The sequence below is a fragment of the Pecten maximus genome, chromosome 8 (genome assembly GCF_902652985.1).
Source record: "Pecten maximus chromosome 8, xPecMax1.1, whole genome shotgun sequence".
Taxonomy (NCBI): Eukaryota; Metazoa; Mollusca; class Bivalvia; order Pectinida; family Pectinidae; genus Pecten; species Pecten maximus.
The window spans coordinates 16,755,679-16,816,064 of record NC_047022.1 but is presented as its reverse complement, the minus strand read 5'-3'; the positions used below and the strand labels follow the sequence as shown (position 1 = coordinate 16,816,064).

The 60,386-nt window shown below is 34.2% G+C and overlaps 3 protein-coding genes across 4 annotated transcripts; all 3 read right to left on the bottom strand.

Annotated features, from left to right (window-relative positions):
• Positions 1-8,337: 8,337 nt before the first annotated feature.
• Positions 8,338-15,772, bottom strand: LOC117332610 (fructosamine-3-kinase-like). Its single transcript, XM_033891587.1, has 8 exons — positions 15,357-15,772; positions 11,817-11,900; positions 11,632-11,732; positions 10,990-11,152; positions 10,588-10,659; positions 9,646-9,790; positions 8,874-9,048; positions 8,338-8,582 (listed from the first exon to the last, which is right to left on the bottom strand). The coding sequence occupies exons 1-8, from the start codon at positions 15,522-15,524 to the stop codon at positions 8,507-8,509; spliced, it is 984 nt and encodes a 327-aa protein (XP_033747478.1). The 5' UTR covers positions 15,525-15,772; the 3' UTR covers positions 8,338-8,506.
• A 15,762-nt stretch (positions 15,773-31,534) lies between these two features.
• LOC117332608 (ketosamine-3-kinase-like) lies at positions 31,535-45,143 on the bottom strand. Of its 2 annotated transcripts, XM_033891585.1 has the most exons (9): positions 45,018-45,143; positions 43,703-43,883; positions 43,171-43,254; positions 42,359-42,459; positions 41,589-41,742; positions 41,326-41,376; positions 40,935-41,076; positions 37,261-37,435; positions 31,535-36,237 (listed from the first exon to the last, which is right to left on the bottom strand). In XM_033891585.1, the coding sequence occupies exons 2-9, from the start codon at positions 43,859-43,861 to the stop codon at positions 36,174-36,176; spliced, it is 930 nt and encodes a 309-aa protein (XP_033747476.1). In that variant the 5' UTR covers positions 43,862-43,883; positions 45,018-45,143; the 3' UTR covers positions 31,535-36,173. The 2 variants fall into 2 exon arrangements, with proteins under 2 accessions (XP_033747476.1, XP_033747477.1); XM_033891586.1 differs by lacking the exon at positions 45,018-45,143 and having other exon boundaries at positions 43,703-43,966.
• Positions 45,144-51,441: 6,298 nt separating this feature from the next.
• Positions 51,442-55,954, bottom strand: LOC117332606 (zinc finger protein 678-like). The gene is made up of 2 exons (XM_033891580.1): positions 55,879-55,954; positions 51,442-53,972 (listed from the first exon to the last, which is right to left on the bottom strand). The coding sequence occupies exon 2, from the start codon at positions 53,786-53,788 to the stop codon at positions 52,520-52,522; it is 1,269 nt and encodes a 422-aa protein (XP_033747471.1). The 5' UTR covers positions 53,789-53,972; positions 55,879-55,954; the 3' UTR covers positions 51,442-52,519.
• Between the last annotated feature and the right edge of the window lie 4,432 nt (positions 55,955-60,386).

Below are 60,386 nucleotides of genomic sequence, written 5' to 3'. Positions count from 1 at the left end.
TAGGTAAACCCCAATATCTCATCAAAACTAGGAGAGTAGGAAGATTTTTGGGGCAAGTTGTTACATGTTGGGTAGAAATACCTAGCAACCAACAAAGGATTTTTTAGAGGTTGTGTCATACACTTAAGAAGCTGAAGTTAAGGTTTATCTTGAGGTCTGTTATTAAAGTTGATGTACCATTGGTGTGGTGTACGAATGAACAATTAATGTTACATATTTATTTGTAAAGATGGAAAGTAGCCTTCATTTTCTGTAGGAGTTTTTCCAACTTTGTTCAAATATTTCAGGAATATAGGTCTAGATAATTATAATATATAAGGATGAAGCAGACCAGCTTTCTGGAGTGTATTTATAGACAGAAATACCATATGGCTGGAGTGTACAGGTGTATGGCTATATATTTGTGTATGAAGTACCTAACTGGTAAGGATGAGATTTGTTTAATGTATCTTGCTGTGATATACTTTTTTTCTCATCCTTTGTCAATTCATTGTCCATCAAAGAAATAAAAAATCCTACTTCCAATCCAGTTGTTTTGTGAATACATGTATTTGAAAAATGGTAATGTCACGTTTAATATAACTTGTATACAGAACATTGTTAGCTCACCTGGTCCGAAGGACCAAGGTGAGCTTATGCCATACCGTGGCGTCCGTCTGTCGTCCGTCCATCCGTCCGTCCGTCAACAATTGACTTCTTCATAACTACTGATCAGAATTTGACCAAATTTGGTCAGAAGCATCCCTATGGGGTGGGGACTCAAAATTGTACAAATGGTGGGGCTGACCCCCCAGGGGTCTGAGGGGCGGGGCCAAAAGGGGTCAATTTGGCTCTGTTAATATAAACGACTTCTTCTCTGAAACCAAGCAAAGGATATTGCTCCTATTTGCCTGGTAACATTACTATGGGGTGGGGATTCAAAATTGTACAAATAGTGGGGCTGACCCCCTAGGGGCCTGAGGGGTGGGGGCAAAATGGGTCAATATAGCTATATTGATATTAACGACTTCTTCTCTGAAACCGAGCAGTGGATATCGCTCATATTTGTCTGGTAGCATCACTATGGGGTGGGGATTCAAAATTGTACAAATGATGGGGCTGACCCCCCAGGGGCATGATGGGCGGGGCCGAATGTGGTCAATCCGGCTATATTGATATAAACGACTTCTTCTCTGAAATCGAGCAATGGCTGTCGCTCATATTTGCCTGGTAGCATCACTATGGGGTGGGGATTCAAAATTGTACAAATGATGGGGCTGACCCCCCAGGGGCCTGAGGGGCAGGGCCAAATGTGGTTAATCGGGCTATATTCATATAATTGACTTCTCCTCTGGAACCAAGCAATGGATATCTCATATTTTACTGGCAGCATCACCTTGGGGTAGGAATTTGAAATTGTACAAATGACGGTGCCGGCCAACCCCCGACCCCCACCCTCGGGGGCTGAGGGGCGGGGCCAACAAAAGGGGTCAGTTTTGCAGAATTGATATATAAACGACTTCTGCTCTGAAACTAAGTAATGGATATCGCTCATATTTGCCTGGTAGCATGGTTATGGGGTGGGGTTTCAAAATTGTACAAATGGTGGGGCTGACCCGGGGCGCCAGGGGGCTGAGGGGTGGGGCCAAAAGGGGTCAATTTGGCTAAATTGATTTAAACAACTTATTCTCTGAAACTTAGCAATGGTTTGACTGGTAGCATCCTATTGGATTGGAGTAGGGATTCAAAATTGTAAAAAGGAAGCAGCTGACCCCCAGGGGACAGAGGGCAGGAGTCAAACGGGGTCAATTGTTCTAAACAAGTTTTCCTCTGAAACTAAGCAATGGATATCACTCACATTTGTGTGGTAGCATCCCTATGGGTCGCGCCAATAGTCAATTTCATTTCATGGATTAATGCACTTTGTGGCATTTTTAGCCCACCATCATCAGATGGTGGGCTATTCAAATCGCCCTGCGTCCGTGGTCCGTCGTCCGTCCGTCCCTCCGTCCGTCCGTCCGTCCCTCCGTCCTGGATCTTGGGTTTTGACAATTGAAGTTTGTTATCGCTATTTCTCAGAAAGCACTGAAGGGATCTTTCTCCAATTTCATACATAGGTTCCTCCTAGTGCCTAGTTATGCATATTGCATTTTGAAACCAATCGGAAAACAACATGGCCGACAGGCAGCCATCTTGGATTTTGACAATTGAAGTTTGTTATCGCTATTTCTCAGAAAGTACTGAAGGGATCTTTCTCAAATTTCATATGTAGGTTCCTCTTGGTGCCTAGTTATGCATATTGCATTTTGAAACCAATCGGAAAACAACATGGCCGACAGGCAGCCATCTTGGATTTTGACAATTGAAGTTATCGCTATTTCTCAGAAAGTACTGACGGGATCTTTCTCCAATTTCATATGTAGGTTCCCCTTGGTGCCTAGTTATGCATATTGCATTTTGAGACCAATCGGAAAACAACATGGCCGACAGGCAGCCATCTTGGATTTTGACAATTGAAGTTTGTTATCGCTATTTCTCAAAAACTAATGAAGGGATCTTTCTGAAATTTCATATGTAGGCTCCCCTCGGTGCCTAGTTATGCATATTGCATTTTGAGACCAATCGAAAAACAACATGGCCGACAGGCAGCCATCTTGGATTTTGACAACTGAAGTTTGTTATCGCTATTTCTCAGAAAGTACTGAAGGGATCTTTCTCCAATTTCATATGTAGGTTGCCCTTGGTGCCTAGTTATGCATATTGCATTTTGACACCAATCGGAAAACAACATGGCCGACAGGCAGCCATCTTGGATGTTGACAATTGAAGTTTGTTATCGCTATTTGTCAGAAGGTACTGAAGGGATCTTTCTCAAATTTCGGCCCCTGGTGTTGCATTTTGGGACCAATCCAAAAACAACATGGCCGACAGACAGCCATTATCGCTAAATCTTAAATTTTATATATAGGTTCCCCTTGTTTGAAAAGTACTAGAGGGCTGTTTCTGAATTTACACAGATTAGTAAGACTTAGAGGAAGGGAAAAGTAGAGAAAAGATCAATCTGACATGGAACCTATAAAGATCATTCAATGGTGGGCGCCAAGATCCCTCTGGGATCTCTTGTTAGTATTAAAATAAAACCAATGTACATGTACCCATATGCTTATGATATATATTGACATACAATGTAGCAATACCAGCAACAAATATACTCAAGCATCATTCTTGTTTCATATCTCATGAAACCAGGTGAGCGATACAGGCCCTCTGGGCCTCTTGTTTTAATTTTAAATCTTTCCTGAATATCAAATCATATAATATTTTTTAAAGTTTCGACTTTGCCGTTTGACTCTTGAACATATTTGTAAATTGGTTATATCTACACGTATATACATGGACCTGCTCAATAGGTGCAGTCACGAAAACTTACTCACATTCTAGGATATGTTTATTGTTAATGTCTAAATTGGCAGTCCTGTTTACACTACATTGACGCCACAGGTGCTTAGGGCAGAGACATATATAGTTATGCAATATTGCATAACTATATAGTAACACAATATATAATTTCTTACCCCAACTTTCTGTGTTTGGCGAGAACGTTATCAAGTAAACACTATGTGTAATTGTCAGCAAATTCTACCAATTTACACAGCCTAGCCCACGAACGTCATCGACACATGCATACGTCTAAGTTCAGTATATCGATACCAATATCGCTAGGACTGTTATGTCTGCAATGACATCTATATCGTCAGCACGAACAGACGATGGAACGTTGAACTCAAAATCGATAAAACGAGGGCAAGACACAATGTTAGTTTTACCTGGATACCCTTGAAACACTATCGGGAGACCAGGTGTTCTGAAAGTCAAAGCGCCTTCTCTTTCATCGACATTTCCCGCCATGAAAATCTCGGTCAAGTCGGGGTTGAATTACATTTAGACTATTCTGAGAAAAATGAGAACTTGTGGTACCAACGGAGCCACTCGGCATATCACCAAGAATGATTTCTTCGACTTCATTTCTCATAAAAAAAATAGAATACTTCCCAAGGAGATCATGACAGTCTATGTCATTTAATATATACGCATATTAAAGAAAGGAGCCATATGCATCATTTGTGAATTACAAGTCCTACCAAAATTGTTTTAGTATCGAATCTGTATTGCTGTCATTCCTAACCTTTTGGACACCAGCAGGAATCGGATATATATACATTTGAGAGGATCACTGATAATCCATGTATGTGTGGTTTTGATATAATGACCGATATAGATAAGGTTACTAGTTGTCAATATGAAACTCTAGTTCAGTATGAAATAATTCATAACGCAACTAATCTATATACAATGTATATAATAACATACATGTTTCCCTGTACAAATCTAAAATTTATCTGAAAATCAATTTAAACCATATATGTTGTACCTTTTAACTATATCCCCAGACCGATATTTTCCGACATAATCACGTGAATAATGTACTAGAACACGTCCCCAGGCTGATGGTCACGTGAAACTGTGAACTGCTGTCGACACGTCATCACATACCACACGACGTAAGATTTCATTGGATGGTTACAATAGCTTGCTACTGATGCCACGTTGAGCTTCTATTAAGCTTTGCTTTATTTACTTTATTTCCTATAAATGTTTGTTATATTGCCACGTCGCCATAAACATGTTATCAAACCTTATCAGTGGAAGTCATTAAGTATGTCTGACGCAATATTCCTACTTATCCAGGTTCAAATAACTTATGTTTACAAATTTCGTAAATGATACACAAGCCGTGTCTTTTCTCGGTTCTATTAGAATGTGACCATTCAATTTCTACTCTAGATGATTTGTTTTGATTATCAATGCTAAATTGCTATATTCAATATCATTATGCCAGTGTTTTGTTTACATGTATTTGTCAACATGAAGACTTCCAAAAAAAATTATTTGTTATTTCTAACATTTTGTTTATTTATCCAAAACTTGAAAATTAAACATTTCTTATGGATTGGAAATAATTAAGCTAATTATACCTTGTATTATGCCTTTTATAGTACATAAACTGAAAATATTTCTTCATGTTTTAAAAATTTCACCTGGTTGGCTTTTCACTAGAAAAAAATATACCTTCTGGCTTGATATTGTGACTAGTGTAACGAAGACTCTACCTATGGTTTGTATTAATCATATCACCCCGTAATGGTACCTGGTGACTAATAAATTCTTAAACATGTAGACGTCAATATAAACACGCTCGTATGCTGGTTTCTAGATTCTATTATGACTAGAACTATTACAACATGTATAATATGCTTGTGGTAATATTGATTGTTACAAATATTGATTGTTACATTGTCAAAACCATAATCGTATAGGCAACATGATAATGACAGGTATTGCTAAGGCTTCCTTTGTTGTCAAAGTTATTTTATAATTTAGATGTATACAGTAAAATTGTCTGAACCGAAAAATTATGAACATAACTACCGTAATTCCATTATCTAAGCACCCATTTTCCAGTAATGCAAATCTCAAAACGATGTATTTTGTAAGTTAGGTAGGAAATAACATCATATCATAGTGGTATCCAGCACATACAATCAACAGGGGAATGGAGGAGACAAAACATTAACTTTTATCATTTGTACATCTCTACGAAACGTAATGCATACCCCAGCTACTAACAAAATCAAACCAAATATCACAACTGACACATTATCCAAGTTGGAAAGAAAACTATATTAGATCATTGTTGTATCGAGCACATACAATCATCAGGGGAATTGAGGATACACAACCTGAACTTAAAAGGGAACAAACTCTCGATAAAACTTAATAAAAACTCCATCTACTAAAAAATAAACACAATTCCATAATCGATGCATTTTGTAAGTTAGAACGAAAACAATATAATCATATCATAGTGATAAACGCATAAAATCAGCTGGGGAATTGTGGATACAGAACATGAATTAAAAAACAAATCTCTTTATCACTTTATCACAAATCACTTTAAATCAAAGCAAGTATTATCCATTTGGGAATCTTAGAATAAGTAAATACTCTAGCTGCTAACAAACCACATGTTAAATATTTCTACATTTAACTGCTATACAGAACGTCTTTTCAACATTTTATATCACGTTCCCTATATGTCGGATCAACACGACCAATGTCAAATCTGTACGACTATAAATAAGATAGGTAGTGACTAACTTTCTCTCCTAGATTTGACGGCATCAGGACAGATAGATATTTGTGGTTGTACAGGAAACACCTTCAGGGGATTTTCTCGAGTTTGAAAATCACCAAATGTCATAATAACTCTTCCTGTATTTACTATCCTATTTTTCCTTTGGTACTGTCGTCTTTGTGATTTGACGTTGTCTAAGTTGAAAGTTGTATTCAAAACGCATATTTAATTCTCGACGTTGAGCAACAGAATTCATCATTTCAGAAAAAAAAATATGACGGCACCCTGGAAAGAAAACTTGATTGGAAGTGTAAACGCAGTAAAAAAAATGGATACTACTACAGATAAAAAAAGGTGTTAACTGCGAAATAACATTACAGGTATTATAACAGTTTTTGTCAAGCTAATACAGGTTGAATCCGAGATATCTTTATGATTTATTCAAAGTCAATCATCACCAATCTACTTGTACTCACCTGAGACGAAGCCGATGTGCGTCGTGCATCGTCTGTTCGTAAACAATTAATAATTTTCGACTTCTCAATAACAAAGACGCGTTGGATTATGCTATTTGATCAGTAGCGTACTGGGATGAAGAGTTACCAAGTTTTTTTTAAATGAATGACCTTGATCTTTCAAGGTCACAAAAGCCAAATGTGTTAAAATCTTCAAAACCATGTCTTCTCAGTAACCAAGAGCTCGTTGGTTCATGATTTTGGACAGTATCATGTTTGGATGAAGAAATACAATCTTTGTTCAAAGGAATGATGTTAAGGTATTGTCAGTGTTGTCAGATGTGTTCGAAAACTTCAAACAGCTTTTTCTTAATAACAGAGAGGTCCAGGGTCATGCTACTCGGATAATAGTTGGTTTAAATGAATGACATTGACCTACTTCCTGGTCAAAGGGGGATTTATTTTCAAAAAGTTTTTAAACGACATCTTCTTAATAAACAAAAGGCATAGGGTCATGATATTTCAGCCAGTAGTATGCTAGGATGAAGGGCTGCCAAGTTTATTCAGCTGACTGACCTTGACCTACTTTCAAGGTCGTGGAAGTCAAATATGCTAAAATTCATAAGCAACATCTTCTCAATAACCAAGAGGCCTTATATTAGGTCTGCAAAGTGCGGGGATGAAGGGCTACCCAGTTTGTTTCACATTTGCTAATGTTTGAATTAATTAACATAAATTAATTGCAATTTTGTTCTCAAGGAAAAATTTCATTAAGTCAAATCAGTGTGCCAAATCTTTTTATGACAAAACAGTGTATACCATAAAGAAAGTTGAAATCACATGTACATACTTAGTTATATATCGATCACTATAACCATTCAGAATGTTTTATTTATGTAATCAAACAATACAGTAATGGGATTTCCCTGTTCACGTCTATATAATGTACATGTACTAAGGTATAATATTTGAAAGAACTATATGTTGTTTGATCAGAAACACATCGAACCGTTATTAAATAGCTATGCCGAAATGCGACTCCAGTAACACCACGTTTTAGCAGCTCTATCAAATTTAAAATCTCAAATATCTAAAGTTGTTTTTTTTTCTCTTTTTTTTTAATCCAATAATCCAACAATAACAACATTTTCCTATTCACTATTGATGTCATTTGTGCCAAATCTAGCCGTTAAGGTAGAATGTAAAGATTGTTTCTAATGCCCATTGAACAATTTTTCAGATGCAACTAAATATGGGATCTTTTCTTTTTCTATACATTTCTTCTTTATTTCTCTCGTGACCTTGCCTCACTTTTGGCTTTTAGTTAACCATTCACACACGATGATAAGGGCCTTGAGTTCCGTCTCCTGGTCACCACATACCCCACCCCCACGCCACCCCGATGATAAATGCTTTGTGTTCCGTCTCCTGGCCGAAACATACCACCAAAGTCTCTTGAAATGGGTTTAATGTTAGCCTGTGTTTAACGATTGTCAGTATAATGTGGCTGGGTATGGCGTCCTTTTGGGTGGCTTTCGCAGTATACTCCAGTTAGGTATCATTATAAGGTCGGCATTAGTTCCGCGCTATCCAGCCTCCAAGTTACATGCAATCACTCGCATGGTATACACGTTGTTGCCAACCGTGATTCGTAAACATCAATTGCTGTTGGCAAAACGTTAAACAAAGTACTACCACAACAACATGTACGTGTTAATAATTTATTTTGTATTATTGATTAAATTTTATTTAGTTCATTAAATAATAGAATAATCAATAATCGCCTATTTCATACACGTATTAATTCGTGAGCTCTGTTTAGGTCGCCATTGTTTTGAAAATCCTTATCCAGACGAAAATATATGACGCTCAAATTTCAATGTGGATGTTTGGCTGTAATTTTCCTCATTAAATCAATAGCTCGTTGGTGTTGATTCGGACCGAAATTGTTCCTACAAAATAGATAATATCGATATTATATTTATGATACTCTATTCGCATTTAATTTCAATTTCATTGAATAGTTAAGATGCACTGGCTTGACTCATCCTAGTCCTACAATGTCAGGTAAATAAGCCCCATTTTAAACTAACCAAAATATAAAACAAATAATATCGAATGTAACAAGTGCTAAATTAATATTCAAATAAATAAACAAATACAAAAGTAAACAAACAAGTAAACAAATACACAAACGCTCAATTTCATCAGATAATGATAGTTTATCGATAGCTCATACATACCAATAATTTAAGATCTGATTTAACATATATAGATTAAGCCTGTCCTCAAATCCGGGTGCTTTTGGGATTTGCTTAAAATATGCTTCGTAGAACTCATTGTTGAAACCAGGATATGCAAATCCCACAGCAAGGTCACATTCGGAATGGCCATAGAACGACGCGGGATCAAATATTACTGAAATAAGATAGTCAGCTTGATTGTAAAAAAATCTCAAGTAAACCTTAAAATATATCTTTACTTACAAAAACATCGTATACCAGAAAGGTGTATATAAAAGAGTAATTCTCTATATAAAGTCTAATCTTTCTTGTATTTTTTCAAAGGTATCCTTACAAATCTAAAAATTATATATGTTTTTCTTATCTGTAGTCGTTTTGTCGATTTTGATTGATTCAGAATTACGATTTCTGTATCATCTCTTCTTTATTAAAATCACCACCAGCGCGCGTGTGTGTGCGTATTTACAGATGCCACAATTCGTAAGACTTAAGATTGGCATGCAGTGTCATGAAGAACCTAAAGGACTTTGTTTAAGCCGCACACGTAACCATCTATCAATCTAATAGGATTGTACAAAAGACAATATGATAAATTCCACAAATACTTCACTCCATGAAATTCAGTGATGCACCGGTATTTGCATGGGTTCTTGCAAATGTCTTCTATGTCCTCTGCGTATGGAACGTTAGTATCATAATATTACCATGTCATTATCATACATTAGTTTCCTAATCTTACCTGTAATTCCATCTGTTTCAACAGTTAACTTACCCGGTCCATCGGTCACGGTTTCTCCCGAGTTGTATCTATGGAGATCACCATGTAAGAGCGACGGTTTGATGTTGAGATTCCGAAAATGATCTGGCAGAAGTCTTAATGTCTCCGTCCATAGTTCTCGCACCTTACGGGCGATTTCCTGGGAAACGAGAGAGAAAACGAAGACTAAAATAGGGGGTTGTCAATCTCAACCCACGTTTTAAGCGAAACCGTTGCTTGCTTATTTCAGGCAGATTGCGACGTATTTTTGGAAAGTGTTGTCAATACAGTTGCCAAACATTACGTAACGTTCCAAGCTGAAGGTCAACACAACTAAACAAATCATGTCTTCAATATCGGTATACATATAATTATTTCATTTCACAAGATTTTGTTGTATATTCCAGGCCTACGACTTAGACATTTTAACAGCTCATTTCGAGTATTATATTCAAGAAACATTTCCACGTAAAAAAATTGTAACTTATTTTCGAAATAGGCTTATCATGAGGATCATAAGTTATGTTGACGCGAATAAGGATAAATTCCGTTAAATTACTATTAATATGATAGATAGAATAACATGTATCAGAAGCTCTTCCTATTGCTGTGTTTTATACATATCATAAAATTTGGGTGCGCGATAAAGTACGTTTGAAGTAATGCTAAACTACGAGTCATGTTCGTACCATTAAATGACCAGTAGACAGTATACTGCAAAGCTTTTAATTTCACGAGGCTAATATTTCGTGGTTGTCCCTGGTTTGCGGTCTTAAAAACATGTATTCATATTCGCCGGGCATTGTGTTTTCTTGCTGTATGTCATGTCTGCGAATAAAGCAAATACAATTCCCGACAAAAAGACCAGATGATCCGGAAGGGAAAGCGTAATAAATTGAAATTTCCCGTGGTGGTATAGATAATTTGTATATTTTATTGAGACATAAATCAGTATACCATATCAACAGCTGACAAAGCTTGTGTCTCGATCATCCTGATCCGGTATTCTATTAAATTGGAAAAGTAGATCTGAAACAGTTGATATTATCGTTTAGTTTATAATGAATAATGATTATATATATATATATAAAGAAACAAAAACCAAACCAAACAAAAACAATACAAAAAGCAAAAACAACCAATCGGTTCATCACTATAAGCTTAGCATGATCAACTGCAAAAACTACTAGACGGTCAATGGATTCATCGGAATTCCCGAAACTTTCGTAGAAATGCATTTTAGATGATAAAGACATTTCTTTGAGAAGTCATCCGTCCTTTAAATTCATCAATATCTTCATTTTGGAAAATGTTCAGTTAAAACATTATCTAAGCTATATCAAAAAATTAATCTCTTACCGTCCAATCGTCCGACCAGGAGACAGGCTGAGGTACAAATCCGACACAGGTTGTGACCCCGAATCCGAACTTATCAACGGCTCTCGGACTGTTTTCGTATTTACCTATTGTACATTCAGTCGCCATAGCTTGTCTTTGTAATCTGTCATTGTACAGGTGCAGTCTGAAAAGAAGTAGTTTGATTTATTTATGTATATTTAAATCTTTTTCTATAGGAGACAGATTTGTAAAAGGTGAAAATGTCCATCTCAAATGATAGATATTACTGATCATGATGTATAAGCAAATTATAATCATACTAAATTGCCCCAATCTTTTTTGTCATATTAAAGACAGTGACACATAATGCTAAAATAGCATAATAAGAGAACATTGAAATTTTGATAACAACATGTCTGACATTTTTTTCCGAATCGCATATGCGATTAAATAAACTCATCTTTCTTATCTAGTTCTAAAGAGACTTTTTAACGAAGAAGACAATTCTTACTCCTTTGATAGATTATTAAACAAGAAGGAAATAGTTTTTTTCTCTCTTGTGTAAGCTATCCTATATATCAATTGAAAATTCTTTATAAAATTGTGTTCTGTTTTGCTGCAGAGGTTCACCGTCCATACCATGTCTATATAAAGGGAGCTTACCTAGCTAATCTGTCTCCTAAAACTGCCTGTTGACTTGTAATCTCATTCATATCCAGGAACTCCATAGCAAGCAATGCACCGCCAGTCGGAATGTCTACTATCTGACCAAAACAAAACATTGGTAAATATGTCATACTGAATTCATCAACTTCTTTGTATTTAAAATATTTTCAGCCTGCATATACCTTTATTGGACTTGGCACTCGAACAGTGTTTGCTTTTGTCAGTTCCTTCAAACTGCCAACTTCTCCCTCAAACATGAGTCGCGCCTTTCAAGAAAAAAATACAATGGTTGTAATGTTTGGTGTCTCTCATATTCAATACTAAAATTCATTGAAAGTGATAGTTAAAAAGTGTAAATGATTTCACAGGAAAGAGAGATTTTACAAGACAACTTGAACATCGAATAAGCACAGTTATACCAACGAACATATACGTATATGTACGTTTCTGTTCTGTTCATCACTAACTGCACAAATGTCTACTACGCTAGCTACCATACAAATGTCTGTACTACACTAGCTACCACATCAATGTTTGTACTACACTAGCTACCACATAAATGTCTGTACTACACTAGCTACCACATAAATGTCTGTACTACACGAGCTTCCATACAGATGTCTGTACTACACTAGCTACCATACAAATGTCTGTACTACACTAGCTACCACATAAATGTCTGTACTACACTAGCTACCATACAAATGTCTGTACTACACTAGCTACCACATAAATGTCTGTACTACACTAGCTACCACATAAATGTCTGTACTACACTAGCTACCACATAAATGTCTGTACTACACTAGCTACCACATAAATGTCTGTACTACACTAGCTACCATACAAATGTCTGTACTACACTAGCTACCACACAAATGTCTGTACTACACTAGCTACCATACAAATGTCTGTACTACACTAGCTACCACATAAATGTCTGTACTACACTAGCTACCATACAAATGTCTGTACTACACTAGCTACCATACAAATGTCTGTACTACACGAGCTTCCATACAAATGTCTGTACTATACTAGCTACCACATAAACGTCTGTACTACACTAGCTACCATACAAATGTCTGTACTACACTAGCTACCATACAAATGTCTGTACTACACTAGCTACCATACAAATGTCTGTACTACACGAGCTTCCATACAAATGTCTGTACTATACTAGCTACCACATAAACGTCTGTACTACACTAGCTACCATACAAATGTCTGTACTACACTAGCTACCATACAAATGTCTGTACTACACGAGCTTCCATACAGATGTCTGTACTATACTAGCTACCGTACAAATGTCTGTACTACACTACCTACCATACAAATGTCTGTAATACACTAACTACCATACAAATGTCTGTACTACACTAGCTACCATACAAATGTCTGTACTACACTAGCTACCATACAAATGTCTGTACTACACTAGCTACCACATAAATGTCTGTACTACACTAGCTACCACATAAATGTCTGTACTACACTAGCTACCACATAAATGTCAGTCTACACTAGCTACCACATAAATGTCAGTCTACACTAGCTACCACATTAATGTCTGTACTACACTACCTACCACATCAATGTCTGTAATACACTAACTACCATACAAATGTCTGTACTACACTAGCTACCACATAAATGTCTGTACTACACTAGCTACCACATAAATGTCTGTACTACACTACCTACCATACAAATGTCTGTACTACACTACCAACCACACAGATGTCTGTACTACACTAGCTACCATACAAATGTCTGTACTACACTACCTACCACATAAATGTCTGTACTACACTAGCTACCATACAAATGTCTGTACTACACTAGCTACCATACAAATGTCTGTACTACACTAGCTACCACATAAATGTCTGTACTACACTAGCTACCATACAAATGTCTGTACTACACTAGCTACCACATAAATGTCTGTACTACACTAGCTACCACATAAATGTCTGTACTACACTAGCTACCACATAAATGTCTGTACTACACTAGCTACCACATAAATGTCTGTACTACACTAGCTACCATACAAATGTCTGTACTACACTAGCTACCACACAAATGTCTGTACTACACTAGCTACCATACAAATGTCTGTACTACACTAGCTACCACATAAATGTCTGTACTACACTAGCTACCATACAAATGTCTGTACTACACTAGCTACCATACAAATGTCTGTACTACACGAGCTTCCATACAAATGTCTGTACTACACTAGCTACCACATAAACGTCTGTACTACACTAGCTACCATACAAATGTCTGTACTACACTAGCTACCATACAAATGTCTGTACTACACTAGCTACCATACAAATGTCTGTACTACACGAGCTTCCATACAAATGTCTGTACTATACTAGCTACCACATAAACGTCTGTACTACACTAGCTACCATACAAATGTCTGTACTACACTAGCTACCATACAAATGTCTGTACTACACGAGCTTCCATACAGATGTCTGTACTATACTAGCTACCATACAAATGTCTGTAATACACTAACTACCATACAAATGTCTGTACTACACTAGCTACCATACAAATGTCTGTACTACACTAGCTACCATACAAATGTCTGTACTACACTTGCTACCACATAAATGTCTGTACTACACTAGCTACCACATAAATGTCTGTACTACACTAGCTACCACATAAATGTCAGTCTACACTAGCTACCACATAAATGTCAGTCTACACTAGCTACCACATTAATGTCTGTACTACACTTGCTACCACATAAATGTCTGTACTACACTAGCTACCACATAAATGTCTGTACTACACTAGCTACCACATAAATGTCAGTCTACACTAGCTACCACATAAATGTCAGTCTACACTAGCTACCACATTAATGTCTGTACAATGTACTACACTACCTACCACATCAATGTCTGTAATACACTAACTACCATACAAATGTCTGTACTACACTAGCTACCACATAAACGTCTGTACTACACTAGCTACCACATAAATGTCTGTACTACACTAGCTACCACATAAATGTCTGTACTACACTTGCTACCATACAAATGTCTGTACTACACTACCAACCACACAGATGTCTGTACTACACTAGCTACCATACAAATGTCTGTACTACACTACCTACCACATAAATGTCTGTACTACACTACCTACCATACAAATGTCTGTACTACACTAACTACCATACAAATGTCTGTATTACACTAGCTACCACATAAATGTCTGTACTACACAAACTACAATGTACCACACAAATGTCTGAACTACACTAGCTACCACATAAATGTTTGCAGCGTCATTAACGAAAAGATTTGATACTACTTGTAGTTTTCTATCATACACACAGTTTTCCCTATGTAAAATTCTGCAACAATAAATATGGATGGATTACATACAGTAATATCAGTAGAGCGTTGTTGAAATGCGCGTTCTTGTTTATATTTAAATGTAATTATCCTTAAATTCGATAATGTTTTAGTATTATCTGAAGGTAATATCCCTTTATCAAAACATATCTAATCCGGATCAATATTAAAATGCTTCAATTGGAGACAGCTAAAAGAAGCAAAAAATACACAAGTAGGAAGTACATGTTATATTACGAAGTCACATTTAATTAAATAAAAGGAGTATATGACAAATTTATGTAAAAATGTTTGATTAAAGAGCGCATGTTTACTTACCCCTTGCTTCCTATTTACTTTAACAAAAATTTTGTTTTGGTCAATTGTTTCAAATACCATCCCTTTACTAATAAGTCCGTTGCGATTTTCAATAAACGTCATATTTTCTAAGTCGAGTCTATCCTTCATCAGATCAACTAGGTCTGTATCCTCCATGTTACCTCCCATGGACTATGTACATTTCGTTGAAAAGCTAACTTCGTGGTTTCGGTTTCGATCCAATAGTTTATTATAAACGAGTGTACACAAGCGTGTATTTACGTGTACGACATGGTTTAAAGATTCCGAATTTATTTTGACGTCTATCTGCAGATCTATTTCGTTTCACGCACCATTAAACAATTGGCCACTGAATAGAGAATAGTCCCCAAAAAGGAAGTTGTATATGGATGGTTTGACTATATTTACTATATTCTTTTTAATATATTTTTTCTCTATTGCCCTGCATTGGCAGAAGACTTTTATACATACCTGTTCATAGCATATGCCATTACTTACTGGGTGTAAAAACATATGTGTGACGTGTTCAAAGTCAGGTAATGCTATCGATAATTCCGCGAGAACGAATCAATAATGTGCACACAGTAGGAATGCAAGAATGCAGAGTATGACGTAATTGAGAACTGTGGTATTGTTTACTATAACAATGTCATTGTCTATAACGTCTATAACGTGGAAGAGACATATACAGTACACGATACATGTGTTTAGAATTAAATGTTTAGAACATATTAGGTATCGATCGCATTTTATTCCGCTACGGGTGGACTTCTATATATATACCGGCCAGATCTTAAATCAATTGTACCGTTTCCTCTGGTGTTAACTTAATATATTGATCAATCAGATATTTGTGACTGCATATAAGTGATGAATAGAAATTTAACAAGTGATGTTTTATAACAGGTGTAACAAGTGATGTATAACAATGTAACAAATGATGTATAACACTGTAACAAGTGATGTATAACAATGTAACAAGTGATGTATAACAATGTAACAAATGATGTATAACAATGTAACAAGTGATGTATAACAATGTAACAAATGATGTATAACAATGTAACAAATGATGTATAACACTGTAACAAGTGATGTATAACAATGTAACAAGTGATGTATAACAGTGTAACAAGTGATGTATAACAATGTAACAAATGATGTATAACAATGTAACAAGTGATGTATAACACATAGAACAATGTAACAAGTGATGTATAACAATGTAACAAGTGTTATAGAATAATGTAACAAGTGATGTATAACACTGTAACAAGTGATGTATAACCGTCTAACAAGTGATGTATAACAATGTAACAAGTGATGTATAACAATGTAACAAGTGATGTATAACACTAACAAGTGATGTATAACAGTGTAACAAGTGATGTATAACAATGTAACAAGTGATGTATAACAATGTAACAAGTGATGTATAACACTGTAACAAGTGATGTATAACAATGTAACAAGTGATGTATAACAATGTAACAAATGATGCATAACAATGTAACAAGTGATGTATAACAATGTAACAAGTGATGTATAACAATGTAACAAATGATGTTTAACAATGTAACAAGTGATGTATAACACTAACAAGTGATGTATAACACTAACAAGTGTTATAGAACAATGTAACAAGTGATGTATAACAATGTAACAAGTGATGTATAACCGTCTTACAAGTGATGTATAACAATCTAACAAGTGATGTATAACAATGTAACAAGTGATGTATAACACTAACAAGTGATGTATAACAGTGTAACAAGTGATGTATAACAATGTAACAAGTGATGTATAACAATGTAACAAGTGATGTATAACACTGTAACAAGTGATGTATAACAGTGTAACAAGTGATGTATAACACTAACAAGTGATGTAAACTATATAACAAGTCATGTATAACTATATAACAAGCCATGTATAACAATGTAACAAGTGTATAACAATGTAACAAGCGATGTATAACAATGTAACAAGTGATGTATAACACTGTAACAAGTGATGTATAACAATGTAACAAGTGATGTATAACAATGTAACAAGTGATGTATAACAATGTAACAAGTGATGTACATGTATAACAATGTAACAAGTGATGTATAACAATGTAACAAGTGATGTATAACAATGTAACAAGTGATGTATAACACTGTAACAAGTGATGTATAACAATGTAACAAGTGATGTATAACAATGTAACAAGTGATGTATAACACTGTAACAAGTGATGTATAACAATGTAACAAGTGATGTATAACAATGTAACAAGTGATGTATAACACTGTAACAAGTGATGTATAACACTGTAACAAGTGATGTATAACAGTGTAACAAGTGATGTATAACAATGTAACAAGTGATGTATAACACTGTAACAAGTGATGTATAACACTAACAAGTGATGTATAACAATGTAACAAGTGATGTATAACACTGTAACAAGTGATGTATAACACTGTAACAAGTGATGTATAACACTGTAACAAGTGATGTATAACACTGTAACAAGTGATGTATAACACTGTAACAAGTGATGTATAACAATGTAACAAGTGATGTATAACAATGTAACAAGTGATGTATAACACTGTAACAAGTGATGTATAACAATGTAACAAGTGATGTATAACAATGTAACAAGTGATGTATAACAATGTAACAAGTGATGTATAACAATGTAACAAGTGATGTATAACACTGTAACAAGTGATGTATAACAATGTAACAAGTGATGTATAACAATGTAACAAGTGATGTACATGTATAACAATGTAACAAGTGATGTACATGTATAACAATGTAACAAGTGATGTACATGTATAACAATGTAACAAGTGATGTATAACACTGTAACAAGTGATGTATAACAGTGTAACAAGTGATGTATAACAATGTAACAAGTGATGTATAACAATGTAACAAGTGATGTATAACACTGTAACAAGTGATGTATAACAATGTAACAAGTGATGTATAACAATGTAACAAATGATGCATAACAATGTAACAAGTGATGTATAACAATGTAACAAGTGATGTATAACAATGTAACAAATGATGTTTAACAATGTAACAAGTGATGTATAACACTAACAAGTGATGTATAACACTAACAAGTGTTATAGAACAATGTAACAAGTGATGTATAACAATGTAACAAGTGATGTATAACCGTCTTACAAGTGATGTATAACAATCTAACAAGTGATGTATAACAATGTAACAAGTGATGTATAACACTAACAAGTGATGTATAACAGTGTAACAAGTGATGTATAACAATGTAACAAGTGATGTATAACAATGTAACAAGTGATGTATAACACTGTAACAAGTGATGTATAACAGTGTAACAAGTGATGTATAACACTAACAAGTGATGTAAACTATATAACAAGTCATGTATAACTATATAACAAGCCATGTATAACAATGTAACAAGTGTATAACAATGTAACAAGCGATGTATAACAATGTAACAAGTGATGTATAACACTGTAACAAGTGATGTATAACAATGTAACAAGTGATGTATAACAATGTAACAAGTGATGTATAACAATGTAACAAGTGATGTACATGTATAACAATGTAACAAGTGATGTATAACAATGTAACAAGTGATGTATAACAATGTAACAAGTGATGTATAACACTGTAACAAGTGATGTATAACAATGTAACAAGTGATGTATAACAATGTAACAAGTGATGTATAACACTGTAACAAGTGATGTATAACAATGTAACAAGTGATGTATAACAATGTAACAAGTGATGTATAACACTGTAACAAGTGATGTATAACACTGTAACAAGTGATGTATAACAGTGTAACAAGTGATGTATAACAATGTAACAAGTGATGTATAACACTGTAACAAGTGATGTATAACACTAACAAGTGATGTATAACAATGTAACAAGTGATGTATAACACTGTAACAAGTGATGTATAACACTGTAACAAGTGATGTATAACACTGTAACAAGTGATGTATAACACTGTAACAAGTGATGTATAACACTGTAACAAGTGATGTATAACAATGTAACAAGTGATGTATAACAATGTAACAAGTGATGTATAACACTGTAACAAGTGATGTATAACAATGTAACAAGTGATGTATAACAATGTAACAAGTGATGTATAACAATGTAACAAGTGATGTATAACAATGTAACAAGTGATGTATAACACTGTAACAAGTGATGTATAACAATGTAACAAGTGATGTATAACAATGTAACAAGTGATGTACATGTATAACAATGTAACAAGTGATGTACATGTATAACAATGTAACAAGTGATGTACATGTATAACAATGTAACAAGTGATGTATAACACTGTAACAAGTGATGTATAACAATGTAACAAGTGATGTATAACAATGTAACAAGTGATGTATAACAATGTAACAAGTGATGTATAACAATATAACAAGTGATGTATAACAATGTAACAAATGATGTTTAACAATGTAACAAGTGATGTATAACACTAACAAGTGATGTATAACACTAACAAGTGTTATAGAACAATGTAACAAGTGATGTATAACAATGTAACAAGTGATGTATAACCGTCTAACAAGTGATGTATAACAATGTAACAAGTGATGTATAACAATGTAACAAGTGATGTATAACACTAACAAGTGATGTATAACAATGTAACAAGTGATGTATAACAATGTAACAAGTGATGTATAACAATGTAACAAGTGATGTATAACACTGTAACAAGTGATGTATAACAGTGTAACAAGTGATGTATAACACTAACAAGTGATGTAAACTATATAACAAGTCATGTATAACTATATAACAAGCCATGTATAACAATGTAACAAGTGTATAACAATGTAACAAGCGATGTATAACAATGTAACAAGTGATGTATAACACTGTAACAAGTGATGTATAACAATGTAACAAGTGATGTATAACAATGTAACAAGTGTTGTATAACAATGTAACAAGTGATGTATAACAATGTAACAAGTGATGTATAACAATGTAACAAGTGATGTATAACAATGTAACAAGTGATGTATAACACTGTAACAAGTGATGTATAACAATGTAACAAGTGATGTATAACAATGTAACAAGTGATGTATAACACTGTAACAAGTGATGTATAACAATGTAACAAGTGATGTATAACAATGTAACAAGTGATGTATAACACTGTAACAAGTGATGTATAACAATGTAACAAGTGATGTATAACAGTGTAACAAGTGATGTATAACAGTGTAACAAGTGATGTATAACAATGTAACAAGTGATGTATAACAATGTAACAAGTGATGTATAACAATGTAACAAGTGATGTATAACAATGTAACAAGTGATGTATAACAATGTAACAAGTGATGTATAACAATGTAACAAGTGATGTATAACAATGTAACAAGTGATGTATAACAATGTAACAAGTGATGTATAACAATGTAACAAGTGATGTATAACAATGTAACAAGTGATGTATAACAATGTAACAAGTGATGTATAACAATGTAACAAGTGATGTATAACAATGTAACAAGTGATGTATAACAATGTAACAAGTGATGTATAACAATGTAACAAGTGATGTATAACAATGTAACAAGTGATGTATAACAATGTAACAAGTGATGTATAACAATGTAACAAGTGATGTATAACACTGTAACAAGTGATGTATAACAATGTAACAAGTGATGTATAACAATGTAACAAGTGATGTATAACAATGTAACAAGTGATGTATAACAATGTAACAAGTGATGTATAACAATGTAACAAGTGATGTATAACAATGTAACAAGTGATGTATAACAATGTAACAAGTGATGTATAACAATGTAACAAGTGATGTATAACAATGTAACAAGTGATGTATAACAATGTAACAAGTGATGTATAACAATGTAACAAGTGATGTATAACACTGTAACAAGTGATGTATAACAATGTAACAAGTGATGTATAACAATGTAACAAGTGATGTATAACAATGTAACAAGTGATGTATAACAATGTAACAAGTGATGTATAACACTGTAACAAGTGATGTATAACAATGTAACAAGTGATGTATAACAATGTAACAAGTGATGTACATGTATAACAATGTAACAAGTGATGTACATGTATAACAATGTAACAAGTGATGTACATGTATAACAATGTAACAAGTGATGTATAACACTGTAACAAGTGATGTATAACAATGTAACAAGTGATGTATAACAATGTAACAAGTGATGTATAACAATATAACAAGTGATGTATAACACTAACAAGTGATGTATAACAATGTAACAAGTGATGTATAACACTGTAACAAGTGTTATATAACAATGTAACAAGTGATGTATAACAATGTAACAAGTGATGTATAACAATGTAACAAGTGATGTATAACACTAACAAGTGTTATATAACAATGTAACAAGTGATGTATAACAATGTAACAAGTGATGTATAACAATGTAACAAGTGATGTATAACAATATAACAAGTGATGTATAACACTAACAAGTGATGTATAACAATGTAACAAGTGATGTATAACAATGTAACAAGTGATGTATAACACTGTAACAAGTGATGTATAACAATGTAACAAGTGATGTATAACAATGTAACAAGTGATGTATAACACTGTAACAAGTGATGTATAACAATGTAACAAGTGATGTATAACAATGTAACAAGTGATGTATAACAATGTAACAAGTGATGTATAACAATGTAACAAGTGATGTATAACACTGTAACAAGTGATGTATAACAATGTAACAAGTGATGTATAACAATGTAACAAGTGATGTACATGTATAACAATGTAACAAGTGATGTACATGTATAACAATGTAACAAGTGATGTACATGTATAACAATGTAACAAGTGATGTATAACACTGTAACAAGTGATGTATAACAGTGTAACAAGTGATGTATAACAATGTAACAAGTGATGTATAACAATGTAACAAGTGATGTATAACACTGTAACAAGTGATGTATAACAATGTAACAAGTGATGTATAACAATGTAACAAATGATGCATAACAATGTAACAAGTGATGTATAACAATGTAACAAGTGATGTATAACAATGTAACAAATGATGTTTAACAATGTAACAAGTGATGTATAACACTAACAAGTGATGTATAACACTAACAAGTGTTATAGAACAATGTAACAAGTGATGTATAACAATGTAACAAGTGATGTATAACCGTCTTACAAGTGATGTATAACAATCTAACAAGTGATGTATAACAATGTAACAAGTGATGTATAACACTAACAAGTGATGTATAACAGTGTAACAAGTGATGTATAACAATGTAACAAGTGATGTATAACAATGTAACAAGTGATGTATAACACTGTAACAAGTGATGTATAACAGTGTAACAAGTGATGTATAACACTAACAAGTGATGTAAACTATATAACAAGTCATGTATAACTATATAACAAGCCATGTATAACAATGTAACAAGTGTATAACAATGTAACAAGCGATGTATAACAATGTAACAAGTGATGTATAACACTGTAACAAGTGATGTATAACAATGTAACAAGTGATGTATAACAATGTAACAAGTGATGTATAACAATGTAACAAGTGATGTACATGTATAACAATGTAACAAGTGATGTATAACAATGTAACAAGTGATGTATAACAATGTAACAAGTGATGTATAACACTGTAACAAGTGATGTATAACAATGTAACAAGTGATGTATAACAATGTAACAAGTGATGTATAACACTGTAACAAGTGATGTATAACAATGTAACAAGTGATGTATAACAATGTAACAAGTGATGTATAACACTGTAACAAGTGATGTATAACACTGTAACAAGTGATGTATAACAGTGTAACAAGTGATGTATAACAATGTAACAAGTGATGTATAACACTGTAACAAGTGATGTATAACACTAACAAGTGATGTATAACAATGTAACAAGTGATGTATAACACTGTAACAAGTGATGTATAACACTGTAACAAGTGATGTATAACACTGTAACAAGTGATGTATAACACTGTAACAAGTGATGTATAACACTGTAACAAGTGATGTATAACAATGTAACAAGTGATGTATAACAATGTAACAAGTGATGTATAACACTGTAACAAGTGATGTATAACAATGTAACAAGTGATGTATAACAATGTAACAAGTGATGTATAACAATGTAACAAGTGATGTATAACACTGTAACAAGTGATGTATAACAATGTAACAAGTGATGTATAACAATGTAACAAGTGATGTACATGTATAACAATGTAACAAGTGATGTACATGTATAACAATGTAACAAGTGATGTACATGTATAACAATGTAACAAGTGATGTATAACACTGTAACAAGTGATGTATAACAATGTAACAAGTGATGTATAACAATGTAACAAGTGATGTATAACAATGTAACAAGTGATGTATAACAATATAACAAGTGATGTATAACAATGTAACAAATGATGTTTAACAATGTAACAAGTGATGTATAACACTAACAAGTGATGTATAACACTAACAAGTGTTATAGAACAATGTAACAAGTGATGTATAACAATGTAACAAGTGATGTATAACCGTCTAACAAGTGATGTATAACAATGTAACAAGTGATGTATAACAATGTAACAAGTGATGTATAACACTAACAAGTGATGTATAACAGTGTAACAAGTGATGTATAACAATGTAACAAGTGATGTATAACAATGTAACAAGTGATGTATAACACTGTAACAAGTGATGTATAACAGTGTAACAAGTGATGTATAACACTAACAAGTGATGTAAACTATATAACAAGTCATGTATAACTATATAACAAGCCATGTATAACAATGTAACAAGTGTATAACAATGTAACAAGCGATGTATAACAATGTAACAAGTGATGTATAACACTGTAACAAGTGATGTATAACAATGTAACACGTGATGTATAACAATGTAACAAGTGATGTATAACAATGTAACAAGTGATGTACATGTATAACAATGTCACAAGTGATGTATAACAATGTAACAAGTGATGTATAACAATGTAACAAGTGATGTATAACACTGTAACAAGTGATGTATAACAATGTAACAAGTGATGTATAACAATGTAACAAGTGATGTATAACACTGTAACAAGTGATGTATAACAATGTAACAAGTGATGTATAACAATGTAACAAGTGATGTATAACACTGTAACAAGTGATGTATAACACTGTAACAAGTGATGTATAACAGTGTAACAAGTGATGTATAACAATGTAACAAGTGATGTATAACACTGTAACAAGTGATGTATAACACTAACAAGTGATGTATAACAATGTAACAAGTGATGTATAACACTGTAACAAGTGATGTATAACACTGTAACAAGTGATGTATAACACTGTAACAAGTGATGTATAACACTGTAACAAGTGATGTATAACACTGTAACAAGTGATGTATAACAATGTAACAAGTGATGTATAACAATGTAACAAGTGATGTATAACACTGTAACAAGTGATGTATAACAATGTAACAAGTGATGTATAACAATGTAACAAGTGATGTATAACAATGTAACAAGTGATGTATAACACTGTAACAAGTGATGTATAACACTGTAACAAGTGATGTATAACACTGTAACAAGTGATGTATAACAATGTAACAAGTGATGTATAACAATGTAACAAGTGATGTATAACAATGTAACAAGTGATGTATAACACTGTAACAAGTGATGTATAACAATGTAACAAGTGATGTATAACAATGTAACAAGTGATGTATAACACTGTAACAAGTGATGTATAACAATGTAACAAGTGATGTATAACAATGTAACAAGTGATGTATAACAATGTAACAAGTGATGTATAACACTGTAACAAGTGATGTATAACAATGTAACAAGTGATGTATAACAATGTAACAAGTGATGTACATGTATAACAATGTAACAAGTGATGTACATGTATAACAATGTAACAAGTGATGTACATGTATAACAATGTAACAAGTGATGTATAACACTGTAACAAGTGATGTATAACAATGTAACAAGTGATGTATAACAATGTAACAAGTGATGTATAACAATATAACAAGTGATGTATAACACTAACAAGTGATGTATAACAATGTAACAAGTGATGTATAACACTGTAACAAGTGTTATATAACAATGTAACAAGTGATGTATAACACTGTAACAAGTGATGTATAACAATGTAACAAGTGATGTATAACACTGTAACAAGTGTTATATAACAATGTAACAAGTGATGTATAACAATGTAACAAGTGATGTATAACAATGTAACAAGTGATGTATAACAATATAACAAGTGATGTATAACACTAACAAGTGATGTATAACAATGTAACAAGTGATGTATAACAATGTAACAAGTGATGTATAACACTGTAACAAGTGATGTATAACAATGTAACAAGTGATGTATAACAATGTAACAAGTGATGTATAACACTGTAACAAGTGATGTATAACAATGTAACAAGTGATGTATAACAATGTAACAAGTGATGTATAACAATGTAACAAGTGATGTATAACAATGTAACAAGTGATGTATAACATGTAACAAGTGATGTATAACAATGTAACAAGTGATGTATAACAATGTAACAAGTGATGTACATGTATAACAATGTAACAAGTGATGTACATGTATAACAATGTAACAAGTGATGTACATGTATAACAATGTAACAAGTGATGTATAACACTGTAACAAGTGATGTATAACAATGTAACAAGTGATGTATAACAATGTAACAAGTGATGTATAACAATGTAACAAGTGATGTATAACAATATAACAAGTGATGTATAACACTAACAAGTGATGTATAACAATGTAACAAGTGATGTATAACACTGTAACAAGTGTTATATAACAATGTAACAAGTGATGTATAACACTGTAACAAGTGATGTATAACAATGTAACAAGTGATGTATAACACTGTAACAAGTGTTATATAACAATGTAACAAGTGATGTATAACAATGTAACAAGTGATGTATAACAATGTAACAAGTGATGTATAACAATATAACAAGTGATGTATAACACTAACAAGTGATGTATAACAATGTAACAAGTGATGTATAACACTGTAACAAGTGATGTATGAAAGTGTAACAAGTGATGTATAACACTGTAACAAGTGATGTATAACAGTGTAACAAATGATGTATAACAATGTAACAAGTGATTTATAACTATATAACAAATGATGTATAACAATGTAACAAGTGATGTATAACACTGTAACAAGTGATGTATAACAGTGTAACAAGTGATGTATAACAATGTAACAAGTGATGTATAACAATGTAACAAGTGATGTATAACACTGTAACAAGTGATGTATAACAATGTAACAAGTGATGTATAACTATATAACAAATGATGTATAATAATGTAACAAGTGATGTAAAACAATATAACAAGTGATGTATAACAAGAGGCCCAGAGGGCCTGTATCGCTCACCTGGATTTCATGATATATGAAACAAGAATGATGATTAAGTATATTTGTCACTAGTATTGCTATGTCAATATATCATAGGCATTTTATATGGGTAATGAGGTTTTTATGCCAAAAAATGACATTTAGCTATGCATCAAATATACAAGGATGTGCTCTGTTTGTATAAAGGTTAAAATATAACAGACACCGAGATTGAAATTGAAACAATGTCATTTATTTAAGATATAAATGACGACATAAACAATGTCATTTATTTAAGATATAAATGACAACATAAAGTTCCTCTTTACTTTTTTGTACTAACTTGTACAAAGATATCTGTTACATCAGATGAAAACCAATATTTAGAACCCCTTTATACAAAGATGGGGAACAAATTGCGCCAACTAGACAAATTACATTATTTTAAAGCATATACATTACTAATACAACTTGCATCTATTATAAATAGAAAAGACGAAGTAAGGAGGAAGGGGTGGGTGGTGGCTTTTGATGAAAAATATGGGAAAAACAGCTACCAATTACACACGCATGCACTGCAGATTTTCACTGTAAACAAACTGCCTGCGCATGCGTGTCTCAACAAAATTATTGGTAATCGGAAAATACGAGTTACCTCCCTTCTCCTGAAAATACACTTAATTCACATTGATCATCGCTAAAAACATTTATGTTAAGTAACATAAATTAGCCTTTAGCTATGCATCAAATATACAAGGATGTGCTCTGTTTGTATAAAGGTTAAAATATAACAGACACCGAGATTGAAATTGAAACAATGTCATTTATTTAAGATATAAATGACGACATAAACAATGTCATTTATTTAAGATATAAATGACAACATAAAGTTCCTCTTTACTTTTTTGTACTAACTTGTACAAAGATATCTGTTACATCAGATGAAAACCAATATTTAGAACCCCTTTATACAAAGATGGGGAACAAATTGCGCCACCATATAAACAGACAGACAGTTGGGTATCAACTCAATGTCTGGTTATATCCCCCATCCACCGGATGCTACCACACAAATGTGAGTGATATCCATTGCTTAGTTTCAGAAAAGATGTTGGTTAAACCCATTGACCCCTTTTGACCCCGCCCTCTGCACCCAGGGGGTGAGTTTCTTCCTTTATAAAATTTTGAATCCTAACCCAAAAGAATGCTACCTGTCAAATATGAGCTGTTTCAGAGAAGAAGTTGTTCATATCAATTAAGCCAAATTGACCCCTTTTGCCCCCACCCCATGACCATGCTACCATACAAATGTGAGTGATATCCATTGATTAGTTTCAGAGACGTTGTATATATCAATTTAACCAAATTGACCCCTTTTGGCCACGCCCCTCAGCCCCAAGGGCGTTGGCCCCATCATTTGTTCAATTTTGAATCCTTAACCCAATGGAATGCTACCAGTCAAATATTAGAGATATCCATTGCTTAGTTTCAGAGAAAAAGTTGTTTATGTCAAATCTGCCAAAATGACCCCTTTTGGCCCCGCCTCTCAGCCCCAAGGGAGGTCGGCCCCACTATTTGTACAATTTTGAATCCCGACCCCAAAGGTATGCTCACAGTCAAATATGAGCAATATCTATTGCTTGGTTTCAGAAGAGAAGTTGTTAATATCAATTTAGCCAAATTGACCCCTCTTGGCCCCGCCCCTCAGGCCCCCGTGGGGTCAGCCTCACCATTTGTACAATTTTGAATCCCCACCAAATAGTAATGCTACCAGGCAAATGTGAGCAATATCCATTGCTCGGTTTCAGAGAAGAAGTCGTTTATATCAATATAGCCCAATTGACCACATTTGGCCCCGCCCATCAGGCCCCTGGGGGGTCAGTCTAATCATTTGTACAATTTTGAATCCCCACCCAATAGTGATGGTACCAGGCAAATATGAGCAATATCCATTGCTCAGTTTCAGAGAAGAAGTCGTTTATATCAATATAGCCCAATTGAACACATTTGGCCCCGCCCCTCAGGCCCCCAGGGGGTCAGCCCCATCATTTGTACACTTTTGAATCTCCACCTCATAGTGATGCTACCAGACAAATATGAGCAAGATCCATTGCTTGGTTTCAGAGAAGAAGTCGTGAATATCAATATAGGTATATTGATCCATTTTGGCCCCGCCCCTCAGGCCCCCAGGGGGTCAGCCCCACCATTTGTACAATTTTGAATCCTCACCTCATAGGGATGCTACCAGGCAAATAGGAGCGATATCCTTTGCATGGTTTCAGAGAAGAAGTCGTTTATATTAATAGAGCCAAATTGACCCCTTTTGGCCCCGCCCCTCAGACCCCTGGGGGGTCAGCCCGACCATTTGTACAATAGGGATGCTTCTGACAAAATTTGGTCAAATTCTGATCAGTGGTTATGAAGAAGAAGTCAATTGTTGACGGACGGACGGACGGACGACGGACGGACGACGACGGACGCAACGGTATGGCATAAGCTCACCTTGGTCCTTCGGACCAGGTGAGCTAATAATGTAACAAGTGATGTATAACTATATAACAAGTGATGTAGAACAATGTAACACGTGATGTATAACAGTGTAACAAGTGATGTAAAATAATGTAACACGTGATGTCTAATATAAAGTTCGAGAGTACGTGTTTCAGTAAGAACGTGGTCTTACTTTTTTCAATGGTCTCTATGCTAAACTTTATATTTTGTTCGTATTTTACCCTCGTTAAAATTTCGTTATTATGTCGGTACTAGGTTTTGTTTTTTTCTAAGAATTTCTTTTCAAACAAATATCTTGCTTGAGAATGTTTAGTTTGGTGCAGAAATGACTAACGCAAGATTATTGTAGATGCGTGCGATAGATGGTCCGTTGACCTCTTGTTTTCCGACAGTGCGCGATAACTATTATTATTATGGTACGTTTATACATCATGGCCATTGTTTGCAGTTTGCTTTCTTATACAAACAACAAGGGTCTTATCGATGTTCAAAGAAGATGGGGATAATTAACCACGTAAGGATACACACTACCAACAAGATATATATTTTAACAGATTATAAACAGAAAATAATGACATAAAGGACAAAGAAATTCTAACTCAATGAGGACAAATTAAAACGAATTGGCAAATTACGAACAAAATATCGATTCCGTGGACACATTTGAAAAAGTAAAATGACGACAAGACCAGATGTTCCTGAAAAATAAGCGTCTTCTGCGTTAGCGACGACACCCGCCATATAAATCTAGGTATTCCAAATTATTCCCAAAAATAAGAGAGCACCGATACAGGTCTCAAATGGATACAAGAAAAATGCTGGCGCACAGAGGAAGTAACAGTGATTCCGCAGCGTGTTTGATACGAAGACAAGATAAAACCCGCATGCAAACGAAACCATAATTCCTAATTAAAATTCTTAAAGGCAAATATAACACAATATAGATTGGCATGGAGACCCTTGACAGATAATAATAATAAGACCAGGTGCCTCGGGATATCAAGCGTCTTCTGATTCATCGAAGACATCCGAAGGCATCCGTAGACATACGTAGACAGCCATATGAATTTTATTATCAACCAGGTAATACCACATCCTCCATATGATTTCCGTGAAAAAGCATGCATAGCAACGGCAAAAGAATACTCTATATTTCATAAGGAAATACATATGTGTAATACATTTACACTACTCGATAAGGTCATAATGTCGCCATAACACTTTCCCAATCCTATTCATGAATATCTAAGTCGCAAAATATTACTCTGCAAAAGGATAAAAGTCCAATATTAATATGCGCAATTTCAATGATTGCATCGACCTCTACTTTTCCCCAGTCACGTACGACACCACAAAGAATCATGATGTACAATATTCGCCCATTATATCCAAGAAAATATAGCTGAATGTGCTGGAAACTCCGCATCACTATTACTACGGGGCAAACACTCTTTTTCGCTCTCTGCACTTCTGAAATATGCCGTGGCAAAATCGAAAGTATACGACAAAGTATTTGATTTGTATTTAAAAAAAACAACGCTAAGCCGGTGAAGTTCTTAACTTTAGATATTACAGAGCACTGTGACAGTCAATATAACATTATGGCGACCTCGAGATTCGTTTGACGTACATCAAAGAATCAAGCTTGTTTTGTTTGTTTTATCCACACGATGCCGATGTCCGAGTCTTCGAATTCGGCACGATATATTCCAAGACACCAGGAATATTTACCATGGAAGCTCCAACAAGGTGACAGACATCATTTCATCGCATTCGTCTTCTTCAACAATATTAGAGGTTTATAAAAATCGATCTGATGCTTTTAGGCGCCGTTGTTGTCGGCAAAGTAACGTCTGATAATGATCCGTCCGGTAAGCAATATCTTATGTCATACAGTGTTGTCCAGTAATGAAACCCGACTAAGTATTTGGCGCTAAATAGGACACCTAAACGCCATAAACTAAGGAGGATGAATGCAATGTAGTGTTAGCAGAGAAATAATATTTTACATTAAGTATTTTTTCCCGATGTGACCTTCTTAGTAAAGATCAAGATTTGACGGTTAGGAGGCACTTGCATACGTTAAACATACAATAAGTTAAAACAAATGCAAACAAAATTTGAAATATCCTTTTATGAAATGTTTTTCATGACACTTGCTTTTCTTCACATTATTTCAGTAAACAACTAGAAACAAATGAGGCATAGCACACAAAATCGATTTCGTATCTTTTAAATCCAGATTGAACACAATGTCCCTTTAAATGCATTTATTAAAATAACATATATGTAAAAAAAAAAAGTATAACAACTCATCATGAAAACAGTCCAAACAGCGTGCATTATTGTAAAATTGATATTATATCGTACATGTATATTGAAACGTATATACAAAGGAGCATTGTTATTACAAAACTATACTGTACTTAAAAAAACAAATTGGTAATTCATGCTTGTTATTCATTTAAGGGAAGCAAACTGGCTGTGGATAAATTTTCAAAACACGATAGGAACTAAACGATGTATATTGTACAGGAACATTAAACATATTGAGAAACACTCATGTACATGCATCAGGGTCTACGTCAGGAAATCTTCTCAACATGGTCTTCCACTACTCCTTTACGTATAAACGGTCTGCTGCACAGACACACACAGATTACGAATAAAAACATTAAAGAAAAAAATCTGATCAATTCTTAAATCCGTAGAACAAGATTATATTAAATTGCAGAATGAGAATGACATGTTTAATAAATGCTAAGTTAAAACACTGAAATGGCAGCTGGCTACTCAGGCTGTGACAAGTTCAATTCTTGGTGATTTCTTCAAAGGATTGACAATGCAAACAAGCGTCTATCATATAAACCTCCCATTAGTTCTTTGGGAAGTAAGCTAGCATATGCCATCTGTACTTTACTAGGAACATCAACCTTTTTGATTTGCATTGTATTTGGTGACACTCCTACACAACATACCAAATAACAGAAGAGCACAATGTATTTATGTAAAGCATTACATGTCCTTTGCGTCATCCACGATTTCGTATTTGGTTCATATTCACTCAAATGCATCACAACATCAAGTTATATTCGGCCTTGAATAAATATTAATTGACGCATTTGACCAAATTTAAAATGAATAAGCTTGTGCAAAAAGGTAGCTCATGAACCCTTGGCCAAATATGCATGTTATTGACGAGGGGAGGCAATATAACCAATAACAAATGCGGCTTTAATTGTGAAACAGTGGTTAGATATAATTGCAACATAACTGCAACATAACACTTTAGACATATAATCCTACAAAACTTCAACATATAGTATTTTAGACATATCATCCTACAAAACTTCAACATTGCACTTTAGTCATATAATCCTATATAATTTCAACATATAGCACTTTAGTCATATAATCCTACATAACTTCAACATATAGCACTTTAGACATATAATCCTACAAAACTTCAACATAGCACTTTAGACATATAATCCTACTTAACTTCAACATACTGTATAGCACTTTAGTCATATAATCCTACATAACTTCAATAATAGCACGTTAAACATGATAATAGTGGTACTTAATCCTACATACCTATCACATGATGTGGCACTTAATTTTATACATTATATTAGTTCTACATAGCGGTTGTTGTGTATGTAGGTTGTATGGGTGTTACGAGATCACATAATTGTACAGTCTAGGGAGATAATCTAACTCCAGATGTATATAAGTTATTCCCCTTTGTTGTAATTCTTTTCGTTTGTGAGATACATTTTGTGGATTCATATAAAGACTTGGAACAGGAAAGACGTGTCTGGTTTTGCTTGCGATATGTAGCGTAAAGCGAGTTCCCCATACCTCACAACAGTACATGGTGGAGAATCCAAAGCGGTTAGTTATGTGACACTGTGCCATTATGTAACTTTTTATTGAATTTTCGCCCGTGTGGCCGGCGAGTTTTACTCGTCGACGGTCACGACTCGCCGGTCAGACCAGAGACATATGGCTGCCATGTGCTTTTTGGCGGGAAATATTTGAAACTTAACTATACTCATCATTTATTACTGATAACTCTTATATGTTGATACTGATATATTAATGGAACGACTACATGTGAATCTAGAAAACATTGGATGTGCTAAATTCACGTCACCAACATTTGTCGGCGATTCGAAGTTCGTCACTGGAGTTTTGGGCCAAGATATCCCTCTAATATGAGATGAGAAGGACGACACTTGTGCTTGCCCGTGCCTTACAATACTAGTTTTATTTTCCAAGGAAAAGGATTCCTTTTTGAATTATAATTACAATGCAATGTATGTATCATCATTGAACACACGGATGTCATCTGGTGAAGATGTGTAATAACATGCATGTCATAATTTGTGCAGCGGATGCCAACTTATTCAGTATGCAGTGGCTATATATGGACCAGATGTGTTTTGAAGTTTTTGTTCCCTGTTGCCTTTTTCACAAGGATAGTTGATCGATGAGTTCCTTGTTTATCACCGTTTTCAGAAGAACAGTTCCAGTCTCTAAAGCTTACACAGATGTTTCAAGTGATGAGTGCCTCAATAAAGCAAGATCATAATAAACTTATTTACTCGTAAATTTACAAATATATTGAGAATGGCTAACGTGAGCTATGGTTTAGATTATCAAAAAAAAAAGAGTTGTGTTCCTTTTATCTAGCCCTTGATTCACTTTTGTTTAAAAATCAATATTGCCTAGATCTAGCCATATCCAGACAGTTTTATATTGCAAAACATCATTGTTTCCAAATACTATGAATGGTTTCTCAGATTAATTATATCAGAAATACACTATTAATTAAGAGCGAAATCTCTGCTGATATTACTGTGATAACATGTCATATTGGTTTACAATTTATACTAGGATGAGCATATGTCATTGGATAGATTTAGGATGGTATCATGTTGTATGTCATGTAGTTTGCCATGGAATTCTGTGCTTTGGTATGTATTTAGCAATATTTAGATATATTTGTGTTTTGATTGAAGAACCATAAGGCCATGCCGAGATATTTTTCAGCGCGTATGTGAAGCTACGGCAAGGCTGGCAGGTTAATGTTATATATTGTTTGATTAGTTGAAAGTTTTATTACGGTTCATTACTCTATAACTTTTAATCACATGGTCTTATGACGCAACATGATGATGCTGCTATGATATAAGCAGTTAGTTGAGTAACAAACTATTTGGATATCTCTTAAACATGTATCGATATTGTCTTATAATTTTATTGAATCTTGAGCTTGATAGAATGTTACAGAAGTTTAACTTGATATGCTTAGCTGAATATCTAAAGTCATCTGTATGTAAAATCTCTTTCATCTTTGCTATTGTTGTCTGGATGTTGTATGTGTGATCCATATTGAGCTCAATGGAAAGTGCAAGTGTGAGAGTTAGATATCAGGAATTGCATTGTATGAGAATGATTTTTATACTACCAGGTACATATCATTGATGCAAATTTTGGATATTATCTTCTGGTTATAGTACTTTATTTTCAAAAATTTTCTAACATTTTCGTAACGGGTCAAATACAGTATATCTATTTGGTTCGATATTATTTTCACCTTTTCATCATTTATGATAATCTCGTACACCCATGGTAAAATTGTGTATGCCAAATTTTATTTTGTGGGCGGGGATGTTGTGTATGTAGGTTGTATGGGTGTTACGAGATCACATAATTGTACAGTCTAGGGAGATAATCTAACTCCAGATGTATATGAGTTATTCCCCTTTGTTGTAATTCTTTTCGTTTGTGAGATACATTTTGTGGATTCATATAAAGACTTGGAACAGGAAAGACGTGTCTGGTTTTGCTTGCGATATGTAGCGTAAAGCGAGTTCCCCATACCTCACAACAGTACACGGTTATATAATACTTTAGACATAATAGGTTAAATAGTTCCAACATATCACATACTAACCATACATACCCGGTAAAAATTCAACATAACCGTTATTATCAACTTAACGTGACAGCATTATACCATTGTAGATTGACATAACGATTCCAAAGACAGCAAACTAAATATAGAGTGCTTTTAACAAACAGATAAATATAAAACCAAGAAGAAAATCAGAATGGTGGGGTTATAACAGCTAGTTCAAACATAGGAACTTGTCACAAATATATAAATAATAAATACATATATACGGACCTTGATTTGGTTATTCGTGCCAAATACCTGTGTTTCTAAAGGTTATTATCACTGCGTTGTTCTAACAATTATCGGGCATGTCAAGATATGTAAAGAAATGAAAATGTGTTTTTTATAAAAAAAAAAAAAACAACATGTCTTTCGAAAAAACCAACATAAGCTTTTGACAGCACCACATAACAATGTATCCTACATAATCTGTTGAAGTTGCACGTCACATTCCTAACCATTCATTAAAATACACTCTACATAAGAACTTTTTGATATCAACTGGGATATATCAGAGGTCAGAGAGAGTCAGCATTTTGTGTATCTTACTGAGATTGAAATATATGTATTTTGCAATGTAAGATTTCGTTGCTTTTAAGTAGGTCTTATTGAAACAATGGACTTTAATTTCTTTTTGTCACACGTTTTAATCACAGTCATTATTTTCCATTTCTTTTCAGATTATCATTTACATTAGGTACACCGGTAAGCATAATTATATTCTTCATGCATGGCATTAGATGAACACAGAGTTCAATACTTTGAGAAATACTGATTAATGGTTTTATCACTTCACAAGCTTCTTCATGATAGATATACTCGATCCTCTGTAGCCAGACCTTAAGTGATTCCTGTAATTAAGAGTATTCACAATATGAATCTCTGTTTACTCAGAGAATATGTGTGGTTTTTTTTTATTTCATTTACTTCAGCAATCATTTTTATAACAATAATTTTTTTATCATATTTTTTTTATTATGCTATCAAATACCCCTATTACATTATGAGTAGGATTGGCACACCTGAAAAAACAGTATTTTTTTAAATTATGTTCTGGAATATCCTTACTAGTCATGCGTGCACAATACAATATTTGTCTTTTTTATCATGCTCTTGAATATCCTTACTAGACATGCGAGTACGATACAATATTTGTCTTTTTTTATTATGCTATGGAATATTCTTACTAGGAATACCTGCACAATACGATTTTTTGCGTTTTCATTAGGCTATTGAATATCCTTACTAGATATGCGTGCACAATATGAAACTTATCTTTTTAATTAGACTATTGAGCATCCTTTCTATATACATGTATACGTTCACACAACGAAATTTATCTTTTTAATTAGGCTATTGATTATCCTTACTACCATGTAGATATATGTGCACAATATAAAATTTGTCTTTTTAATTACGTATGCTATAGAATATTCCTACTATTTATACTCGCAAAAACACTAAATTAGTCTTTTTAATTTTACTATTCTTTCTACATATTTGATATCCTAAAAACTTTTTAATTACCTCAATGAAAATTCCTACTAGGTACATCTGTAAACATTGGAAACACAAAAAATGTCTTTTTAATTAAGTTATTGAATGTACTTGCTATGAAAAGAGTGTGACGTTTTAATTATGTAATCAAATATTCCTATTACTCTGATAATACATCTATTATGCATGTTAAATAGATTTTGTGGCCGATGCTTATTGAGCTAACCAGAACCACTATACAATGCATACAATCGAGTTTCCCATCCTACAACTATGTTATATTTGTGTGTATTCTCTAGATTACAAAACCATTTAAGGGAGATTACTTTGAATTATTCCTCTTAGCAAATTTACAATGTAAAATAATAATTACATACCAGTGGTTTAGATAGTGGAACAATTTGTAGAGTTCTAGTCTGTCGGAGTAACCTGACTGTTTTGGTAGTATTTTGAAATAGGACTGGAAGAAACGCTCGCTGAATCCACCGAACATTTGAGCAATGGCAAGGTCATATTCTGAATGTCCATAAAAACTAGCAGGATCGAACACAACTGCAATAAACCAAATTATTTTCATGATTAAAAGGTAAGTATGATCTAATAAATTTACTCTTTTTTATTGAAAAAAATAATTATCATTGTAGGTAATGCAAGTATGCTCTCCCGTCTCACAGAAATAAAATCATTATGAATTTCTAGAATGTCCTGCTGCTAATAATAATAAAAAATAAGGCGTACAATTTGTTATTTAAGAAATAATTAACGATGATTCGTGTATTGTTGCAAGATATACAACGAGGACGAGGATATTTTGCAATTAAATTAATAACGAAGGCCGCAGGCCTGAGTTATTAATTAAAATTGCAAAATATCCGAGTCCGAGTTGTATATCCTGCAACAATACACGAGTCAAAGTTGATTATTTCTATTCTACCATGTACTGTTTAGTTCTGAGATCTACCTCTTCTTAGTAGAAAAACGGCAACGAAACCCCGGGAAATGTGTCGCTACATGGCTGTTACAATTCACAAGAAACGATAAGACACGCCTGCTAATTAATATTCAAAAGCTGACGTCAATTCCAAGCCGTTTCGATAACTTTAGAGGATGTCAGCAAGCAATTCATGTAGAAATGCTCTCGAAAGGTTGCCTGTGGAAATAGACCTTACAACATATTGTTAAGCAAAGTCTGCTCTGGGTGGATAGAAATTAACAATCTGCTAAATTTCTCCGTTTTAAAATACACGGTCTCCGACGTTCAAACGTTTTGGCACCGCCATGTTTGTTTACAAATGCACGATTTTGGAGGGGAAAGATTGTAACAGCCGTGACTCACGAGCGTGTATTATTAACACGAGCGTGTATTATTGGAAAATAATACATGGTTTTAAACCAATCAAAACTGTCGTTGCATAGCAAACATGGTAGAATTTTGTTTTTATTGTGTTTAAGCAGGGATGCCAAATTCTACAGATGTGAGGGTCTCCATCCAAGAAATTGTTTAAAGTGGGGGATTCAGCATGTCAACATTTTGTTGATGCTGCATTAATCAATTTCATTATCCATTAATTAAAACTTTAATAAAAATACTGTACATTGCACTGTATGTCCCAAGTATTCAAGCGGAGCAGCAGAACTAGTGTTAATGATTACATAGAGGATAGTGGAACAGAATGTAGGGGTTAAGTTTAAAATACACCTTGATGATTTAACCTATCAAATCAGGACTTGTCCACAACTTTACAGAGTTATGGCCATAGGTGAATATGCCTAACACTGTCAAGTAGCACTAGTCAAGATAAGCGAGTCAAAGGTCACATTTGACTATGTCCAAATAAAAAGAGCTTGTGTTTGAGACAAACAGAACTAATATTTTAGGGAGATCGCTAGCTGCCGACCCACACCATTTAGACATGGTGACCTTATACCAATGCATTTGCCAACCCATACTTATTACTTGCAGAAGATTTACATAAGCACCATTACTTGCACAATATTTATAAAAACACCATTACTTTCACAAGATCTATATAATTATGTTGATACTTTTCATTGTTATATTCAGTTGTTAATTATGATTTGAACAATGACCCCTACATGTCAAAACTTTTCAAAATTTATCACAAGTTTTTACATTCATACATGCATAATAACATGTACAACATTTGCTGATGAACAAATACAACACATGTAATTTTCCATATCAAAACAAACTTGATGACCCTTGACCAGAGGATATTTAATGGTTTCTCGTTTAATATAACACATATTTCATGAGTATGACAGAAGCACGAGTGAAAAATATCGAAATTTTCTGTCATACGAGTGAAATATATGTAATATTAAACAAGAAATCATTCAATTTTCCTTTTAATGGATTTTATATACTTAAAAATAAAATTAAACACATTACAAAAATAATAGTATCAAAAAGTGCGGGAATCAGTAACACAATTCATGACGTCATCTCTTTGTGACATTACTCCACGTCAACTTGAAAGGGCTGATCAATGTAATTTAAGAGTTTTCTACTGGTATCGGAGAATCTATGCATGGAGAGCTAACGTCAAGTGAGTATTTGGTCAAAAATAAGTCTGAATATATTTAAGAAATATAGCAAAATAACCAATTTATAAATATTCGCTTCGATTGATAGCTTCAATGAGGTGAATACAAAGGTTCAATGTGATTGGTCAAAAACGAAAATCTTATATACTGCAAAATCTTATATTTTCAATGTAAAATCTTATATTTTCACAGCTCATCAAGTTTTATTAGTTTGATAAATTTCTATATTTCACTAGCAAAAATGCAATAAAAACCTTTATCTAATTTACAACAATTGAGAAACAAGTTATACCAGATTTTATTATGACTGTGAATTTTCTCCTTTCCTGATTGACCAATTCTAAACAACCCACTTTGCTCAAATATTATATTAACCCTGAATCCGTGCTACAGTTTGAGGTCTCACACAACTATAAGTATTTCACTAGATGTTATTACCAATGACTCAATCCCCTCAATCGCTCATTTGAAATTCAAATGTTGTGAAATTTATATCAAATTAAAGTTTGATATTTTTCCTATCAGAAACATGATGTCATTTGATAGGTTTAATAGCATATAAGAGCACACCTGTACTTGGAAGATAGTAACCCTGTTTACAGTGCACAGGGGAACCCCCACCTGGGGAATTCCCGCCTTTTTACACCTGGATTCCTACATCTTTCTATTTATACCAGGAGTGTATATTTTTGATTTTTAAAATCCCAAGACCCTTCTCTTTATTCTCGTATATAGAAAGTACCCATTGTGTGTGTTATTTACTCAGGAAATAGCCATAAACCCAAGAAACACATTTTCTTCAGTGACTAGGTTCGGGTGAAACACCAGCTGATTGGCTGAATTAGTTGTGTGAGACCTTTGAACTTTTCTCCAGTCGATCACTTTATCTACCCAATCCTATGACAGGTAATGAGAATCATTCTGTTATGTGAAAATGTTGCAGTTTTGTCATTTATTAGAGCAGTTATCGACCTGTTTTCAGGTCAATAATTGTATAATGATAATCACTCTTGTTGGGCTGAATGGAAGTGCTCAAGGAGTCTTACTGTTGGAGGGAACTAGAGTACTCAGAGAAAACCCATGGGGCCGGGCAGGTGACCCCATACCTTTTTACTTTCAACCAAGTAATGGAACCCGGCCGCCTAGGTGAAAGGCAAGTGTGTTACCACAGTGCCACCCAACCACAATTACCTTAAGCCTTATGGTTCTTTAAAAGATGTTTTACAAAAAGCCATGCCAGCTGGACAATGGACCATTAATGTCACACTATCCAAGAAACACCTAGGCACATACAGGCTGAGTCCTTATGCAAAATCAGCTAAAAATGTACTACATGTAATTGTAAAATTTGACCTTGAACCTGGGTAGGTATCATTATTATAATCTGTTTTTAAATATCAAACAGCAACATCTATTTAATTCAAATTCAAACCTCATTATGTGGTTCAACACTTAAAAAACCTTATTAGAATGATGTACCTACCTGGACAACTATCCAATTCACCTGCATTTCCACCCCATAAGTCGCCATGCATCAAAGCTGGTTTAATGGTTAATCCTTCGAAGAAGTTTGGCAATTTTAACTGAAGTTTTGACCATAGTTCTCTAGCTTCTTTATCATTGTACTGAAAAAGACATAAAAACCCAAAACATTTATTCATGGCCAGCTTCCATCTCCAACATGAAAGAAAAGTTAATATCTACTTTACATTCAAACTTATTGTGTTCAACACGTTTTTTTTTTTAAATATCATTCAAATATCCACCTACTTACTGATATTCAGCTGTATTTGGTCCTGATAATTATTGAGTTGACTGTATGACCAAATGAAGACTTTATTCATTCTTTCAGCTTCCAATACCTAACTGCTTACCTCTTTCTCTATCTTCTTCAACTGGAAATCTAGTTTTTTCGCATAAAATGACTGGAAGATAAACCATTTTCAAAGATGAGAAATTGCAAGTTAGAGAAATATTTGAAAACATATCTAACTATTATGTAAAGCTGCTTGAAAGATATACTTAAAACAATAAGGTTATCTAATGTTAAAAGATATCAAGTTTGAAAGATATATTAAAAACAATAAGGTTATTTTGTGTTAAATGATATCAAACGATTTCTTCCTGAACTACCTACCACCCAGGACTTGTCCCATGTGTTGTCTTGGGGAAGGTAGCCACAGCAAGTGGTTACAGGAAATCCAAACTCGGACACATACTGACAGTTCTCTCCTACATATCCCTCCATCTTCTCAGCTCCCTTCTCAGCCTCCGAGTTAGAGAGATGCAGTCTGCAAAGAATGTCTGGTTAAACCCCTCAATGACAATCTATGATTCAAAGCATACTTAGTATCGTAAAGAAACAGATACCAGGGTACCAGTAGAAAGTATTCCTGGTGGATTTGTTCATTCTATTAAATAAAAAAGATGTCTCTAAGGCATGAATGCCACCACCTCTATGCACAATTGTGTCCCATGCAGAAGAGGTCAAAGGTGAACATTGACCTTTAACCTTAACCAATCACCACCAGAATGTAATCAGGTGTGTAGAATTAGATGTTATGATACTTGGATGTAAATAAGAACCAAATCAGTTGAGGGGTTATCAAGACATGCCACTGATTTGTTGAGAGATGAGGGGACTCAACATTGGATGGGACAGATGCCCCCCTCTACCACCAACAACCCCCTTGCCATTTTTATGACAGAGACATAAAAAATAGTTAAACAAAAATACTCTTGTCTGTCTTGATTGTGTTGATACTCTACAGAAGATGTATAGAAACAGTCTGTGGCAGCATAATGCTATACAATGTGCATGTACACAGCACCACGGAAACATGGATGGTGTCCAGTTATGTATTTTAAAATTCAAGGAAGAATGTTGAATTCATCTTCACTCATTACCGAGCAAGAGATTCTCCTAAATTGCCAGCCTGACGAGAGAGACCTTTAATGTCTAAGTACTCCATAGCCAACATTGCTCCACCCATGGGATTGTCCATCACCTGGTAATAACAAAGGACGAACAATTTGAGTTTAATGTTGATACATATATATACATGTAAAATCACCATCCTGATATTAAAAAGAGCATTTGTTCTTCTATAGATGTGTGATAGGACATATGTAGTTCTATGTATCAGTTTTTCATTTTTATTGTTGACTGCAGAATACATAGTCTTAAATATCTTAGACTTAAATGATAGTAATGGTATACAATGTAGTTGTATATGACAGTATGACAGGGGCTAGACATGTTCCTGTGACCCAAAATGAAATATTAAACCCCAGGGTCTGACCCCCAGATTACTATAGTCAATCATAAGTGACCTTAGGTTCGTATCTGATTTTGAGTCATAGAAATGTTTCTAGCCTCTATGAATTCTACACCTATATTTATTTGTATCTGAATTTAAATGTTAAAATAAACGAGTGATGCAAAAACAAATTAAACCTTTTAAAATATTACAAACAATTACACACTGTATGTATTTTGTTATTGTTTTAATGTCTGCAGGACATCATTAATGTCCTTAAAATGCAACAATCAATTTCAGAACAAGAGATCCTAAAAAGATCTTGGTATCAAACATTGTAAGATGCTTGTTGGATCCAAGTAAATTTGAAATTAAAAGCATCTTTAGTACAGAAAGACCAGGGTCAGTTTATTCTGAAAAAAACACACTTATAAATACCCAACACAAACCCAACTGTACCTTTATAGACTTTGGAACCCTGACGATTCCTGTAGCATGTATGGCTTGTAGACTGGCATGCTCTCCATCAAACATCTGTCTTGCCTATAGATCAGAAATAAATAACAATGAAACTTATAGCTACTTGAAAGATTTTTAGGGATGTTAATGAACCCAATTCCCAATTTGAATTATTTCCTATTTAAAACCAAATTCCCAAAATATGCATTTTACTCCAGGCCAGAAAGCTTTCTTCTCAATTTACAATTTCCTCCTTTAGTGATCAAGACAAATAAAAACATCTCAAACAATTTCAAACCAGTTTGAAAAAATATTCCTCCTCTCTAAGCGTGTGCTTTACCACTAGACTTAAGTACAAATTACACAACCTGGAGCACAGGTGCTTGTTTCTATTGATCAGAAAAAAAAATTTTGGTCCAGCATTAGGGATGTATATTGATCAACATAAATACATAAGCTAAAGTAACATTTAGCTATACTCTCCACTCTTGCAGCTAAAATTTTGATATTGTTTGCACATTAAAATCCTAACCTCAGAACCTGTGTTTGTTTTGACGTAGATTTTTGTGCCCTGTCCTGTCATGTACACCACACCCTGGTTGATACATCCACCTCCTTCAGCTCCCAAGTTTTTCAGGTCTGGTAGGTCCAGCTGCTGTCTGACAGTTTTGTCCATATCATTGTTGGACATGACAGCAGAGTTAATCAGAAACCTAGATAAGCATATTAAGAATACAGAATAAAACAAAAATGAAGATTAATACTGGGACCTTGTGATAATCCACAGGGGGTAAGCACAGACCTACATCACAAAAATATAATTGTCAGATGAAAACTTAGCCTCTATGGACTAATTAACCCATCCCACGACTACATATACTTGATATGTACCAGTAGTCATGGGATGGGTCATAGTCGGGAGAATTAAGCTAATTTTTCATCTGACAATTTTTTGTGACGTAGTACTGTGCCTTACTCCTGTGTATTAATCATATACTTTAACTACAAATTAGCCCAAATCTCATCCGGCCGCAACATACACCACATGTTATAGACATGTTGATTGTAGGCTCAAGTTTACTCCTACATGTATACAAGGTCTTAGTCCACTTGGTTGCATTGGAGGATCTGCATTACACAGCAATGTCTAAAATGCCTTGCCATGTTGAAAAAAATGTAGCCAGAGTTTCCTCTGGCCCTGACACCATGTCTGGTGTAGCCTACACCAGGCATGGTGTCAGGGCCCGAGGAATCTGGAGCTAAAAAATGCTGATCCAATATTGTTCAAATAGCCCAAATTGGCCGACAGTTGTATATTGTGCACACTTTTTTTGTTACTTCTTACATTGTTTCTTTAACTACCATCTATCAACAAGGCAGAGTACCTATATATTACTTAAACATATACTGTAGTACTACATTTATATTTTGCAGAAAACACAATTCATGACAATTAAGATGAAGATATTCTCATATCATAGTATATATATTAAAAACAATTTCGATTCTTAGCTCTACTTAATTTTGCAACAGGGTGCACGTGTGACTCATTTTATACCAAGTCTTACTGGTTAAGACAACAGATACACGAGTACACTAGTCTGTTAGTAGTCCAATAATATTAGAGGTTTACACGACAGGAAACTTTTGACAGGCTGTCATGTAACGCCATACCCACCAATGTAATCAGGTGGAATAAGACTTCATATACGTATAGGAGTAGTCTGTTAGATACGTAGCCCGAGTTTACTAATGTACATGATGTGTAACATGCATACTGAAGTGTGCATGACCGATCTTTTTTTTTAACATTTAAGCCATGACATGCATTAAGTAACTGGGGATACCTTATAAAAAGGAAATTTGAGTCTCTGAACACTCTTAACTACGGATAATACGTGCAGAGGTTGTACCAACACAATGTGGACATCGACAGTTAGAGTGAAAATGAAACTAGAGATAACCAAGCGTTTTACTGACATCGATTGGTGTGAGTTGTACAATCGATTGTTCTTGGATCCGGACCCGGACCCGGACCCCGGATCCGGACCCGGACCCGGACCCCGGACTACGAACAAGTATACATAACCAGAGACCTATATTAAAGTATATAGGTCTCTGACATAACATACTCAACAGGAGTTTGACGATATAAGAATAGCAATATATAATCAGAGACATATATATGTCTCGTCTCTGATATAATATAATTCATATCGAATACCCGCATATAATAAAATATCATTGGGTATCTTATATGGATTATTATATGCAATACTTATAGTATTGCTTTCTTATCTTAAATAGCATAGGTAAAGGTACGTTTAGGTTTCCCTTGGTCCCTGTATAGCTGCGTGTGCAATTTTAAGACTGATCGGAACATAAGATGGCCAACAGGTAACTAGTCATTTTGAATTTTGACAATAGGAGTGTATTATCGCTATTTCCCAGAAAGCTCTTCGGTATCTTTCTCGAATTCTGTACCTAGGCTCCGACTTGGTCCCTTTGTGCAAGTTCAATTATATTTCAAGACTGATTAACTGGAATGCAAGATGGCCCCACAGACGGTTATTTTGGCTTTTGATAGTTAAAAGTATTCCTATCGTATTTTCTCGGAAAGTTTTATGCGTCTCAAAGAGGTATGACACATATACTGATATGTTTCGACCTAAAGGCGACCCTTTTCAAAATAAAATAAAATAAATGTCAAAAACTGAATTTGCTTGAGTATTCTTGTTTGCGAAAAAACTGTTCGTTAATTGTATTAATGGATACATAATTATATGAGGTACACGTGTTAGCCTAAGCGCTGTTTCTCAATAAAGCCATTTCCAATGATACAGTCGTAACATATATAAAATTCTATGAATTTCAAGCGTTTTTAAAACACTCAATGACATATAATACCAAATATCCTTTTTAAGTTTCATTGTTTTTCTGTGGTGACTCGTAAGCTATGAATGACGTGACGTTTGTTTCCTATGAAAGGTCGTTCATGTCAAAAACGAGATACATTTAACGCGATAGCATTTAACGCGTTTAACACATTTAACGCGTTAAACATAACATTGTTTTAACGCGTTAAGACTTGCGCGTAAAGCTTTAACGCGTTAAATGTTTACATTTAACGCGTTAAAGACAGTTTTATCACGTTCATAATCATTTTAACGCGTTAAATCTTAACGCGTTAAAAACGTTATCAGATTAACCAATCAGTTGCACCCTTGCATATCAGCATTCGGGTGAAAGTTCTTCAGGGAAGCGGGAAAACATGGAGGCTTCGAGGAGAGAGGTTCGGGCAGTAGTACAAGAATGCCTTGGGGCTGTGCCAAGACAATCCCTCAGTCCCATCGGCGATATTGTCAGTGGGCATGTATAAACTATTTGAAAATGGTTATTTGTCCAAAAAAAATGAAGAGTTAACGTATGACTACTACGTGTGAATCCCGATGTCGGCGTTGGGTTTGTTTTGATCTGCAGATGTTTTTATTATTATTTCAAACAGTTTAAATACAGAATATTACAGTACGCGTTGACAGAATATCAACACTTTAAAAGAGAACGTTGATATCTCTGAAAACCGATTTAAACAGAGACCGTATCAAAATAATCAATTTGTGCAATGAATCAACAATTTTTTTCCTCTTTCACTGTACATGTGCTTTGAACTTCTTTTGGTCATTTGTGTATTCAGTATTCATGAAAGTCTGTAAGATACTGGTACATTCTGATGACGTCACATTGTTTACTGACGTTCAGAAGGTGGCATTTTGTTCAGTGATTAGGTAGTTTTGTCATCTTTGAACATTGATGAGATAATACAGAAATGCAGTTATAAATGCAGTTTACAGAAAATGAGATGTAGAGACTATTTATCACTCCAACATCCATCAGCCTACTACAAGTACTTGTCGATAGTTCGTCTATCTGGTCGGCTGCCATGGCAACATTGATGACAGTAAATATTCCTACAACTGGCAAATCTCGCACTATTTTGTCAAACTATTTCTAATACACTGATACTTTATACAGTAAGCTTTCTAAGACGACATCAACTGCAACCAAAACTGCAAAAAAACTGCCTACATCTCGCTCGTAAGATCCATATATATATATATATATCGTGTATGAAAACAATCATCGATATAGGCTATGGGGCTAAGAACTGGAACCAATACACAAAACCAGATGGCACCGTCGTGTATATTGAAAAGTCGTATAAAGTTAGTAAAATTCATCAATGTGACTCTATAAAGTGGAGACAAACGTGTCGCCTTTGTACAAGGGTGTCTCTTGTGTCAGCATTACACTCCATGCCAACACGATAGCAATATCTGACGGTAGAGCCAATTCTCTCCAGAAAACTGACTCTGGCAGCCATACTGTTAGTCCTTTAAATACATAGTAGATATATGAAACAGGGAATTCGATTGATCTGTTGTTTTAGTCATTTTAACGCGTTAAAACAAAAGCTACGACTTTTAACGCGTTAAACGAATGAAGCTGTTTATCACGTTAAATGCTAGCTAAGTAACAAATTTAACGCGTTAAAATTCCAAGAAAACATTTAACGCGTTAAGCTTTAACGCGTTTTAAAGCTTTACACGTTAAGTCTTAACGCGTTAAAACGAGTTTTTAACGCGTTTTAAAAATGCTAACGCGTTAAATGTATCTCATTTTTGACATGAACGGCCTTTCATAGTTTCCTAACCGAAACATACGTACGTTACTGCTACTTCACAATAATATGTACTTAAATGTTAGAATACGCATTATATTGATAAATACTATAATTCCCTGACCAGAGACATATGTCTCTGCCCTGACGTGTATTATTGTCATATCAAAATAAATTGCATGCATTATGCCTATGGAACGATATTGGCTTTTTTCTGAACATTTGAACTCGATATCAACGGTAACGCATACAGAATGTATACTCTATATGTTCCCCGTATAATTAACCTGTTGTGCAAATGTTCTTCGATTTGTTTATGTTTGTTGACATTTCAAATCTTAAACATCAATAAAACTTACTACATTCCGATAATAGACATGTTTTCACAGATATACTTATTTACATACCCTCAAAACGTCTATAAAAGTTGACCTGGACCCAGTATAAGTCATGTCTAGAGTCTTTGCGTTTAGTGCATGGCGTGAATGACTTATGACTATTATCCAAAATCGAATTTGTAGTCACGGGGCTACTTGTTTGCTTGGTTATATATCGTCTAGCAGCTAATATAACCGTGTACAGCAATGTTCGTCGTTAATTCATACGGTAATGTATGTTTTGCATCGAATGTAACCGCATTATTTTGGACATTTACATAATAGCACAATATGATATGTATTGCTATTTACTTTATCTATTGTACAATATATTATTAATTGATATTTACATTATTTTTCTATTGTACAATATGTTGTTGATTGGTATTTACATTTCTATCTATTGTACAATATGTTATTGATCGGTATTTACATTATTTATCTACTGTACAATATGATATTGATTGGTATTTACATTTCTATCTATTGTACAATATGTTATTTATTGCTATTTATATTATTTATCTTTTGTACAATATGATATTGATTGATATTTATATTATTTATCTATTGTACAATATGATATTGATTGTTATTCACATTTCTATCTATTGTACAATATGTTATTGATTGCTATTTACATTTCTATCTATTGTACAATATGTTATTGATTGATATTTACATTATTTATCTCTTGTACAATATGTTATTGATTGCTATTTACATTATTTATGTATTGATTGGTATTTACATTTTTTATCTATTGTACAATATGATATTGATGATATTTACATTATTTATCTATTGTACAATATGATATTGGTTGATATTTACATTATTTATCTATTGTACAATATGATATTGGTTGATATTTACATTATTTATCTATTGTACAATATGATATTGATTGATATTTACATTATTTATCTATTGTACAATATATTGATTGCTATTTACATTTCTATCTATTGTACAATATGTTATTGATCAGTATTTACATTATTTATCTATTGTACAATATGATATTGATTGATATTTACATTATTTATCTATTGTACAATATGAGATTGGTTGATATTTACATTATTTATCTATTGTACAATATGATATTGATTGATATTTACATTATTTATCTATTGTACAATATACTGATTGCTATTTACATTTCTATCTATTGTACAATATGTTATTGATCAGTATTTACATTATTTATCTATTGTACAATATGTTATTGATTGGTATTTACATTATTTATGTATTGATTGGTATTTACATTATTTATCTATTGTACAATATGATATTGATTGATATTTACATTATTTATGTATTGATTGGTATTTACATTATGCCGTGGTGCGGCGTCCGTCGTCCGTCCGTCCGGCCGTCTGTCCGGCGTCAACTTTTTCATTCAAACAACTTCTTTTCAATAACCAAAAATAAATGACCTTGGCCTTCATTCAAGGTCACATGGGTCAAATAGGCTATAATCTTCAAACGACTTCTTCTCAATAACCAAGAGGCCCAGTGACTTGATATTGGGCCTGTAGCATGCTGGCGTGAAGGGCTACAAAGTTTGTTCAAATAAATGACCTTGACCTTCATTCAAGGTCACATGGTTCAAATAGGCTATAATCTTCAAACGACTTCTTCTCAATAACCAAGAGGCCCAGGGACTTGATATTGGGCCTGTAGCATGCTGGGATGAAGGGATACAAAGTTTGTTCAAATAAATGACCTTGACCTTCATTCAAGGTCACATGGTTCAAATAGGCTATAATCTTCAAACGACTTCTTCTCAATAACCAAGAGGCTCAGGGACTTGATATTAGGGGTGAAGCATGCTGGGGTGAAGGACTATAAAGTTTGTTGGTCATTTATTTGAACAAACTTTGTAGCCCTTCACCCAAGCATGCTACAGACCCAATACCAAGTCCCTGGGCAACTTGATTATTGAGAAGTCGTTTGAAGATTAAAGGTGAACCCATACCTAAAGAACACACCACCTCATTAAGCTATAGAAAAACCCATACCCCAAGTACACACCACCTCACCTAGCTATAGGTGAATCCATGCCCCTAGTACACACCACCTCATTAAGCTATAGGAGAACCCATACCCTATGTACACACCACCTCATAGATGAACCCATACCCAAAGAACACACCACCTCATAGATGAACCCATACCCAAAGAACACACCACCTCATTACGTTATAGCTGAACCCATGCCCCAAGAACACACCACCTCACCTAGCTATAGGAGAACCCATGCCCCAAGTACACACCACCTCACATAGCTATAGGTGAATCCATGCCCCAAGAACACACAACCTCACCTAGCTATAGGTGAATCCATACCCTATGTACGCACCACCTCATAGGTGAACCCATACCCACACAACCTCATCGGTGAACCCATACCCACACAACCTCATCGGTGAACCCATACCCACACAACCTCATCGGTGAACCCATACCCACACAACCTCATTGGTGAACCCATACCCAAAGAACACATCACCTCATTAAGCTATAGGTGAACCCACACCCTATGTACACTCCACCCCACATTACCTAGCCAGGAAAAAACAAAGCAGAGAAGAACACACACATTCCCTCCCTATCCTAGTTCAGAGGGTATATATACAGGACTGAAAATATTGTACTCCTTCAAACAAGCATGCTATGTCACAGAACCAATATTACTGCCCTTGGTATCTTAGTTGTTCAGAATTTGTTAGATTTTAAACACATTTTGACTACTGTGACCTTGAAAGTAGCTTTCATTTGCAAAACAGAATTTTTTGTAGCTCTTCAACTGGATCACAGCATTCATATACTGTGGCAAGCTGGCTTGTTAAGTTGATTTGGAACAGATGTCATTTAACATTAACAAGCAAAACAAGAGACCCATGGATTCAGTGCTCAGTGATAACTACAACATTCAACATTCTCATTAAAAAGATGTGTGTGGGGGAGGGGACGGGCGGGCAGGGCGGGGGGAACGTGCCTACCGCTTATGTAAAATTAGTTTTCCTAATAACCCATATTGGCCGGGAGGCTTCAGGGCTTCAGACCAAAATTGTTCAAAATCCATTCAGTCGTTCATGACTAGTAGCAATTTTTAGGAAAATTTAACATTGCCATGTTAGATAGACGACGTATACGTACATAAGGTCACATGTACAGGTTGGATATAACAGTAAAGACAGCATGTTCTTCATATGGCACCAATGCCTACAAATCTTTATTTACAGGACAAACTTACCATGGTACAAATGTATGTGTTAGGCTATACATTGCTTTTTGATTACATATATTATGATGTTTATAACAAATGTCACTCGTGAAATATTTCCCTACTGTATTTGCTCTTGGGTGTGTATTAAGCTGTGACATGATCATGACTTACACACAATATCACACCTACAGTAAAATTCTCATAAGTGTCTTGAGATGTTTTCATTTTCTTATCATAGACACATCATATTTTAACACAAAAGGGGTGTGCTTGATAAACCATGTACAGGAAAATGTGTCTTGTGTGAAATCAGGGTGGATTTTTTTTTTAAATTTCAATTTACATTTATATCTTACTGTATTATGATAACAAACCAGAGTCTTTGTTTCAAAGACTGAATATCATAAAGATCAGTGAGGTAAGGAACTGTTTTTGTATAATTCATGCATCACCCCAATTATAATTAGTGCACCTATACCAGGGCATCCAGTAGACCCTTTTTTTGAATATGTTTAATATGTTTAAATATGTTTTCGATTCCTCAAATTGAGATCCGACTCTTGTGTTTGAAGGGACTTGTCTATTTGACATACTGTAAATGTTGAAATTTACGCGAGGGGGGAATTTAAGCTAATTACGCGGACTCCTTTTGTTTGCGAAAATTTCCCCCATGCGTTTTATTTTGATATCAATTTGCGTAATCTTGAACTACAAGCGAAAGTGGATCGAATGTGAAAATTACCCCTCGCATATAGTTTACATATTGAAATCGTGAAATTAACCCCCGCAAAAATAATCACGTTTACAGTATGTTTTGACCCTTCAGATTTCCCAGAAATAGTGATTTGACTTTTGAAATTGCTAAAAGTCAAGGGTCAACTGGATGCCCTGCATACTTTTTTCCTGAAAAAATGTGGAGGTGCACTTATAAATGAAGGTGTACTTTTAGGTCAAATAATTATAAGGTACATCATACATGCATTTATAAAGTACAATGTATGTTTTTATCCTGAGATAGGTCTCTAATTATAAGATCAAATCACTGAATGGTCTTTACATCGGTACAAATACCACACTTTCAAGGTCTTCTTTAACTTCTGTATCATGTGTCTTTTGATGCCTCTTGAGGGAGCTCAGCTGGTTAAACTTTTTACCACAAGTATCGCATTCATAAGGCTTCTCTCCTGTATGAACTCCATCATGTCTCCTTAGGGTGCATACCTGACTAAATCTTTTGCCGCAGATTTCACACTTAAACGGCTTCTCTCCTGTATGTGTCCTGAGATGTCTATTTAGGTCAGATGACTGATAAAATCTTCTGCTACAGATTTCACAGCTGAAAGGCTTCACTCCTGAATGTGTCATGAGATGTGTCTTGAGGGCATTATACCTACTAAATTTGCTACCACAGATTTCACACTCATGAGGCATTTCTCCTGTATGGATCATGTGATGCTTCTCCAGAGCACTACTACGAGTGAATCTGTTGCCACAGACATCACACTCATAAGGCTTCTCTCCTGTATGTGTCATAAGATGCACTTTTAATGTGCTGCACTGAATAAATCTGCTACCACAGATATTGCATTCATAAGGTTTCTCTCCGGTATGTATCATTAGATGTTTCTTTAGGCTGTTGCATAGAGTAAACCTGTTACCACAGATTTTACACTGGTATGGCTTCTCTCCCTTTTGTTTTACTATGTGCCGTTTCAGTTTACCAGCCTCAATTAAAAGTTTACCAGTGTCATCATCCTTGCTTGGTTTCTCTTCCACAGTTTTCGCTACTTGCTGACTAAAATTGTCTGACTCGAGAAATCGTTTATCACTTCCATTTCCACTGTTCTGTTCCTTGTAATATTCTCCAATTTGTGCTGCCATATACTGATGTAGGTGGTCAGACTTTACTAAAAGACTTCCGTCATCATCATCCCTGTAAGGTTTCACTCCTGTATGTGTAGGGATATGCAGTTGGTCAGACTCAATTGAAAGTTTACCACTTTCATCTTCCTTGAATGGCCTCTCTCCAATTTGTTTTGTAGTATGCGCATTCTGATGAAGATCATCACATCCTATTAAAACTCTACCACTTTCATCTTCCTTGAATGGCCTCTCTCCAATTTGTGTTGTGGTATGCGCATTCTGATGAAGATCATCAGACTCCATTAAAAGTTTACCACTTTCATCTTCCCTGAATGGCCTCTCTATTTGTGTTGTGGTATGTGCGTTTTGATGAAGATCATCGGGATGAAGATCATTGGACTCAATTAAAAGTTTACCACTGTCACCTTCCTTGTAAGGCATCTCTCCTAAATCTTCCATCTTATGTTTACGACATTAAATGGATTATATACGATTCTTTTTTTTTTAAACTTGAAAAAAGTTACATTATTGGAAGAGTTTTGCCATAAGTTTGTATCTGTATCTTTGTTCACAAAAACAATTTTTTGCTTTTATCTCTTCTTCCAAGGGAGACTTTCTTCATCTGACAATGTTGACGGTGTATCTAAAACATATAGATAAACCAGAAAAGAATTAAATATATTTCGTAACAAACATTTCAAGTTTAGTCCATCATATAAAAAAAATAATGAGAAACCACAATTCACTTATTCGACATGCACACATCTGATGAGAGTTTTAGATTAAAACAACTTATCATGGTTCAGGTTGTGACCATTTGAATAAATATTTTTCTTTTTAAGAGGATCATAAACAAATGCCCTTGAGTTGTATTAACTTATGAGAATGCGAAATTGAAATTATTTTTACTTTTGTATGATGTTTCATAACTTAATAAACGAGACATTTAATAGACTATTTTTTTTTTTTTTTTTTTTAAATTGAAGGTTAAAGTGATTTGGCTATTTTTTTCCCCCTGTAGTAACAAAGCTTTACCTCAGGTGGCATAGAATAGGCAAGTTTGCATATTATACGCAAGTTGGTGATCAAGTCCCCAACCTGCTTATTGGTTACACGTATGTATATTCATGTAATCAAGCTTTATAAAATGAACTGTTTATGCAATTTTGGTTATATGTAGTGACAAATCCATAGGCCAACTTGGAACACCCGAGTTTGCATATATTATACACAAGTTGGCAGCTTTTTCTCCCAACCTGTTCATGGGTTCTAGAATCTGTACGGAAGGTATTGAAGATTTCGATACATTATTTTTCTTTTATTTTACATATATATATATGCAGGTTGGGGAAACGTACGCATATATGCAAATCTGTATATTATACGCTATTTGGTGTTTGGATTTGTGACTAAAAATAGCCAAAATCGATTAAACACTTTTTAACAGTAAACTTTGAAATATGTTATTTGATAGTGATTCAGTTAATGACAAGGTAAAGAATAATTTACCAAAATATATTTACTGCGTTGTCTATCTGGAAAACTTGATGTTACTCTAAAAAGAAGTACTGCATTAATGTTTGGTGTACTTTCTAATTTTTTGCATTTGTATATTTCATGACTTAATAAATGGGACGTGGACGAAACTTTTAAAAGGTGACATTAAGAGTGATTTTGGCTATTTCAGTAATAAAACTTATACATTAATTTGTAAAGGCAAACTAAAATGTATGTTGTGTGGTAATTATTCGCAAGTGGTGGTTTTCATCAACCTGATATGTATACAGTATTTGGTACAAAATCTAACTGTGCTAGCCTACAATTTGCAATCATGATCAGAATGTCCAAATCTGGTGTCAGGACTCATTTCTTGCAGCTGGACACTCCTGAGTTCCTCTGGCCCTGAAACCAAGCATATGTCCGACATGGAATTTGCAAACCCTTCCTAATAAAGAGGGAGAATTCCGATTTTGGATCAGTAAATGTAGTATTATCAATCAGTAAATTAGCCAAACTACTTCTATATTCTAAGATCTAATGATTTCTTCTGAAAGGGTTATTTTGTCTCTGTTGGGTGTATGCACACATTTTAATTGTTTTAATTTTGTGCACGCAAAATAAATCCCCCATGGAAATTTCAAATAGTTGGGAAGTCCGTTGTCAGAACCAGAGGAAAATTGGGCTGGACACTCATTAATGGACTGGTCAGTGCCAGATCTAGAGGAAACTAAGCTAAGTCTACTGTATGCGTTACATGTGATGTAGCCTTTAGGTAATGATTACTCCAATAATATTAGAGGTTTACACGACAGGAAACTTTTGACAGGCTGTTAATATCCACCAATGTAATCAGGTGGAATAAGACCTCATATACGTATAGGAGTAGGTAATGATCTGATCAGGTCATGATCATAGGCCTTTATCATTGGTGTGGACAGAGATGGAAAAGTAAGACTTCAGATTCTTTGTCAATGAAATTGGAGTGGCTCAAATTGTTTGATTTCCGAAATAAATATCGTTTTTAAAAAGCAGGCTTACGAAATACAAACCTGAACTAGATCTAGTCTTTATCTTGCCTAAGGTAAGGTTGAAAGCTGTCAACAAGTTTTACGCATGACGGAAGTTGTTCAAAATACAGCAAGGAAATAACCGGCCGAATTTTCCGGAATTCGAATCTGTCTTACTGAATTGTTTCCCTTACTTCATAATCCTGTTTCAAAATATTCATACAAAAGTAGCCACATGAACACACTTTTATTTCACCAAGTCTTGAAATATAAATCAAAAATACAATATGATGTCGTTGGTTTTTAAATCATGAAAATTTATTAGATCTATACTGTACAGTACTGTACTGTGTCACTCAGTATATTGTACTGTATATAGTTAGGCCTACTTGAATCTCATTTTTTAGCACCTACCACTTTACGATTACCAACTTTATTTTGATTTAAACATATCTTATTTGCAAGTATACAGATGGGATCAGACACAAGTTTAAAACATATTATCCGTCTACTCCCGTAAAACATAAATGGTTAAATCAGGGACATATATTCTGATCAGAGACCTATATTAATAGTATACAGGTCTCTGTTCTGATCAAATATGTATTAGCCCGAGATTCCGCTGGCCCCGACACCATGCATGACCAGACATGGAGTCAGAACCAGAGGAAACTCGGGCTAAATATGCATATGACCGCAAATGTTTAAGAAACAATGATGATAAAAACATGTCAAAAATGTATGTTCAAGTGCAATAATGTTATAGATCTTTATGCATTACATTGTATAATTAAAATGAAGTTCAGTTTATAACATAGAGAGTATAAGAAATGTACATTTTGTACATTGTTCATTCATGACAGAATTATTAGAGAGTGCAGTGTTTCAGAACTAAACAGCAGCAAATCTGCATATAATTCAGTTAAATTCAAAACATTCGCAAGTTTTTGTTTCAATTCATTTTAGAAACATGAAATAATGGACAGTCCAACAGATAATGTTATAAATTTTCTATTGCATATGAACATCTACACTGTGGTGACTGAATTAAATTAATGCGCTTAAGATCGGCGTTTAAGGAACTGCATTTGTGAGTCTTGTATGTAAAATATTTAACTTTCTATCACCAGAAGAATAAAACTTTGGAACACATTCACCTTTCAAAGAAATTTTACATCTAAATGTAGAAATAGTATGACAAGATCGTATTTGAACATCGGGATCTTTCAAATAAAGTTAGTCTTATTCTTGGGATAATATAATTATTCAATATAAAAATAAACGTTTTAATGAATTGCGAAAACCTACTTTGTTTACTTGGTGCAATAATATGTAAGGTGTTTAACCAATCCATAAGTGTCATATAGGTCAATAACAGTTTATCTTATTTTCACAATGTATCATAATATATTATACGATTAATTGTTTAATTTTACACTAGCAGTGTCTCATAAGCAATCCTGCCTGGGTATCAGTTCGTAATATGTACCTATTTTACTGTACTCTTTTGTAAATAATTTTTCCATGATGTAAACATGTACAGTGTTATATAATATGCCATCAACTGTGATACGTGACACTATAATAAAATAAATTGTATTGTATTATTTTGATTTCTCAAATTATAATAGCTAACAAATAAGAAGGGGTAAGGTTATTATGAATCTTGTAAATTAATTTCAGTTTCCGAGATTTTCTACGATTGCTTGATATTTCCCACCCAGTCTCTTAATATAAACTTTGTCGACTAGTGAAAATAGGAAGACCAGCCACAAGTCTGGCAAGCTCTAACTGTATTTTCTCTAATTTATCAGAATTGAAACTATGACATTCGTCCCATAATTCACAAGCGTATCCCAAAAGGGGCCGTATGAAAACAATAGCTGATTTGACTATATTATTAAAAAGCTCAGTCCATTTCAATTATCATTTAATGTCACCCCGATATGTTTGAGGTTTGTGTGTGTGTGTGTGCAAAGACATACGGTATTTGTATACGATACGCCTTTTTCCTGTTCTTTTCGGCGCTAATTTCATTACTTGTAGGCGCAAACACTCATTTAATCATCGTTCGGACATAGATTTCATCAATAGAAATTGTGCATGTTTCTGATGTCCGAACGAAGGAATGCCATTTTGATTGATGTCATTATATAATCTGTGACGTATTTCTTTAAAAGTTGTAACTGTATATCAGATATGACAGATAACTGTGAATTGTTCACAATCATGAAGGGAGAGGACGACTTCCTGTCGTCGGTCTGCTCCACCGGAAGTGCATGTTCACATATTACTTTCACAACAAATTATAACTTGTGTTTCTTATTTCAGACAAACTTTTCGACCAATCAGTTTTGATATAATTTGTTACAAGCGGTACCAAATTTAGAGTAAGTCATTTTGAAAGATTTTGTTAACTTATCACTTATCAACGGACGGAACAAACTGGTTTGTCATTTCAAATATAACATATATATTGGCCGTAAATTCAGATAATATATTGAAGGCTTTGTGAAAGGCTCGCCAGTAGGTAAAGTAAGATAATGTACTGTAGACCCACCGCCTTATTTCTTAACCGAACAACCCTTGCAAAAACGCCAAATCAGTTTGGGGAAAGGATTACAAAAATAAAACAAAATGGTCTCAGTGTTGTTACACATGTAGAGAATAATCTAAAATAGCATGATTGGATTGTATATATAATGTATATAAGCGCATGCCCACATTTTTATTCATTTTTAATCTATTTTAAGAACGTTACGTGATTTGATAATCTGTTATAAAAATCACGATAACCACAAATTTCGCATCTAAGCAACACAATAATCGAGAGTTCCGGCGCTTCAAATAACACGTAGAATTTATTTGTCGGAGATGGCGCCACCTGGATCAGGATTTGGATGGGTCGAGGAGGCCGGAAAGTCTTCCAAATCTTACGCCGGGAAAATTGAGAAATGGAAAACTATCGATTTAATATGGTAGCTATTTTCGGCCATATCGTACTGTCATATACAAACCCATGCTGTAAGAGGTTCCTGTAATATTTTCAAAGATTCCCGAGACCTACATGTGCTGTAAGGGAATTTCAAGTTTCACCTAGAAACTATATATAAGGTTTGGTACATTGTTCAGCGTTATGTAAGTATGAAATGCCATATATTACTTCCCTAACTTTTACAAGATATCCTTTATCGACGCCATCACCGTATTAAACGATTGAATCAGATGGAATATGTGATTTTCAGCGCTGAAACGCAGAACAATTTATCCAATCCAATATGTATCCATAGCAACAAGTCGTTTTCAGGGAATGCATAGTAAATATCTATGTTTTTTATCCATTTAGCTAAGCCTTTATGAAAAGAGCGTTAATTGCGAATGTTTGTGACGGTTTCAGTAATACTGCCATTATTGTATAATGATCAATCAATTTTGTTATCCCATTAACTTAACATTTCGGGCAATCATTCGGATTAAAAGCATTAGGCGCACAATACCACCTGGCAATTACGCACCCATAAACATTAAGCGTAGTGACATTATTTTCTCTAGCAAATCCTCTTTTCAGATGAAACTCAGTCAAGTTGAAGTCACCACGTGACACATATTTTTGTATTTCACTCTTGTTTTTCTATCTATTGCTTTTGTTTCCTGTAAAGCGACATAGGCCTATTTGTACCAATATTAGATGCGTACACATGGCTCGAGAGAAAACGGCAAGGGGCTAGAGGAAGGGCAGGAGTAAAAGAGTGAGGGAGAGGAATGGAGAAGAAAGGGGTGAGAGGGAGGGACAGAAGGGGTGAGGAGGAAGAAGGGTACGTGTGTGTGTGTGAGAGAGAGAGAGAGAGAGAGAGAGAGAGAGAGAGAGAGAGAGAGAGTGTCCCATCCAAAATTCGTTGTTCGGGATATGCATTTTTGTATTTTTAAAGTTAAAGTGTTTCATTTTCGACGTGTTACCATAGTTCTCGGTAAAACCACCACATTATACACTCACAAAAATATCATTCGTTTGCGATTATATATCAAATGAGATCTATTTATATGATAAATAATGACAATATGGAATAATGAAATTTTGTGCCATGGTATACTTTTCTATAATTCAAAAAGATATGAAAAAAGTGTACCATTTAAAAAGTGTTATATGTCCTTTTGCCATGCTCTTATCGGCCATCGTACAATTCGGTAAAATGCACATCTTACTGTTTCTAAGTAGAACGCCGGGAAGGCTCGTCACACGAACCAATTTGTCTCTAATCGGCTTAATCAACGTAGACAGTTAAAATCTAAAGACATATATTCAGAGAACATTTTTACTGTATATGTAATTATTTAAGGATTAAACCTCATTTTGACTGCGTATATGATAGTATGCCCGCAGTTGGCAACGCTGGTTAGCGTGTTAGCGCTCCATAGGATTAATTCGAAGGATTTTGATGTTAATAACCAAGTAAGATCGTCATAAAATTCGGACTACATAGGATATGTTCGTTGCCAACTGCCGACATTACAGTATACGCTGTGAAAATGAGGTACAATCCTTTTATTTA

Coding starts and splice junctions, on each gene's coding strand:
- LOC117332608 (XM_033891585.1), bottom strand. CDS start 43,861: ATGTCCAACAATGATATGGACAAAACTGTCAGACAGCAGCTGGACCTA. Junction 43,255..43,702: donor AAACAAACACAGGTTCTGAG/GTTAGGATTTTA, acceptor TCTGATCTATAG/GCAAGACAGATGTTTGATGG. Junction 42,460..43,170: donor GGGTTCCAAAGTCTATAAAG/GTACAGTTGGGT, acceptor TGTTATTACCAG/GTGATGGACAATCCCATGGG.
- LOC117332606 (XM_033891580.1), bottom strand. CDS start 53,788: ATGGAAGATTTAGGAGAGATGCCTTACAAGGAAGGTGACAGTGGTAAA.
- LOC117332610 (XM_033891587.1), bottom strand. CDS start 15,524: ATGGGAGGTAACATGGAGGATACAGACCTAGTTGATCTGATGAAGGAT. Junction 11,153..11,631: donor TTAGGAGACAGATTAGCTAG/GTAAGCTCCCTT, acceptor ACTTCTTTTCAG/ACTGCACCTGTACAATGACA. Junction 9,791..10,587: donor CTTTGTCAGCTGTTGATATG/GTATACTGATTT, acceptor CTCGTTTCCCAG/GAAATCGCCCGTAAGGTGCG.